This window comes from Giraffa tippelskirchi, chromosome 5, assembly GCF_054371585.1.
Source record: "Giraffa tippelskirchi isolate mGirTip1 chromosome 5, T2T-mGirTip1v1.2.pri, whole genome shotgun sequence".
Classification (NCBI taxonomy): domain Eukaryota; kingdom Metazoa; phylum Chordata; class Mammalia; order Artiodactyla; family Giraffidae; genus Giraffa; species Giraffa tippelskirchi.
Window position 1 is genome coordinate 190,270,278 of NC_137279.1, and position 71,634 is coordinate 190,341,911.

General features: G+C 44.8%; 1 protein-coding gene and 1 long non-coding RNA gene across 3 annotated transcripts; both read left to right on the forward strand.

The window, feature by feature from the left end:
* The first annotated feature begins 11,640 nt into the window (after positions 1 to 11,640).
* Positions 11,641 to 24,963, forward strand: COPS8 (COP9 signalosome subunit 8). The gene is made up of 8 exons (XM_081493897.1): positions 11,641 to 11,797; positions 14,004 to 14,074; positions 15,166 to 15,214; positions 16,372 to 16,504; positions 20,006 to 20,113; positions 22,214 to 22,276; positions 23,224 to 23,271; positions 23,945 to 24,963. The coding sequence occupies exons 1-8, from the start codon at positions 11,720 to 11,722 to the stop codon at positions 24,022 to 24,024; spliced, it is 630 nt and encodes a 209-aa protein (XP_081350023.1). The 5' UTR covers positions 11,641 to 11,719; the 3' UTR covers positions 24,025 to 24,963.
* Positions 24,964 to 38,736: 13,773 nt separating this feature from the next.
* LOC145507415 (uncharacterized) lies at positions 38,737 to 48,245 on the forward strand. 2 transcript variants are annotated; one of them, XR_014054840.1, is made up of 5 exons: positions 38,737 to 38,807; positions 39,378 to 39,591; positions 40,382 to 40,621; positions 41,057 to 43,212; positions 45,510 to 48,245. It is a non-coding gene; the product is annotated as an uncharacterized LOC145507415 (long non-coding RNA). The 2 variants fall into 2 exon arrangements; XR_014054841.1 differs by lacking the exons at positions 38,737 to 38,807; positions 45,510 to 48,245 and having other exon boundaries at positions 41,057 to 45,022.
* The last annotated feature ends 23,389 nt before the right edge of the window (positions 48,246 to 71,634 follow it).

Genomic DNA, 71,634 nt, shown 5'->3' on the forward strand with positions numbered 1-71,634 from the left:
CAGCATCCACATGGCTTCTTGCTCAGTCTCAAGTCAAGCCCAGCTCTTTGTGATCCCATGGACTGCAGCACGCCAGCCTCTCCTGTCCTCCACTACCTCCCAGAGTTTGCCAAGATCCATTTTCATTGAGTCAGTGATGCTATCTACCCATCTCATCCTCCCTCTCCCCCTTCTCCTCCTGCCCTCCACTTTCCCAGCACCAGGGTCTTTTCCAGTGAGCCGGCTCCTCACATCGGTGGCCAAAGTACTGGAGCTTCAGCTTCAGCATCCTTCCAAATGGCTGCTTCCATCTAATTAACAATAGCCACTTTGCATTATCCCAGGCAGGCGATTAGGACTCACCTAATTCAGTGCTCAAAAACGGCCTCGCAGGGTTGCCCAGGTGTTACCTAGTTTTGACAGGAGCAGATGTAGACCTGGAGAGGCGCTGAGGGACTCACCCAAGGTCAGTGCCAGGATCCTAAGGCTCCTTCTGCTCTAAGTTGCGTGGGAAATAAATGACAGTTTCAGCTTCGAGTTCCCCAAATACAAGACGGGTTCTCTTTGGTTTCCAAAATTCCTACATTTCTTTCCCCAACTGAAGACTGACTTTCCATTAATCAACTCCAGATACCGCTGCGTTTCTAGGAAAGTACAAATCACCTCTCCGAGAGAGTGTGTTGATCGCAGGTGATTTGCACGGGAGCTGGGTTGGGCGCTGGGGGAGAGTCAGCAGCAGGAGCCTCACGCTCTGGGCCAGTGGTTAGCACAGTTCCCAGGGCGCAGGGTCACCCGGGTCACTCTGATGACTCCCATGCAAGGCCACACTGAGCCTCTCAGCTGGGAGATCAAGGGGAACCCAGGGTTCATTACCACCTATATGTTGTGGCTGTGAGTCCTGGGTTAGGCTTGGGGGTGTGCTGGGACTTGGGGAACCCTGTGCAAGCTGGTGGAGGAGGAAATGGCAACCCACTCCAGTATCCTTGCCTGGAGAATCCTGTGGACAGAGGAACCTGGCGGGCCACAGTCCATGAGGTTGCAAAGGGTCAGATGTGACTTAAGTGACGGAGCTCACAGGCACGAAGGAACAAGCAGGAGGCAAGAGAGAAGAAGGACCAGAGACAGAAGTGCCCAAGGGAGACACCGTCTTGATTCAGCCTCGGGAAATGTTCAAGACTGAGCCTGATCAAGCCTATGAAGCTTGGCACCTCTTTGCTGGAATGAAGGCCACTGCCCACCTATTCAGCCCAGTTACACAAAGCTGTTCACCAACTCTGACCATTTGGTGGGAACTGGCTGAAGTCTTTGTTGAGGGGGATTCTAAGACCACATCCAGGCTCCACTGGAAAGAAGACTGTGCTTGATTAGCAACGGCTGCAGCAGTGGCAGGACCCAGAGCTGTCTGAGATGGAACGCAGAGTCCAGGCAAGGTGGGAATGGATTGGGTCCCAGGTGGCCCTACTGTTGCGGGGAAGAACCAATCCTGTCTCCATGTTGGAACTGCCTCTTTGACTCGGTTTCCACTGCTTTTGTTATTATGATCACACATGACAGCCTGCCTCAGAGAACCCTGCCCCTCTGCCTGACTGTGAAGCTAAAGTACCTTTTCAGGACCCTGTTCACCTGTAGATGGCAGGCAGGGATAAATTCACACAACCCCTGCCTGAGACTTGCCATTCTAGGAGATGTTTGCAAGATGAATGGCCTTTGTACTTGGCTTCTCACCTCCCTCCATCTCTGATCTATAAAAGAACCTGACATCCAGACCCCGTAAGGTGGTTATTTTGAGACATCAGTCTGCCATCTTCTCCATCAGCTGGCTTTCCAAATTAAGTTGCATTCCCTGCCTCAACACCTCGTCTCTCGGATTTATTGGCCTGCTATGAACAGAGTGAGCTTGAACTCGTGGTAACACTGCAGCCCAGCAAGTGTGAAGAGGACAGAAGTCATCAGCGCAAACAAGGAGGAAGGGTTGCAGGACAGAAGGCAGGTGTCCAGGCAGGAGTGCTGGTCCCTACTTTGGAGGGCACCTGGGAGGTAGTTCCATGGGTGTCCTGTCCTGGGCGTTCTGAAGACAAGGGCAGTTCTGGCTGTGCCCCTGTCCTGATGTCTGGGTGCAACAGGGGGAGATCCCCACGGGTGGGGAGGCAAGAGCAACATCCTTACACTCTTGGTCTTGAGAAAGGTCCTCTTCACCAAATTGCCCCCAGAGCTGAAAGCCCTTGCTGCAAGGAGATGGAGATGTGGAAGGAAATAAAGAGGATTGATGGACAGACAGGAAGGGCGAGCCAGGCAAGGCTCTGGTCTCAGAGAATAAATGAAAGGAAAGTGAGCATACAGTCAGCACTCATTCAACAGAAATCTACAGAGAATCTACTATGTCAGACACGCCCACAATACGAGAGTGTGGCACTGCCCCACGGAGTCGACGGAATTAAAATAAAACCAGAAACAGCAAAGCATAATGAACTGTTTTACGTTCCATCTCATGTTGCAGCCAAGAGACACATCTTCACCCAGGAAATAAACAGTGAATGTGAGCAGGGGCTTTCAGTGATGACATTCTTCTATGAGACCACCCAGTTCCCTGTCTATCATGGCTCTGGCTTACCCTCGTCCCTCTTCTATTCTTCCCTGCTTTATTTATAATGCCTTTGCTTCAACTGCCATCATTTTTTACCATTCTTCTTTATTCCTCCAAACTTTCGCTAACATTCATCTGCCCTTAGCTCCAGGGTCTTTCAGAAGTTTTGCAAAAATGTTCTCTTTTATTATTCACCTGTGAACACAGGTATTAGTCAAAGGGGGAAAAAAGAGACAAAAAAGGGAGACATGTCCTATTTTTTAAAGTTTGGATTGTTAAAGCTAAGACTTGGAGCAAAAAGAAATCATCATTAAAATAATTTTACAATATTTTTTTAAAATCTTAAAAGAGAGTATTTTTTCACTCATCATTTATCCCCCTAACTTTACAAGAGTTTTCAATTCTATGTTCCCTTGCAATGTTTGGACTTTCCTGGTGACTCAGATGGTAAAGCTTCTGCCTACAATGCGGGAGACCTGGGCTCCATCCCTGAGTTGGGAAGATCCTCTCGAGAAGGAAATGCAACCCACTTGAATACTCTTGCCTGGAAAAACCCATAGACGGAGGAGCGTGGTAGCTTACAGTCCATGGGGTTGCAAAGAGTTGAACACGACTGAGCGACTTCACTTTCACTTTGCAATATTTATCCATAAATCTAGTCTGGAATATACTAATAGCCAAGAGGTATATACCATATTATTTTCCATATTTTTCTTAACATTATCTCAAGAAGACTGCTTTTACAAAAACTTGATGCTTATGAGTTTGATAGCTACAAAACACACCCTTGAGTTGACTAACCATGACATGTTAAACCATTCACTTATTAGACATTTTTGGTTGTTGTTGTTGTTCAGTTGCTAAGCCATGTTCCACTCTTTGTGGACCCATGGACTGCAGCACACCAGGCTTCCCTGTCCTTCACCATCTCCCAGAGTTTATTCAAATTTATATCCACTGAGTCGGTGATGTAATCTAACCATCTCATCCTCTGTCGTCCTGTTCTCCTGTTGCCTTCAACCTTTCCCAGCATCAGGGTCTTTTCCAATGAGTCAGTTCTTCTCATCAGGTGGCCAAAGTATTGGAGCTTCAGCTTCAGCATCAGTCCTCCCAATAAATATTCAGGTTTGATTTCCTTTACGATTGACTGGTTTGATCTACCTGTATTGGTTACCATAGCTTTTAGCTAAGTATGGGTCTTACTGTTCTTAATTTTCAATATTGTTTTGATAACTACACTCCTAAGTATCTTATTCTATTGTTGTTGTTCAGTTGCTCAGTCTCGTCCAACTCTTTGCGACCCCATGGACTGCAGCAAGCCAGGCCTCCCTGTCCATCACCAACTCCCGGAGCTTACTCAAACTCATGTCCATCAAGTAGGTGATGCCATCCAACCGTCTCATCCTCTGTCGTCCCCTTCTCCTCCCGTCTTCCATCTTTCTCAGCATCAGGGTCTTTTCCAGTGAGTCAGCTCTTCGCATCAGGTGGCCAAAGTATTGGAACTTCAGCTTCAGCATCACTCCTTCCAATGAATATTCAGGAGTGATTTCCTTTAGGATTGACTGGTTTGATCTCCTTGCAGTCCAAAAGACTCTCAAGAGTCTTCTCCAACACCACAGTTCAAAAGCATCAATTTTTCAGCACTCAGCCTTCTTTATGGTCTAACTCTCACATCCATACATGACTGCTAGAAAAACCATAGCTTTGACTATATGGACATTTGTTGGCAAGTAATACCTCTTCTTTTAATATACTGTCTAGGTTTGTCATAGCTTTTCTTTCAAGGAGCAAGCATCTTTTAATTTCATGGCTGCAGTCACCATCTGCTGTGATTTTGGAGCCCAAGAAAATAAAGTATGTTACTGTTTCCATCGTTTCTTTTGACGCTATTGTAAATGAAGTGTTTTTTTTTTTAGTATTTGTTCATTTTTTATGGCTGTGTCAGGTCTTGGTTGCTGTGCTTGGCTTTTCTCTACCTGTGGGGAGTGGGGGCCGTTCTCTAGTTGCAGTACACAGGCTTCTCACTGTGGTGGCTTCTCACTGCAGAGCACGGGTTTTAGGTGCATGAGCTTCAACAGTTGTGGCACGTGGGCTTAGCTATCCTGCAGCATGTGGGGTCGTCCCGGACCAGGGACCTAACCTATGTCTCCTGCATTGATAGGTAGATTCTTTACCACTGAGCCACTAGGGAAGCCCTGAAGTTGTTTTCTTCATTTCAGTTTGTTCATGGTTACTGTATAGAAATACAACTGATTTTGTATATTGATCTTCTATCCTGCAATCTTGCTGAACCCAGTTATCAATTCTAGCTTTTTCCAGGGGATTCCATGGGAACTAGGTGAAAAGTTGGGGTTCTGAATTAGCCACCCTAACCTTTCCAACCCCCTGTCAATGACGGAGCTTCTCCTCTGAGGAGAGTTGGCAGAGAAAGGGCAGCTTGCACAAGGGGGCTAAGCCAGAGGGAACAGGTGTGAGACCTACATCCTCCACCTTGGGGGCCCACACTTCCCTTCACACGCTGACCCATCCTTCCCGGACACCTTCCCACGTCCCTAGAGGCAGCATCCCCAGGCAGAGAAGCTTCCTTCTGGTGGTCCCTTCCCTACTGCCTTGCTTTTGCAATGTCTCTGTATCTCTTCTGAGTCCTTCCTCCTGCAATTACTGCCTTCTTTACCTCCCTGCCCTTTATCATACCCATTTCATTTCTCCTATCACTCAAAGTTTAGGGGTAAAAAGATGATGATGCAGAACCATCAGGAACAACTTAACACTGAGTACCAGCCAGCACAGCTCTGGAAATTGGTCAGCCCTTCAGTGCCGTTTAGAGTTCTCTGGGTGAGGACCAAGTCTCAGCTTAGGCCCCAGTTATTCCATTCACCCCATACCCACAGCCCTCTCTTCCTCTCCCAAGATTCTCTTCCTCCTCTCTTTAGCTTCCAGCCTCCAGTTCCCAAATCCCTGTACTTGTCTGCTAAGGAACAGTTTGGTCCTCTGAATGACACCCCAGACTACCTTTAACTGGTAATCATATTTCCGAAGCTTCATTGTGATTTTCTGTTCATCAAAAAACCACGTGTTGTCTTCGCCTTTTAGCAACACAAAGTACCTGCCAAAGCTTTAAAATCATAGTTTTCCCTTTAAGTGATTGAATTGCTGGAACTGGCTGAGATTTTAGAGTTCTGAACTAGCTATTTTCCCACTGACTCTTTTTTTTTTTTTAGCCAGAAATAGGTTGGGAGCCATTATCACAGGTTGAAAATTGAAAATCCTGCTCCTCAAACTTTAATGAATGATCTCAGAATCATCTCTTCTCCTTTCTCTTTTTGCATGATTAATGAAATTTGGTTGCTTTAATCCTTCAAGAAACTCTAGTTACACCAGCTATTTGATACCTTCTTCCTATTCAAGGTTGGCAATTCTGTGAGACGCTTTTGTAGTCATCTTTTATCTTTCTATTCTACCCAAAGCCTTACTAAACACAATCATTTCCACATGGAAACAGTGTTGATTCTGCAAAAATAATCAGTGAAGCCATCACTGTCTTGGAATCCTTAGAATTCTATCTTCCAACTTGTGTTTGGTAAATGAGATTCACAGGGACAATGGAAACGTGACTACAGAGATATATTTCCATGTGTTTGTTCTCTGCCACTCCAAAGAGTGCTTAAAATATTCCATGGATATGGAATTTCCAATGGACCCTCAGTGGTGGGAATTCAGCTAGACCCAGTGTAAGCACAAGGCAAGTGTGTTGTGTCTACAGTTGAGTACAGCGGGTGCTGACAGCCCTGAAAGGCCACATTTTCCCTTAGGACCTGAACTGGCTTCACATGTATAATGCAGACTGGGGCATCCTAAGAAACACGGACAACCAAGGACCTGGATCATATTCTTTCTTATTCGTGTTACTTCCTTGTATGACGCTACTGAAAACAGTAACATAACAGTGACCGGAAAGATAGGGCAACCCATAGTTCCTTTTGCTTTCAGTCCTTCCTTACACATCAGTAAGCCTAATTAAGGTAGGGAGGACTAGTAGGGCTTCTGCAAAAAACAAAGTGCAGTAAAAACTGTGAAGTTAGTTTTGTGAAGCATTTCCATTGTTCTGTTAAGGACAAAATACATATACATACACAAGCTATCAAATACAAAACGTGTGACTTCTGTGATTCGACAAATGAGTTTAATGCAGTTTTATTTGCATTTAAAACTGACTTTGCAATGGACGGATTGGGAATTTGGATTAGCAGATGCAAGCTATTATATATACAGTGGATAAACAACAAGATCTTACTGTACAGCACAGGGAGTATTGTCAATATCCTGTAATAAAAAGTAGAGACATCACTTTGCCAACAAAGGTCAATCTAGTCAAAGCTATGGTTTTTCCCTGTTATGGATATGAGAGTTGGACCATAAAGAAGGCTGAGCAATGAAAAATTGATGCTTTTAAATTGTGGTGCTGGAGAAGATTCTTGAGAGTCCCTTGGACTGCAGGAGATCAAACCAGTCCATCCTAAAGGAAATCAACCCTGAATATTCACTGGGAGGGCTGATGCTGAAGCTGAAGCTCTAATACTTTGGCCACCTGATGTGAAGAGCCGACTCATTGTAAAAGACCCTAATGCTGGGAAAGATTGAAGGTGGAAAGAGAAGGGGATGACAGAGGATGAGATGGTAGGGTGGCAGCACCAAGTCAATGCACATAAGTTTGAGCAAAACTCCAGGAGATGGTGAAGGACAGGGAAGCCTGCTGTGCTGTGGTTCACGGGGTCACAAAGAGTTGGACACAGCTTAGGGACTGAACAACAACCATATTCAGTAACGAACCATAATGGAAAAGAATATGGAAAAATGGAAACCGATACTGATGAAGAATACACAGGCATGTATATACAACTGAATCACTTTGCTATACACCAGAAACTAACACAGCATTGTAAATCAGCTATACTTCGTAAACAATTAATAAAATACAGGTGGCTTCACATACTATAAAAATGGGTGGTAAAATTCATTCTAATAATTTAAAATGTTACTTTTTCTTTACTTAGAATATTAAATAGTAGGTTTTAAAATGCTCTGAAAATTTAAGACATGGTGAATAAAGTGAAAAGTTTTGTAAAGATTCCATTGGTTTTAATGGTACTTTCCCCCATTTCTTAAGAAGGGAACAGCATTCTCAGTTTGCTCTAGGACCACCAATAGCATGGTCCAACCCTGCAGCAAAGGACAAATGAAGCCACTTCCCTGGTGGTTTAGCCAAGGGCAGCAAAACAAAGATGTAACTGAATAAGGTACAGTGTAACTTCACTTGCTGTAAGTAGGCCTTCCTTGGTGGCTCAGTAGTAAAGAATCCGCCTGCCAGTGCAGGAGATGCAAGAGATGTGTGTTCACTCCCTGGTCCAGGAAGATCCCCTGGAGGAGGAAATGGCAACCCACTCCAGTATTCTTACCTAGAGAATCTCTTGGACAGTGGAGCCTGGCAGGCTGCAGTCTATGGGGTCACACAGTCATACAGGCCTGAGCATGCACAGTGATAAGTACTGTGCAGAAAACCAAGGAGGACAACGTTGGCCAGAGCAAGTCAGAAGCCCTCTGGGAATTAGATTTTGAAGCCCTGCAAGGTGAGAAATGCAGTATTTCCTGCCATATCAGTCAACAAAGATGTCACAGTCTTCAGGGATTCCAGCCTTCCAAAAGTGAATTTCTGAGCCTTGAGGGCACCCAGGAAGGAGAACAATACCTGCTCTTCTAGCAGCCTTCAGATTGCAGCCACTCCCTACAGCGAGCACTGAGGAACTCAGTGAAACACACAGGAATATGGACCCAGAGAGCTGAGAGGCATATGAAGGAATGACTTCAGTGAGCCCAGACCCTGCATCTTCCCATACACAGAACAGTGCTAAATTCCTTAACTTGACATATCTGGTTTTCTTTAAACAATGATAAGAAAACCTTCCTCAGTGATCAATGCAAAGAAATAGAGGAAAACAACAGAATGGGAAAGTCTAGAGATCTCTTGGAGAAAATTAGAGATACCAAGGGAACATTTCATGCAAAGATGGGCACAAAAATGGACAGAAATGGTATGAACCTAACAGAAGCGGAAGATACTAAGAAAAGGTGGCAAGAATACACAGAAGTGAAGTGAAGTGAAGCTGCTCAGTCATGTCTGACTCTTTTCAACCCCTGGGACTATACAGTCCATGGAATTCTCCAGGCCAAAATACTGGAATGGGTAGCCTTTCCCTTCTCCAGCGAATCTTCCCAGCCCAGGAATCGAACCAAGGTCTCTCAGATTGCAGGCAGATTCTTTACTGGCTGAGCTACAAGGGAGGCCCAGAATACACAGAAAAACTATACAAAAAAGATCTTCATGACCCAGATAACCACGATGGCGTCATCACTCACCTAGAGCTAGACATCCTGGAATGCAAAGTCAAGTGGGCCTTAGGAAGCATCATTACAAACAAATCTAGTAGAGGTGATGCAATGCCAGCTGAGCTATTTCAAGTCCTAAAAGATGATGTTGTTAAAGTGCTGCACTCAATAGGGCAGCAAATTCGGAAAACTCAGCACTAGACACAGGACTGGAAAAGGTCAGTTTTCATTCCAATCCCAAAGAAGGGCAATGTCAAAGAATGTTCAAACTACCACACAATTGCACTCATCTCATGCTAGCAAAATAATGCTCAAAATTCTCCATGTGAGGCTTCAATAGTACATGAACCAAGAGCTTCCAGATGTTCAAGCTGGTTTTAGAAAAGGTAGAGGGACCAGAGATTAAATTGCCAACATCTGTTGGATCATCAAAAAAGCAAGAGAATTTCAGAAAAACATCTACTTCTGCTTTATTGACTATAGCAAAGCTTTTGACTCTGTGGATCACAACAAACTGTGGAAAATTCTTCAAGAGATGGGAATACCAGACCACCTTACCTGTCTCCGGAGAAATCTGTATGAAGGTCAAGAAACAACAGTTGGAACTGGACATGGAACAACAGACTTTTTCCAAATTGGGAAAGGAGTACGTCAAGGCTGCATATTGCTACCTGGCTTATTTAGCTTCTATGCAGAGTACATCACGCGAAACGCTGGGCTGGATGAAGCACAAACTGGAATCAAGACTGCTGGGAGAAATATCAATAACCTCAGATATGCAGATGACACCACCCTTATGGCAGAAAGCAAAGAGGAACTGAAGAGCCTCTTGATGAAAGTGAAAGAGGAGAGTAAAAAATTTGGCTTGAAACCCAGCACTCAGAAAACTAAGATCATGGCATCCAGTCCCATCACTTCATGGAAATAGATGGGGAAACAGTGGAAATAGTGAGAGACTTTATTTTCTTGGGCTCCAAAATCACTGCAGATGATGACTGCAGCCATGAAATTAAAAGCTTGCTCCTTGGAAGAAAAGCTATGACGAACCTAGACAGCACATTAAAAAGCAGAGACATTACTCTGCCAACAAAGATCCAGCTAGCAAAGCTATGGTTTTTCCAGTAGTCATGTATGGATGTGAGTGTTAGATCATAAAGAAAGCTGAGCACCGAAGAATTGATGCTTTTGAACTGTGGTGTTGGAGAAGACTCTTGAGAGTCCATTGGACTGCAAGGAGATCAAACTAGTCAATCCTAAAGGAAATCAACCCGGAATATTCATTGGAAGGACTGATCCTGAAGCTGAAGCTGCAATACTTTTCACCACCTGATGCAAAGAACTGACTCATTTGAAAAGACCCCGATGCTGGGAAAGATTGAAGGCATGAGGAGAAGGGGATGACAGAGGATGAGATGGTTGGATGGCATCACTAACTCAATGGACGTGAGTTTGAGCAACTTCTCGGAGTTGATGATGGACAGAGAAGCCTGGCATGCTGCAGTCCATGGGGTCGCATAGAGTAGGACACGTCTGAACTGAATTGAACTGAATCTTTCGATGTTCAGACCACCTACCCTTGTAGTAAGACTTCTTTATAACCTGACTCCTTCCTGCCCTGATCCTTAGAGCAGTTCTCTTAGGGCTACTTGAAAACACAACTCTCAACTTTTTAAGTTGCGGCTATTTTTTAAGACGACACAAGCAACGTCAAACACTAGAGTTTAGGGATTTGCTGTTATTTTTATCATTTTCAGAAGAATAACAAGATCTGATTGTGTTTCTGAAAACCTCATTTCAGCTGCAGTGGCTGTGTGGGGAGGGCCGGAGAACACTGCACCTCCCTGTTAGGGCCAAGCCAGAGAAGCTTCACCGGGATGCAAAAACGTGGGGCCTGCAGGAGGGGAGCCCCGCGGGGAGGACCACAGCACCTTCACTGCTGTGTGTGGGCTGCTGAAGGAGTAGGTGTAGGCAGAACCAAAAGCTAGTTTTAAACCCTTAAATGTGCAAGGTCTCGAAGTAAAGACTTTGAAACGTCTTCAGTTCAGTTCAGTCGCTCAGTCGTGTCCAACTCTTTGCGACCCCATGGACGGCAGCACGCCAGGCCTCCCTGTCCATCACCAACTCCGTGAGTTTGCTTAAACTCATGTCCATCGAGTCGGTGATGCCATCCAACCATCTCATCCTCTGCCGTCCCCTTCTCCTGCCCTCAATCTTTCCCAGCATCAGGGTCTTTTCCAAAGAGTCAGCTCTTCGCATGAGGTGGCCAAAGTATTGGAGTTTCAGCTTCAACATCAGTCCTTCCAATGAACACCCAGGACTGATCTCCTTTAGGATGGACTGGTTGGATCTCCTTGCAGTCCAAGGGACTCTCAAGAGTCTTCTCCAACACCACAGTTCAAAAGCATCAATTCTTTGGCGCTGAGCTTTCTTTATGGTCCAACTCTCACATCCACACATGACCACTGGAAAAACCATTGAAAAGTCCTCAACTATGCACAGAATTCCTCCCGCCCAGGCTTTGCCCTTGTGCTGGGACAGCGGCTTCCCAGAAGCCCGGTCAGTCCTCCAGGGCACCGAGAGCGCCGGCCAGAGCGGCGGCGACCCCGCCCCCGTCGCAGCGACGTCTGATGACGCAGCGGAACCAACGCGGCGCTTGCGCAGGAGCGCTCGGCGGCGCCCTCGGCTTTTACGTCATCGCGGGCGCGACGCCCCGAGGGATCGAGTGGGGTCCGGGTCCGCTGAGGAGTCGCGGCGGCGGGACCGGCCGGGAAAATGCCAGTGGCGGTGATGGCGGAAAGTTCCTTTAGTTTCAAAAAGTTGCTGGATCAGTGCGAGAACCAGGAGCTCGAGGTAGGCGTCCGCCTGGCGGGGTCGCGAGGCCTCGGGCGGCCTCGGTCTCCAGGGTAACGCGGCCTGGGGCCCGCGGGGCCTGGGGCCGGCGCGGAGAGGGCGCGGGAGCTGGGGTGGGAATCCCGGGGGGCTGGGCTGAGCGTCCGGGCCTGGGCCCCCCAGACTCCCCGGGAGGTTTTCGCTCTGCGTGTTCAGCTAGTGAGCCCGGAACCACTGTGCCTCTTTCCCCTCACATCCTCCATACGCTTCTGTGCTGGACTAAACGCCCTTCCTCGGCGCTGTGGGGAGAGGTGCAGAAATGGGGGTTTCTTAAAGACAGTAGTGCAGGCACAGGCACAGACGGAGGTGTGACCGCTGTAACCTTTGCTTGATTCAGAAAGCCCTTCTTAGTCTCTCGTTAGCACGGAAGCTTGACGTTTGTCGTGTGTATGTGTGTGTTGCTCTGTGACGTCCGACTCTTGCATGTGTGTGTGGTGTGTGTGTGTGTCGCTCAGTCGTGTCCGACTCTTTTGCGACCCCAGGAGTCCACAGGCTCCTCTATCCATGGAATTGTCCGGGGAAGAATACTGGAGTGGGTTGCCATGCCCTCCTCCAGAGGATCTTCCCCACCCAGGGATCCATCCCGGGTCGTTCTCCCGCATTGCAGGCAGATTCTCTACTAGTCTCAGTCACCAGGGAAGCCCCTTGTCTTCCGAAGGACAGGTGAATGTTGTATCATGCAACTACTAAAGTAATAAGGTTTTTTTTTGGTAGCAAGGCACTTAACGGCATTTATAACGTTGATATAAACAGTTAATTGACCAAAGGAGACAGCTGCCAGAAGCAGCAGCTCACTCATAGACACTTAATAGATGTCTTCTGAATGAATTGACATTGAGTGAGGAGAAGAATGTTTTTGTAACTCAACTGTTTTGTAACTCAGCTGATGTTCTTCTCTTTATTATGTGTTTACTTAGATAGTCAATGTATTTGGTATAGTGGGCAGAATTAATCATATTGCTTTAGAAATCTGTTGAAGACACTTCTTATAATAGTACAGCTAAGTAAGAATTTGAGAATTGGGAAAGGGATCACATTTAAATATTCTTGTGTGTATGAATACACAGAGGCCCAGACAGAGAAATCATAGCTGATGACAGACCTAAATTTAATCCTCTGAGTTTGAGTGTATGATACTTCCCTATGCTGTTTCTCCATCTGTAATAACAACTAATGTAAAATATGCTTCAGTTCAGTTCAGTCGCTCAGTCGTGTCTGACTGTTTGCGACCCCATGAACCGTAGCACACCAGGCCTCCCTGTCCATCACCAATTCCCAGAGTTTACCCAAACTCATGTCCATTGAGTTGGTGATGCCATCCAACCATCTCATCCTCTGTCATCCCCTTCTCCTCCTGCCCTCAATCTTTCCCAGCATCAGGGTCTTTTCTAATGAGTCAGCTCTTCGAATCAAGTGGCCAAAGTATTGGAGTTTCAGCTTCAACATCAGTCCTTCCAATGAACACCCAGGACTGATCTCCTTTAGGATGGACTGGCTGGATCTCCTTGCAGTCCAAGGGACTCTCAAGAGACTTCTCCAACACCACAGTTCAAAAGCATCATTTCTTTGGTGCTCAGCTTTCTTTATAGTCCAACTCTCACATCCATACATGACCACTGGAAAAGCCATAGCCATGACTAGATGGACCTTTGTTGACAAAGTAATGTCTCTGCTTTTTAATATGCTGTCGAGGTTGGTCATAACTTTCCTTCCAAGGAGTAAGCGTCTTTTAATTTCATGACTGCAGTCACCATCAGCAGTGATTTTGGAGTCCAGAAAAATAAAGTCTGACACTGTTTCCACTGTTTCCCCATCCATTTCCCATGAAGTGATGGGACCAGATGCCATGATCTTAGTTTTCTGCATGTTGAGCTTTAAGCCAACTTTTTAACTCTCCTCTTTCACTTTCATCAAGAGGCTGTTTAGTTCTTGTTCACTTTCTGCCCTAAAAGTGGTGTCATCTGCATGTCTGAGGTTATTGATATTTCTCCCGGCAATCTTGATTCCAGCTTGTGTTTCTTCCAGCCCAGCGTTTCTCATGATGTACTCTGCATAGAAGTTAAATAAGCATGAAATATGCTTACTGTTTAGATGAGTTAAGAAAATTCTTTTTAAAATATAAAAGAATAAATGAGGTTTATTTCACTTTGATTTTTTGGCCTTCTAGGCTCCAGGAGGAATTGCTACACCCCCAGTGTATGGTCAGCTTCTAGCTTTGTATCTACTCCATAATGACATGTAAGTACCTTCTACCTAAAGGTAAGAGAAGCATCTTCCTCAGGAAATTATTCTTACATTCAAGTAGTATCACTGAAACATAGGTACAGGGAGCTGTGCCGCTTATTTCATGTATTGAATCATGACTTAAATTATGATTAGACTGAGTTGTTTTAAAATACGCTTGTTTTATATATGCCTTCTAAGAAACATTCCAATTTGTTATGAGAAACTGCAGTGTCAATAAATTCCTTTAAATCCATTGATCTTTTTTTTTCCTCTGGTTATAAAACCTGTATCTTTTATGACCTTTGTTTACTTAACTTCACATGTTATCAGTAGACTAAGAGAAACTAAAAGGGGAAGTTGAGAAAGCCAAAAGGAATTTGGTATCAACATAAAACATTTCCTGAAAGGTTTTGTTTTCTGATTATTCCTAATTCATGTTCATTGAAGAAAAGTCAGAAAGTGTAATTTATGCCCAAAGAGCCCCTTGCGGCGCTGCATCCCACTGATGGTCACTGTTAAATTTTGCTTTAAATTCCTCTAAACCTTTCATTTTGTACCTTTTAAACTGAACTGGGGTTTTCATTGCTCGTGTAGCGTATAAACTGTTTCCTGTGTTGCAATGCTGCCGTCGTGTGCTTGCTGTCATTCAAGTGTCCAGACTCGTTAACAAAAGAAGAGACTGCTGTGACGTTCTGGTGCCTGTGTGCTCACTAGTAGGAAGAGGGGTCGTGATAAGGAGAAAAGCATTGTGTACAATGCGTACTAGGACTTTGAAAGTGTATGAATTTGTTTAATTTAAATATGAATGGTTTAGACAGTTCTGTCTAGGTCTTTACACTATTGCCTCAATTTAAGATCTGAATTATTAAAAAATTTACTAAAAATGACGGAATGTTAGTTTGATAAAAAATATTTCATGTCTTATCTGGAAAACCACTCTTACTTTCCCTGGACAAATTCATGTAAAACTAAATTTCATTCTGTATTATATAGAGAATTTTAAAGTATACTTCTGTGTGTTTGCAGTGGGATCTAAAATTTTAAATATTTACTGAGGTAATTTTTTTTAATTGCTTGTTCTTTCTTGGGGGGATGTAAATTAGGAACAATGCAAGATATCTTTGGAAAAGAATACCACCTGCTATAAAATCTGTAAGTATTCTTTAGAATATCTTACTACTTTAATATAGTAATGCCATTCATTTAAAAAGCAAAGTTTCTGTTTTCTTTTTCATGTGATTCATGAAACAGTTATTAAACTGCTTTTAAATTTTAAGAATAGATCTATAGATTCCTCTAATCTTAATTTCCCTTGGATGGAGTAAAAATCTGTGCTCAACTCCTTCCAATCAGGTTTCTTAACATACTTTATAAGTGTCACTTTACCTGACAAACAACCGAGTTAGTTTAGAAAGTTTAGGTTTTGTTTTATTATTTTCTTTTTAACTGATTTGTGCAGTTTTCTAAATGTTATTATTTTGCAACTAATATTGTTCACAAGGACATTCTAACCATAATAATTATTCAGAGCATTAAGTTTTGTTTGGTAACTAGGATTTTAGATTTCTTGTTTTTCATGAGAGGGTAGATGAACTCACTTAATAGTTTCTTCCAAGATGGAAAGAAGTAAATTTTTTATTTCTGATGATCCACTGTGTCTCACATAAATTTGAAGTGAGTTTCTTGTACGTTCACAAAACATTAACAAGAATTTACCTAAATCTCTTTATTTGTTAATTGATATTCAGCAGCAGATCAGATTAGTACTTAAACTCTTTTTCCTCCATATTCTATTAAGTAAGTTTGGAATGTTCCTCCACTGTCATTGGCTTAAAATAAAGATATAAATTATATGCATAGTTTCAGCGTTATTAGTGGGAATGCTATTCTTCTGCTACATTTTATGACATCTTAGATTGAGAGTCTGTATTATTAGCCATTTTGATATTACTTTGTCCTTAGAATAGGTTTATATATTTTATGTTCATGTATATACAGATGTTATGTGTTCTGTATATTATATATATGAAATGTAAATAAAATATCTGTTAAAAAAAGTGTTTCATATAACTCCTAAATTATATGAAATATTTTTGGACTACTTTCTTGTGCCTTGATTTTTTAATAAAAACCCATATAAAGCATGCCAATAAATTCTACAGTACTAATCACAGCGTTTAAAAACATTTTTGAAAGCAATTGGGCCGAAAGAATGGTTCCAGCTCTTAAATGCTGCATTATGTTTTAAGCTTCGGTTGTTGGTATATGTGCAGAGTGAGTGTCCTCAAAGGCAGTAATCTTTCTTGCAGGCAAACTCGGAGCTTGGGGGGATCTGGTCAGTTGGCCAGCGGATCTGGCAGAGGGACTTCCCTGGGATCTACAGCACCATCAGTGCTCATCAGTGGTCTGAGGCCGTCCAGCCAATCATGGAAGCTCTCAGAGGTAGTGGTCCTCTGTGGATAAGAAACTGACTAGACCTAGTCCTCTGAAGTGTTGGAGTAACTCAATATGTTTAAAAAATAGATATTTTCTGCTTGGTGAATTGGGGAAGTTTTCAGAATTCTTTTTTAAATTTGCTAAAATCGTGCTTTGATTTCATGTCACTTGAGTTTGTATCAGCAGTTGAGGGCCTCACTGCTTCCTAATTTTACTCGAGATTGAAGTTGCATATCAGTAAGAGATGATTTTTGCTACTGAAATGAAATTTTGTAATATTTCAGTAAATTCAAGGGAATAAGATTTAAACCCCACATATTTGAAAGTAGAGACTGCTATGGACTCTGTGAACCTTAGGCTTTCATGGGGTTTCTTCAGCTTCTGGATTTATGACTAATCAATTTAGTACATAGAAACTCAAACTTTTTTTGAATCTTTTTTTTTTTAAATTACAAGTCTAATGCAGTATAGCACAACAGAACTCGCCCTTGCCCCTCTCTCTCTCCATTCTCCCACCCCCCAGTGTTTGCTTCCACTCTGCTTGGTTCACTCTTTTATATGTTGTTAAACTGTTACTTCATATTGTTACCTTGTTCTCTGGTTAATTCTTTCCTTCCTTATCCACTTTCCTGTTCCAGAGGGTCAGTGAGCAGGAGTTCTTGAATACTGCTTATCACTCTGGCACGGGCGTCAACTTTTCTGGGAGCAGAAGGCAAAGATTGCCTCTGAAGTGTACCTCATTCTTGGTGTGGTAAAGCAGAACAGTGTGCTTGACAAAACAGGAGAATAGGTTGCCCTGGTAAAGTAGGGGTGACTTTGGATATTCTCACAGGAAATAACCTTGGCATCCTTGTGTACGCCCTGAGAAATTCAGATCCAGAGCAAGACAGGGAGGGGGTTGACGAAGTACATTCCCTGCCCTGCGGACCCACGTTCACCCAGGCCTGGGGGGCCAGCCTCCCTGGGGTTTAAGGGCAGAGGTGGGTTGCAAAGGATCGCTGGCTCACCTTACCCTCTCTCTCTAGCACCGGCATTGGCAGTTCCTGGTAGATCATAGGCACGTTGAAGTATTCATTGAGCAACAGAATAAGGCATCTCTCAGTGTCTCCCCAAGACTTTGTCCCGTGAAGAGCTGCCAGTGATATTAGGTGCCAGCTCAACGTAGTCCCCCTTCCTGCTTGCCGTTCTCAGGCATACCCTCCTGAGGCCGCACATCTCATCACTGGGGTCACCGGTGCCTGGTTAGGCTGCAGAGGCCGGGTTTCTTTGTGCTGAGGGGTTAAAAGCAGCCTGAGGGTCTCGGCCTCTGACCGATGCTGTGGTTCACTAGCCGTATGTCTGCTGCCGTGTCCTGCTCTGCCCTCCCCTGTATGTGTCTCTTCTCTCCACTGTGTGTTTCTCTTCCGTTCACATTCTCTTGTCCTGTTCCCTTTTTCAACTCTGAAAATCTGACCAGAGCACTTGAACTTAAAAGTAAATGTTTCTGAAATATGGGAGGCTTTTGGTGTACACTTGTATTTTCCTCTTTCATTGTTGCTCTGGGTCCTTTTCCATTGAATGTCTGTAGCTTTCGATAGAAAAAGCTCCTTTGTCTCTCAGCTGTGTCAGAAGTCTACTTTAAGGCCATTTGCTGCAAGTTGGTAGCAAGGAAGGAGGGAATTGGAAGAGAAGCAAATAATGGCTCAGTGAAAGCTGGGGAGGCAGTCAGGCTCAGGGAGAAAGGAAGCAACAGGATTGACTGTAGCGACATCTAAGGAAGAGGAGAGCCCAAAGGCGGGGGTTGGGCCCACTTGGGTCCCTGTGAGACCTTCCACAAGCATGGGTTCATCACACCCTTCCTTAGAGGTGCCGGGGCCCTCGGGGGATATAAAGACGTGGAAGCCCTCCTGTAGAGAAGTCGGGGATGTGGTGGTTGAGATGACGGGGAGGAGTGCAGTGCACACTGTGGGTGGTAAAAAATTGCCTGTTAAGTAAGTAACTGATGCTGTGAGATCGGAGAAGGGCGGAGATGGCAGTGAGCTCCAGTGCCCAGCCGGCAGAGTTTATAAACAGACTCAGGAATAGAAGAGAGGAGGGTGGTTCAGACCACACAGTGACGTAAGCACAATGCCCAGGGCTGAGAACGTGCAAGCAGATCCAGCAGGCTACTTTGAAGCAGAGGGTGTCTGGGGGCGTTGGAGTGGCTGTTATCAGTATCCCAGAAGTGGGAGGCGGGTTTTCTTATGTTCAGGGCTATCTTGTATGTGTACATTTGCCTATTAAACGTGGAAGGTAAACTCCAGAATACCTCAGCATGTCGAAGCCACGTGGAGGAGCTTGGGTGTCACTGAAGGACGGGCTGAAGACAGGCCAGCTGGGCCCTTTTTTCTACCATTCCTCTGTCATCTCAGCTTCATTTCTGAATTACTTAATGTGGAAATCTAAGCCTGAGGGAGCCCGTTTGTGGTCTCCAGGGAAGTTTTGTTGCTGGAGTTGTTTGCAGCCCCTTCCTGTGGGGCTCAGGGCTCCACCTTGGGATTTGCACTTGAATGATGTCAAGTCAAGAGTTCAGAGCAGACTTCAAAGTTAGGAAGGGCGCTCTGGTTCTCTATCAGGTTTGTTCAGCAGTTCCCAGGTGTGGTCCTGTGTCAGAAATCCTGCTGAGAAAGGACCACTGATGGTGGGAGAAGGTAATTTCCACTCCATTCAGTCCAGTGTTTGTAAGTGGGATAAAGAGAAATTTTGAAATATACATCCCAAATACAAATGAAATTTTCTTAGAGTTGGAGTCCTATCTATATTAACTTTTTTCCATCTTTGTAATTTTTATTGTCACCTGAGATTTTTTTTTTTAACCTGAGATTGTTTTTCATTCAGAGGAAATGTAAGAAATGCATGTTCCCTGGTGGTTCAGCTTCCCTTATGGCTCAACTGGTAAAGAATCCACCTGCAATGTGAGAAACTTGGGTTCAATCTCTAAGTTGGGAAGATCCCCTGGAGAAGGGAAAGACCACACACTCCAGTGTTCTGGCCTGGAGAATTCCATGGACTATATAGTCCATGGGGTCGCAAAGAGTTGGACACGACTGAGCAACTTTCACTTTCACTTTCTTTCTTTGGTGGTTCAGTGGTGAAGAACCCACCTGCCAGTGCAGGAGCTGCAGGAGACACAGGTTCCATCCCTGGGTCTGGAAGATCCCCTGGAGAAAAAGACATGGCAACCCACTCCGGTATTCTTGCCTGGAGAATCCCATGGACAGAGGAGCCTGGTGGGCTACAGTCTATGGAGTCAAACAGAGTCGGACACGACTGAGTGATTTAGTGTGTACGCATATGTTGATTCAGCAATATTTGAGCCCTTCTTACATGTTAGGTGCCTATAGCTGTGCCTGTAAACGCAGAAATCTTTAGGTTGATCTAGTTTTTCTCATCAAATTTGGACAAGGGCTGCGATGTCATTTAATTGTGTGTTTCAAAAATGGCAGCTGTTTTGGCTCACTCTCTGCCATGCCTTCACTCCCACAATAGATGCCACCCGGAGACGAGCCTTCGCCCTGGTCTCTCAAGCCTACACCTCCATCATCGCCGACGATTTTGCAGCCTTTGTGGGACTTCCTGTGGAAGAGGCTGTGAAAGGTATCTGGGGCCTACTTCTTACGTTCAAGGATAATGGAATGTAAATCATAGGTCCGCAAGCCCTTATCTGAAGCCATTGGGACAGGACACGTTTTGGAATGTAGGTCGTGTGTTCTTTAGGAAGGTGATGGGAGACACACCGCACAGCCCCCAGGCAGCCGGCACGTGGTGACCGAGCCCGCTCGTAGTTCCCGCAGAGCGCATGTCACTGCCGTTGGTGTGAGGGGAGACCGTGCATAGACTTCGGGGTTTGCATCAAGTTTTGCCACCACATGAGTTAAGGAATGATTTTTTGATTCATAGAAGTTTTTGAACTTCTGAGTGTGAATAAGAAATATTGGGTTTGTGTTTACCTGTAAAGTGCTTTTTACCAAAGATAGGCACCAATTAAAGATGTCTTAAAACAGCTTTGTGAAGGAATGCGTTGCCATTTCTATGAGATTAAAAGTTGACTATATCTTTGAGATGAACCCTTGTTGCATGTGTTAACGCTATTAATAGCTCTTTCCTTACTGAACCTCTTCACTGTTTGTGTAGTTACTTCTTATCATGGCACCCATGGTCTGACCCCCGAATATTTTCTACTTTTATCTCTAATACCTTTGGTCAACTTCTAATCTCTACTAAACAGTGCTGAGCCCTCCAAGTTGACATCCAGGAAGGAAAAGTTAGAGCTGCTATTGACTAATAGAGGGAGGGAAAAGGAAGGTGATGAGAAGAGTAGGTCATTGGAGGAAAGAGGCAGCTGACTGAGGTGTAGACTCAAGTGTTCGATGACATTCCCACCTCTGAGCCTCCGACGTCATAGCTTTTACAGGTGGTAGAAAATACGTGTGACATGGAGGAAAATTCAGGGTGTGCATATCATATGCTCTTAAATATGCTGGGTGGGTAACATTATATTCATAATTGTAAGCTTAAACTTTGGCAATATCTTTATAATATAGTTTCCTTTGAAAATCAACATGGAGGTGGGGTTTGTTTTTTTTTTAAGAAAGTAAGTTTTAATGAATTTGGACATGTGGAAACCCTTGTTTCACCCTTCCTTAATGAAGGCAGTCTCCTCGTATGCCTTTTCAGCCCAGTTTTTCTTCACCATTTCTTACCAGTAACCTAGGTGTCTGTAGCCCATTCTCACCCACTGGTTTCCAGATGTGCTTCTGCATTTTCATTTCTCAGGTCCTGACCAGTCTACCTTCCCCTGGCCAGGTTGCTGTAGACTGTTAATACTGCAGGTGTCTTGAAGCACTGTTTCATGGTGTTGGACATCTTGGGTTCTCCAGGTGAAACGTGGTCTCCATTAAGCACCACATGTCATAAACCCCCGAGGCCACAGTTAGAGACGCATAAATGGCAGGCCAATGAATGTCCTTGGGGTGGATCACACCGTTACTCACGCATACAGACATGTGTTCTGACTCTTCTTTTGAAACTAATCCATAATTTATTAATTATGGATTAAAGTATATTAGAATTAATCCATAATAAATAATATATCCCAAAGTCCATACTTAACGACCATCTGTCTGTGATCCTGGTCCACTTCTCCATGCTAGCTGCGCAGTCTAAGACAAGTTACTGGGGCTCTCTGAGCTCCGTAGTCCACATCTGTGCAGTTACGATGAGCTTTACAGAGCTGTCGGGTGATTGCATAACATGATCCCCGTAGGAGCACCCAGCACAGTACCTGCTGGCCAGCCGCTGTGTGGTGTCTCTATGCTGTTTTTATCCTTGCCGTCATCTTTGTTATTCCTGATGTCAGGATTAGAGTACTATAGAAGTCTTCCTTATGTCTCTTTTTAATAGTTTGATCTGGTTAATACCACAATACCTATATTATAGAAAACTGATCATTTTTTAGTGATTATGTCAGCCTGATAGAATAAAATGAAGATTTCATGGACGTTTCAGAAAGGTATTTCCCAAATTAGTTCCCATGAGAATGCTGTCTCTAGGACACCTGTCTAGTGAAAATACACGTTACAGGTTCATCTACACATGTTGGACCTCCCATACAGGTAACATCATTTATATATTGTGGATCTCATAAATAGAGTTTCTGTTTTTAAAATACATTTCTGTGTTAAATATACAATTCAGGTATCCTTGAACAAGGATGGCAAGCCGACTCCACCACAAGGATGGTCATGCCCAAGAAGCCAGGTAGGTGGAGCTCCTCGTCCACCATGCAGCCCTGAACTCTTGAGATCACTGCAGGTTTTCAGGCATTGCCTTTGAATAATTTGTTACAAAATTCTGCCATGCCAACAAAATGAAAGTAACTCATGTTAAATACAGATATAGGGTGATGGACACTTAGGGTAGAAAGGATCTTAAAGATCATCTGGTTTTACTTTAATTTTTTAGAAGGTATTTTGTGCATTAGAATCTTGTATATATGTGTTTCCATAATCCTTATTACAACTTAATTTTTACTAAGTGTTAATCTCTCATCCTTTTATTTATGGGGCCATTTCTCAGTGCTTATTTTTAGTATCTAAACTGCTACCTTTTAAAATGATACTTAAAATATTCAGAAATTCCCCTTTTCTCCTCATGCTGTAAACATGTAGACTCTTCTCTAAGCAAGACTTTGAGTGGCTTTAACTTTCACAAAATTAAGTTATCTGACCTGTTCAGGCCTTAAGAGTTTGGCCTCCTTGTTGTCTCCATCTGAATTCTGGTCCCTGAGCCTTCCTCTCTGAAATGAGCCGCTTTCCCTGCTGCTTACCAGGAATGTCATTTTCTGCCATGGCTTTGGAGCTGGGCTCCATGCCCATCTCCATAAACGCTCGGATTGGCTCCATCCCAGAGTTCCACCTGCTCTGAATTCCTGTTGTTCAGATGTTGTTGACCCCACGGTAAAGAAGTACGCAAACCGCCATGTCTTCAGCCCCTTGAGGGTGCGGAAGAGGGGTCAGACGAGGGCCCAGCCGATCTAGGTGGTGAGGGAGCGCTGCTGTGGTAAAAAGACCAGTGTGATCAGGCAGACCGTGATTGCTGTTTCTCTCTGAGAAGTGAATGACGGGGATGCACTGCATTAGAAATGCCCTGTTCTGTGTGAAGGCTTTGGGCAAGGCTTCTGTAACCGGGCTGTGCGTTTTGTTCAGTTGCAGGGGCCCTGGATGTTTCCTTTAACAGGTTTATTCCCTTATCAGGTATGTACGCTCATATGCTCTCAGTTAAAAAGTATTTCGTTACTTTTCTCTTTTGTTTATGTACTATTTCTTTTTGTTAGCTCTCGTCTTATAGACAAAGAGGTTAAATCCTACCACGGTATTTACAGTACTCCTTGGTCACAGGGATGCACGGCGGGGTCCCCTCTGGCTCCCCTCGAGGCAGTGGGCCCCTCCCTGGTGTCAGGTTGGGCAGGCCTGGAGCCCCTCGCCAGCCCTGACTCAGACGTGGCCCCAGGCCAACGTGTGAGAACTAAGCTTTTTGAAAAAGGGATCCTCTGTGGATTTTCTGTTCACTGACAATGTACTATTCTGTGTGATAAGCACTGGGTGATTATTAAATTACTGTCATGTGGGGAGGGGTCTTTCCAAGAAGAGCTGTGTTCTCTTGGGAGAGATGTTGCCTATTACAAGTGTTTCTGACCTTCCCATGGAAGCTTCAGTAACAGCAGAACCAAACACGCCTTTACTCCCGGTGTGGGAAAATTACTCATACAAGTGGAGGCTTCTGGGCCTGTTTTTTTTTTTAACGTCCACGATCGAGGCAAATCTAAGAAAGCTTCCGTCTCGGTCAGTAAAAGGCACCGGAGGGTGTCGGTGGCAGGACCGTGGCGACCCTGGCGTCTGACGGCGTGTGTTTCTCCCCAACGTGCAGAGCCCGCGCCTGTGCCTCCCATCCCCAGCGAGCAGCAGTTAGCCAGACTCACCGATTATGTGGCTTTCCTCGAAAACTGACCATTCCGAGTTCAAGATCCACCTTCGGAAGCCTCAATACTGACAAGTAGAGAAATGTAAAATTTTTATTTTCAATTTTATTGGATGGATGAAGCACCTCGGCATACTTTACTGAGTATGTGATAAAATAGATATATAATATCAAGTATATTATATATATTTTGTCCTTAAAACATGCGGAATGGTTGTTGAAACAATTCTCATTTTGTAATGTTTGACCCTTTGGGTGGAGTCCGTCAGTGTTACGCAGTCAGGTTATATTTCCTAGTGACTCGTAAAACGCAGCCCCCCCCGCTTCTGCAGAGCAGCGGTGTCCAGTGTTCCTCCTGCCCAGCACACGGCGCGTCCCCTCCCATCTGCACCATAGGTGATAGTTGCCGTGTGCATTGGGGTGTGAGGAGGACACCCCAGAGGCAGGGTCTGCATTGCTGGGGATGCTAATTCACACCCTCTTTGAAGAACATGCTCTTTTTCTCTGCCCCCCTGAGAATCACAAATAAAGAATGCTGACACTGAGCTGAGGAACAAAAGACCACTTCCCTAGTAAGCCAGTTTGCTTCAGATTTTTTTCTGAGAGCGTGAGTATACCCATTGCTGGCGGTGGAGGGCTCGCCATGAAAATGCCACTTATTTAAGACATTTGTGGGAAGTGTGATGTTGTCAGATTTCCTTTCAGAAGAAAGGAGACGTCAGTGTGGAATGCATTGTTGGGGAAAGAAGCTGTTACGTGATACACTTTGTACAGCTGGTCTGCAGCCTATCGGTTGCTTATGTGTATCCCTTGGGTCAAGTTCTGCCCATGGGAGAAATACTGAACAAGTCTTTGATTTTTTGTGTGTGACAGCCCTCTGAATATTTGAAGTTGTGTATTTTATCTTCAGGTTAAATCCACCCCCTAGTTCATTTATTCTGCATTTGTTCAATAAATATTTAATTGACTTCTTCAGCTGTTTTATTGAAGGTAGTTTCTAGAGGTTTCACTATCATGTCTTCCTGTGGATGCGTTCTAGTTTGTCATTGTCTCTATTAAAAAGTACAAATTTCTTAAATAGAAATGACCTGTACAGTGATAGTGACACGACTCATGTTTTCACTCATTTCAAGTATACTTTACTGGCTACTTCAGCTACTGTTAACATTTAAATGTTAATGTCAACATTAAATGTTAATGGTTATTTTAAATACCTTTCAAATTAAGGTTTTGCTGTGCTGGGCTTCAGTAAACATGAAAGACTAGGAGTAGCGAGGTGCCTTTGAGTATAAACTAGAGTAAACCATTAGTAAAACTGCAACTGGAGGATGATAGAAACTGTTCAGATTGAAGCACTTAGAGAAAAGGTAGCCTACCGGCAAGAGGGTTAGGTACATGGCTGCAGAGCGCGGAGAGAGACCAGGTAGTGACTGGAGTCCAAGGAGGAGAGAGGAGGAAGAAGGAAGGTAATACCTGGAGCGCTGGCCAGGAATTTTCCAAAACTGATGAAAGAAATCAAGCCACAGATTCAAAAAGCTCAGAAAACCCCACACAGGATAAAAACAAAAAATCACACCCTGAGACATCATAGTAAAACTACTGAAAACTGAAAACAAAGTGTTAAAAGCACGAGGGTAGGGCGAGGGAGGACTTTCTCTTCAAAGAAGCAACAGTAAAGCCAGAAGACAATGAAATGGCATTTTTTAAGTGTCAAATTGCAACTGCTATTACAAGAGACACTTTTAAAACTTTCACTCTTCTGTGTTGTTAAATTTTAAAACTGGGGACAATACCCCGATGAAATGCTAAAAGAAACCTGGTACAGCTTCAGTAGCATTGGAAAAGGAGACTTGAAGGCGAGAAGCTTGATTAGAGCTAGAGGTGGATTTTTTTGTGGAAAAGGTTGTGTCGGTTTCCTATTGCTGTGGTAGCAAATTACCATACATTTGATGGCTTAAAACCACAGGGTTTACCCTCTTACGGTTCCACAGCTCGGAAACCTGAGCTGGTCTCCTGGGCTAAGGCTGGCTTTTAGCAGGGCCGCATTCCTCGGAGGCCGTCAGGGACATTTTCTTGGCCCGTTGCAGCTTCCAGAGGCCTCCTGCTTCCCCCGGCTCATGGCCCTCTTCCTGCCTCTTCACGGCCAGCAGTGTCAGGCCGAGTCCTTCACGCTGCCCCCTCAGGTCCTCTTTCCTGCCACCCCTTCCACTTGGAAGGATCCCTGTGGTTACATTGGTCCCACCTGGAAATGCAGGATAATCTAGTTTTAAATAGGATGATCCAGTTCAGCTCAGTCATTCAGTCATGTCCGACTCTTTGCGGCCCCATGGACTGCAGTGTGCCAGGCTTCCCTGTCCATCGCCAACTCCCAGAGCTTGCTCAAACTCATGTCACCTTCATTTTATCTGCTGTCTTAATTTCTCTTTCCCACGGTCCCGGGAGTTAGGGTATGGACGTCTTCAGGAGACCACTTTCCTACTACAGCCATGAGTCCAACAGGCAATGGGAATATGTAATTCTAAATGTATAAGTAACTCCAGTCAAGCAAAATGGACAGTTGGGAGTCCTCTGCAGACACGGGTGTGGGGAGCACTATGCTATCAGATATTCCAACAGTGCAGAGCCTCTCTTATTAACACAGCAAGGCACTGGAGCATGAGTAGCAGACAGCCTAGTGGAACTGAACAGAGAGATGAGAAATAGACCCAAATGAATACTGGATAAAGGTGGCATCTCAGATCACTGGGGTAAAAGTAGGCTTTGTGCTAAATGGTTCTGGGAAGATTGGTTAGCCACTAGAAAAGTCAAAAGTCCATTAGAATAAAGTTCCAATAGATCAGGGATCTTGATGTCAAAAAATGAAAGCACACCAGTCCCAGAAGAAAAAGTAGATGAATTCCTCTTTCACCTGGGCGAAGGAAAGGCTCCTGTGGCTCAAAATTCTGATTAAAGAAAAGAACAATCAGTTTGACTAAAAATAAAACATTTGCATGGCCAAAAATAAACCCAATGCCTGACAACTGAGAGAAAATATTTACAACATAAAAGAGCTAGTAGTATTCCTAATACAAAAATTGAGAGAATTTAAAGAAAAAAAAATGACAAAAGATATGAACACACAACTCACAAAAAAATTACAACAGTGGCTCTTAAACATGGATAGATGTTCAACTTTATAATAGAGATGCAAATTCGAACACTGAACTTAACCCATCCAGTTGGCAAAAACTAAGAGTACAGCATTGCATTCTGGTGCAAAACTGGGGAAATTGGTTCTCATGCTTTACTGGTGGGAATTCATGTTGGAAGTTTTTACAGAGGGGAATTTGGCAATAGCTAAGGATTGCATATGCATTTATGTGCTTTTTGTTCCCACAACTAATTTTTAGGAATTCACCCTGAGGATTCAACTCCCACAATATAAATACACTCACCCTGGGTTATTCATTGCAACTCTGTTTCTGATTGTAAAGTGTTTGGAAATACCCTAATTGCATACACATGCATAGATGATGGCATATCCATTTGAGGGAGTACTACCTATCTGTAATAAGGTGTAATCAAAGTCACTGAGGTGGAAAGATTTTTAGGATATGTCGTTAAAGAAAGAAGCAAAGTGCATAAAAATGTCTAGAGTCTGCAGTATTTTGTGTAAGAGACGAAATAAAATCTACATATATTTGTTCATCAGTGGCAAATACACAGAAAGGAAACAAGGAAACTAATGGAATTGTTTGCTTTCAGGGTATGGGAAAGACTGAGGGGGAGAGGACTGAAAAAAATGGGGAATTAGAGTCAGTTCTCTATTATACAGTTCTGACTTCTGGAATTATTTTAACATTTCACATATTCAAAGAAGAAATAAATGATAACGGAGTGTGGGGTGTGTGTGGAGGAGGAGTGACCCACTCTTGTATTTCAAATAAATAACTTTCCTGAAGGTAAGGGATGTAACTCAAGTAAATTTTGAACATACTATTTAGATGATATGTCCAGAGGTTAATGACAAAAAGAACTTTAAACATACGTTGAACTCCAGTTAGTGGGTTTCTTTTTTGCAAAAGTAAAGTCTAGTTGTTCTAAAACTACTTTCTGTGTATTTTAGGACTGGACAAATAAATGTATTGTAGATAATGGGATCCAGGTTTTTCGCTGTTAGAGGAGTTACAATTCTAGAAAAAAAGAAGCATTAGACTGAATCCTGAGGTGCTGGACTAAACTAGAGATATTGCATAATAAGCTCCTAGCTTTTAAGATGGTTGGAGGGGTAGATGGATGGATGGATGGGTAGATGGTTGGATGGATGCGTGCATAGAGAGGGACGTAAGTATATCTCCCAGTTCCATCCACTGAGAGACACTAGGCTCTGTCCACGGTAGAGCAGTGACATCCATCCTCAGGTCATTGCCTCCTGAAGCACCTCCACTGAAAGGAACTGGGGACTTCCACTTTCGTGTGTCTTTCTGATACAAGACAAAGAACATTTGAAAAACTGTCCCAAAGAAACTAAAGGGGCACAACAGCTAAACGCAGCACTGTAGTAAGTGCAAGGAGATCACAAAGCACGTTACTGGACAGTTGGTGAAATCTGAGGAGGCGGCAGACTGCATCAGGAGTTGCAAACTGCAGCCTGCAGCCAAGACCAGGCCACTGACCGTTGTTGTAAATAAAGCTTTGTGGGCACACAGACACGCCCATTCATGTGTGTACAGCCTGTGACTGCTTTCACACAACAGCAAAATGAGTAGTTGTGACCGACACTTGTGTCCTGGGAAGGCTAAAGTATTTATTGTCTGGCCCTTTATATAAAGTCCCAAATCTCAGATAATTTTGTTTCAACATTAATTTTCCTAATTTTGTTGATCCTACTATTGTTACGGAAGAGAGCATCCTTGTTTTCAAAAAATAAACTAACTTAGAAAATGAAATAATTATAAACATGGTGTACGTATACACATATATATATGTACGTGGTGGACGGTGACTGCAGCCATGAAATTAAAAGATGTTTGCTCCTTGGATGAAAAGCTGTGACAAGCCTAGACAGTGTATTAAAAAGCAGAGACCAGTTTACCACCAAAGGTCCATATAGTCAAAACTATGGCTTTTCCAGTAGTCATGTACGGATGTGAAAGTTGGACCACAGAGAAGGCTGAGCTCCAGAATTGATGCTTTTTAATTATGGTGCTAGAGAAGACTCTTGAGAGTCCTTTGGACAGCAAGGAGATCAAACCAGTCAATCTTAAAGGAAATAAACCCTGACTATTCATTGGAAGGACTGATGCTGAAGCTGAAACTCCAATACTTTGACCACCTGATGCAAAGAGCTGACTCACCTGAAAAGACCCTGATGCTGGGAAAGATTGAGGGCAGGAGGAGAAAGGACAACAGAGAATTAGATGGTTGGATGGCATCACCAACTCAGTGGACATGAATTTGAGCAAAATCTGGGAGATAGTGGAAGACAGAGGACCCTGGCGTGCTGCAGTCCACAAGATCGCAAAGAGTCGGACACAACTTAGCAGCTGAACAACAAAACATAGCTTATTTATATACGTGCTTGTCAGTAATAAATCATTAGAGCTACTTTTGTAGTGAACGTTGAATTCTCAGAAGTTCTGTATCACCAAGGCTGACTGAGTATCAGTAGAAAGTGATGTTGAGCCCTCCACAGAGCACCATTCCTGAAAGAAAGCAAATAACCCATTGGTGGCAAGTTGATTATCTTGGTCCTTTCCACCCTGTGTCGTCCTTATTGGAAATGGCATCTAGTCCAGGTGTGGTTTGCCTTTCACACTGATGGCATCATCTTCTTCATCACCTCCCAAGAACAGCTAAACATCATCCCACATGATCCATTGATTTTAAGCTGTTCCATTGATCCTAAATCCTTACCTAAAAGCACCCAGCCTAACGGAATGTTGATGTCCCGTTCAAGGTTCAGCAGATCCCAGCTTCAGGAGAGCTTCCGTCCAAAATGTGGAGCATTTGCTGAACCAAACCATAACCATCAGGAAGCTGTGCCCTCAACAGCAAGAAGACAGGGGTGTGAGAACAGCATCATTGGGTCATTGCATACCCTCCCCATAATGCCAAGAGATCTATTTACAGAGTTTATGCTTTTCACCTAAGGTTGTAAGAACATCCTTCATTCTCTGGTTTCTACAGATTAAGCTCTGACTATCGAGTCACTAACACCCCCTTCTTGGCTTTTTGGCTAAAATCAAGTGTAGTATTGGGGCTTCCCAGAAAGCAGAGTGGTATAGAATCTGCCTGCCAATGCAGGAGATAGAAGAGAAGCAGGTTCTAATCGCTGAGTCAGGAATATTCCCTGGATTCGAAATGGCAGCCCACTCTAGTATTGATGCTTTTGAACTATGGTGTTGGAGAAGACTCTTGAGAGTCCCTTGGACTGCAAGGAGATCCAACCAGTCAATCCTAAAGGAAATCAGTCCTGAATATTCATTGGACAGACTGATGCTGAAGCTGAAACTGAAGCTCCAATACTTTGGCCTCCTGATGGGAAGAACTGACTCCTTAGAAAAGACCCCGATGCTGGGAAAGATTGAAGGCAGGAAGAGAAGGGGGCGACAGAGGATGAGACGGTTGGATGGCATCACCAACTCCATGGACTTGAGTTTGAGCAAGCTCTGGGAGTTGGTGATGGACAGGGAGGCCTGGTCCATCAGTCTATGGGGTCGCAAAGAGTCAGACACAACTGAGCAACTGAACTGAACTAGTATTCTTGCTTGGTAAATCGCATGGACAGAGGATCCTGGTAACTATAGTCCACAGGGTCACAAAGCGTCAGACACGATTGAGCAACTGAGCCCAACAATCCACAACTGATAAGGACCTGGGTGCTTCACAGGTCAGATACATTCCCTGGGAAAGCCCAGTTAGAGTTGCCTCAGCATAGTAAAGAAACTGCCCAGCAAGATAGCAGCAGTCATTTTCCAAATGGATAAATAATCCTTAATACTTGTTGTAGAAGAAATATTTTGGAAGAAGGTCTGTAAGACATGAGAAGAGAAGATGGAGTCAGGTGATGATTGGTCTTCAGATACCAGACTTTCACATGGAAAATTTTTGTGTACTTCCAAAAGCAAAATTGAAGATGGTTAGAGAAGGTTAGTTTTTTTTTTTTTAATAAATTTATTTACTTTAGTTGGGGGCTCATGACTTTACAATATCGTAATAGTTTTTGCCATACATTGACATGAATTAGCCATGGGTTTACATGTGTTCCCCTTCCTGGACCCCCCACCCACCTCCCTCCCCATCCCATCCCTCTGGGTCATCCCATTGCCCCGGCCCTGAGCCCTTGTCTCATGCATCGAACAAGGAATGGTGTTCTGTTTCACATATGATAATACACATGTTTCAATGCTATTCTCCCAGAACGTCCCACCCTCACCTTCTCCCTCAGAGAAGGTTACTTTTGACTCAGGGGCTTCCCTGATGGCTCAGTGGTAAAGAACCTACTCCCAATGAAGGAGACACAGGTTCAATCCTTAGGTCAGGAAGATCCCTAGAGAAGGAAATGGCAACCCTCTCCAATATTCTTGCCTGGAAAATCCTATGGACGGAGAGGTCTGGCGGGCTGCAGTCTGTGGGGTCCCAAGAGTCAGATACGACTGAGCAAAGAAGAACTTTCAAACTGTCTAGACAAGCCCTATGCAATAGAAATAGAAGTTGTATCCATATGTAATATTAAATTTTCTAGTAGCCACTTTAAAAAAGTGACAAAGGAAAACATGAAATTAATTGTAGCATTTTATTCAGCCCAATCCAAAATGTTAGTGGTTCAACCATGTCATCAGTATCAAAAATATTAATGAGATTATTTTACATTCTTTTTTCTATACCAAGTCTCTGAAATCCTGTGTGGATTTTATACTCCCAGCCCAGCTCCCTCTGAACCTTCTGGGTGTTCACCAACACTGTGCCCAGTGCATACTACACAGCAGTGGTCTGCACTGTCTCAGAGACCCTGAGAGTCCCGTCCATCAGCTCTCCTTGGTACCAAGTTAAAGGAGCTGCTTGTTGAGGATGTTTGGAGGGAATATTCACGCACTGGTTATGTCAGGGACAGTTTCCTGGTCTCCCTCTTACCTCATTTCCACTTTTTGTAGCAAAAGGAAGAACAGAATCCCAACCACTAGCATCCAACCGCCCAAATTATGCCAGGCCTGACCCACCTCTGGGAAAGACAGTCAGTTTTCCCAGAGCCTCTTAGCTCTCGGTGAGTTTGGGGGATCTTGTAAACACAACATGCAGTCAACCCTGCGTTGAAAGGCAGAGAAGCAAAGCCATCTATTGACTCTTGGCAGTTCATCAATTGGAGTAAATACAGTCAACCCTTGAACAACACATGTTTGAACTGCGCAAGTCTACTTATGGGCACATTTTTCAATAAACAGATTGGAAAAATTTTTATTGCAGGTGAATCACATAGCCTAGGAATATTGATAAAAATAAGATAATTATGAGTGCATAAATATATATATATATATAGTTTGTCCTTATATAGGAATAAGGTAACTGATGTTTAGTATAAAAGTAATAATAGCTTACTTTTCTTACTATTTTATGACACTGCTTTCAAAGAATGACATCTGTGTACAGTGTGTCTCTCCTATTTAGAGAAACTGAGTGTTAGTCTGTCATCACAGGTAAGTGTTTTTTTTTTTAATGTAATACTTCCAGTGCTGTATTATGAATATGACTGTAATACTCTGCTATAAAAATTTTATAATGATCTGTTCACTTTTGATGTCTAGTGTTAGTAATATGTGTAACATCTACAGTGTTTTGTGTCATATTAGGCAGTATTGATGTAGATACTGGCAGACATGCAGTGCATCTTGTAAACAGATGACATAAACATATGGTATTGGTAAACACAATACCATATTGTAAATACGTTTTGTCTTCCTTATGATTTTCTTAATAACATTTTCTTCTCTTGGAAATACATATGTAATATAAACATACAAAATACGTATTAACTATTTATGTTATGCATAAGGCTTCCAGGACTTCCCTGATGGCACAGTGGATCAGAATCTGCCTGCCAGTACAGGGGACACAGGTTTGATCCCCGGTCCAGAAAGAATCCACAGGCTGCAGGGCAGCTAAGCCCGTGTGCCGCAACTACTGAGCCCACGAGTCCTGGAGCCCAGGCTCTGCAACAGGGAAGCCACTGCAACGAGAAGCTCGCTCATGGCAACTCGAGTAGCCCCTGCTCACCACAACTAGAGAAAGCTCAAGCAGCCACGAAGACCCACTGCAGCCACAAATAAATGAGACTTCCGGGCAACTGTAGGCTAGGAGTAATTAACTCGAGAAAATCAAAAGTTGTCCATGGATTTTCAGCTGCGCGGTGGCTGACACCTCTAACCTCCAAGTTGTTCAAGGATCAACTGTACCTCCTTTTCAGCAAATGCTGTGCCTGTGTGTCCCCTCGTGAGAACCACAATAACACGGCAATATGAGGACATTGGAGGCTTGCTTTGTTCATGAAGTTGATAACCTTGGGTAATTTGATCATTTTTTTTAAGGTTCAGCAAAGTAATAAACACCCTTGATTTTGTTGCTTCTCCAAGGAAAGGAAGTTTGCAGGACACAGTGGAAAAGTCAGTATCATTCTGTTTAAATATGTCAAGACAAGCTAAAACCAGGGTGGACACTGTGTTGATTTAAGTGATCAGTGACGTTCTCCTGGGTCAGTTGAGACGGTGGGAAACCAGTTCTTCAGACGTTTCTTCAAGAAATGAGTGAACCTCACCAATCTCGCGTGTGCACCCACCTGACCACAGCGTGTGCACCCTGGATGTGAGTCACAGGATCGCTCCTGGGTGGAGCTGCAGGCAAAGGTTTCATTCTGAATAAAAGGAACCGAGCCATTTTCTGCTGGTGAGTCACATGATGGGAGGAATTGCCAAAAATCAGTTTTGACTTAATAACGTCTTCCTCATTGTATGCCTGTGCCTACACTCTGGGAGGAGCCAATGCGGGACAGCCAGCCAGATGCCCCACGCATAATACCCCCTAGGGTGACAAAAACCGATTCACAGGCATCCCACGTCAGATAAATAGCAGCTTAAAAACAGGAGTAGGTTGTTTGTGAGGCTGGGTGATGAGTGATGTCACAGAAGAAAAGGCCAAGAAGTTGCACATCCAGCTGGCAGCCTGAAGTCTACTGGACGCCTTCTGGTAAAATCTAAATTTCCAGCAAACTGCTCCATGGGTTTCTGAGCCCACATTCCCATAAAACACAAAGAACATGGGTGGAAATATGGGGCGTGTCCTCGGGGGCTTTTGTCTTGCCCGAAACACTTTAATGAGGACCCATCTCAAAAGGTTAGGAGGCTTTTGTCTCCAGCTGTGTCTTCTGGGGTCCATGCCATCTCTGCTCAGTGCCTATTTTAATACCATCTGATGTCTTTTGTGTGCCCAGAGCTGCTGCTGTCAATGGGATCCTGTGCAGGGGGAGCGTTTCTTCACATCCAGCCATGCCCCTCTCAGGGCAGCTGTGGACTCCAACCAGGGAAACCAAACACGCAGGGTCCACACTGAACCATCTGAAGCCCACAGTTTAGCCAGAGTCGGACATCTGCTTGATTCTTACCCTGCACTGTCCCTCCGTTTTCTGTTTTAAAACTGCTGTTGTAACTCACTTGGCGGGCAGGGTCATTCCTCTGGTTCCAGGCTTTGGATACCCGGTCACTCACTATATGTAAAGACAAGCTAAAACCAGGTAAGAGGTTCTGTTGATTTAAATGATCAATGATGTAACACAGTCTGAAAACACAGTCTCAGTAGAGAAAGAAATCTTTCCTAAAGGAGACAATGCCATTACTAGATATTTTTGACAAACAGGAGTTGCGTTTTCTTAGTTTCTAAGTTTTTTGATCGGCCCTTGAGATGTCAGTCCTTTTGTCATAAGAGTGGAATGGGCGAGTTTACTAAGACTTGGCAAGATGGAAAGTTTGTGGTGAATTTGGAACCAAATTCCTAGTAATTAGGGGAAAAAATTAAAAGACCTAACCAAGGCATAATTCTTGGGGTCGGGGGGAGCGGTTGTCACATACTTGTAATTCATCAGTTCAGAAGACCAAATCCAAATGTAGGCTAAATTTAAAAATTAAACTTAAATAATAATAAAAAAAAATAACAATAATACTTAAATATGTAAGTTTTGATTAAAAATAAAATAACTTTAAAATAAAAATAAATAATTTAATTTTAATAAAATAGACAAAACCTAACCGAATTATCCTGGATGTTTGCTAAGAGAGGTCACCTGCAGGGCAGCACAGGGAGGTCCATGCCCCCCCCACCCCCAGGAGGAAGCGCAGAGGTGGTGGCTGCAGCTCCAGTCCTGGTCAGGTCTCAGCACCACCCGGGCAGGTGGCCTCGGCCCTGCACGTTCAAGGGTGTGCCCTGCCCTTGACTGCAGCACAGGCGTAAGAGCACCCTGCTCTCGTCAGAAAGTTAACTCCAGGTTTCATCAAATTCTCAGTTGTAGAAAATCATATTCATGGCGAGGGCAGGTCCCTAAAGCCCTGGGTCTCAAAACATGTTCCCTGGACCACAAGTCAGGCATCACCTAGGAACCCCAGTTCAGACAGACTAAATGGAAACCTGCCATCAACCAGCCATGGAGGGACTGCCTAGCCCTGCAGGGTGGGTGGCTGGCTCTGTGAAGACAGGGCTTTGGGGCGTGGAGACCTAAGGTGTCTCTGCCGTCCAATACAACCATGTCAACCCTGGTGATTAGCATTCTGCGTCCTGGTTTATATAGTGAGAGAACAGAGAGCTTGATTGCGATTGCGGTCTTCAGAATTGCAGTTTGGGAAACACAGATTTGGGTAATTCCCAAAGAGTGTTCCAGGGAAGAAAAAGAGTCGGGCTTACAAGGACAAAAGCTGCACAGTTGTTAGTTGCCTGGAGAGACCTGTCACTGACAAGCCACAAGCCAGGAAATGCTTGTCCTTCAGGAGTCACGTTTTAGGGTAGAAGTCCGATAAGGAGATAGGCTATCCCAAGGGACTTTAGGGTAAGGGCTTGAAAAGTGTCTTGAATAGGGCAGTGCATAGTCAAGAGGTCGTGCTCAGTCGCTAAGTCAGGTCTGACTCTGCAACCCCATGGACTGTAGCCCACCAGTCTCCTCTGTCCATGGGATTTCCCAGGCAAGATGACTAGAGTGGGTTGTTCTTTTCCTTCTCCAGGGGATCTTCCCAGCCCAGAGATTAAACCTGCATCTCCTGCAGCGTAAGCAGCTTCTTTACCACTGAGCCACCAGGGAAGCCCAAGAGGTGACATTGGTGAAAGTGGAGAGTCACCATGTGGTTAAGGGACAGACAGACACTCCGTCCTCCTGGGGCTGTGTGCCCATCACACCGGGGGCCTTGCTCAGCCTGCGCACCTTTGTATGAGCCAGAAACAACTTTCCCCTCTCATAGCACAGGAGAGAAAGGGGCGCCTGCTTGGAGTGAGAACTCGTTTTCCATCTAAGTCAGAGTGTTATAATGCTGGGTGTTCATGTCTGTTTGGGGGACATTTGCAAAATAGGGGCTTCACAGGTCATGCAGTGGTAAAGAATCCGCCTGCTAATGCAGGAGACATGGGTTTGATCCCTGGATCAGGAAGATCCCCTGGAGGAGGATATGGCAACCCACTCCAGTGTCCTTGCCTGGAGAATCCCCATGGATAGAGGAGCCTAGTGGGCTACAGGCCACGGAGTCGCAAGAGTCGGACGTGACTCAGAGACTGAGAACACACGCAAAATAGAGCTGGCGTGCTGCACGCATTTTTGAGGGAGTCACACACCCCTGTGCCTCTTGTCCACTTTTTTATGGAGCTTGGCTACTACCAACCTTAATTTTGTCCATCCAAGTCACCACAACCTGGCCCCTGGTACAGTGTTCTCTCCCCCTTTCTCTTTGTGACCCACTAATTCTTCGTTTATAAGAGAAACCAGACCCCAACGACAGAACAAAAACCATTCCCAGACATCAGCTCTGGTCATGACCAAGGTCCTCAGCTCTCTCAGCCTCTTTGCTGCCAGGGGAGTAGGAGCTTTCTTGGAGAAATTAATTCACTTAACTTCAAAATACACTTGGAAACTTTGGCATTTATGAACCCATCCTGTAATTAAAAACACAAAGAGTCGAAGGTTTTTCCATTGTTAAAAAGCATCGGTTTAGACTCAGTTATTTTGTGGCCATTTTCTGTGTCTAGTTTGGTCTAGACAAGAATTAGGAGGGTCACTAAGTGCTTAGTCTGTTTTCTAACATCATAATAGGTTTGTGAATTTTAACAGACTAAATATCCTTAATGTCAATCCCTGAAAAGGAATTCACAGCACTTCAAAAAGTGTGAATTTTTTAAAAGGCCCCAGTTCAAAAATGTGTCTCCTCAACATTTTAAGAAAAAGAACCAGCATTTTTGTCTAATTGAATAAATTTCTGTACCAGGAAGAGGATTTTATTCCTTTAAAGTCTGAAGTGTAACCCTTGAACCACTGGCAACGTCCAAATTTAAAATGCGTTTAAACTCAAATATATGACTATATGTGTACATGCTTAGTCCCTCCAGTTGTGTCTGACTCTGTGGCCCTGTGGACTGTAGCCCACCAGGTTCTCTGTCTGTGGGGATTCTCCAGGCAAGGATACTGGACTGGGTTGCCATGCCCTCCTCAAGGACATCCTCCTGACCCAGGGATCAAACCCTTGTCTCTGGTATCTCCTGCATTAGCAGGCGGGTTCTTTACCACTGTGCCACATGGGGAGCCCCAATATTACTATGCATACACACACAATATGCTATGTGTGTATATACACACAAGCTTGAGATCATCCACTAGAAGTTGAAGGATAGCAGACATGATTCACCAAAACTCACTTCATCTGTCTCCTTTCTTTTCTCCCCATGCACCCTTTCCTGTGTGTGCCACCAAAGCAGCCCCCACATGGGTGCCCTCCCTGGACAGGGTGTGGGGCAGCACCAGGGGAGGCCCGGCCCGAAGGTGCCACCCAGACAGCCCACCTGGCTTCCCTCCTGGGTTCAGCGGAGTCCCCCACCTCAGGCTCACTGTAAGGACTGCTCAGGGGGCCCTGTGCTGACTTCGGCTTTGAACCGGGGTCTGCATGTGGGCTTTCTGCAGGTCATGCAGCTGCATGCAGCCATGCAGACAGGGCACGGGACTGCTCTCTGCATCTGAAGCGGACACAGGTGTGGAGCGCCTGGCCCCAGGCCAGCCCCTGGCCAGGAGGATCGACTCTCAGCCTAGCCCCCTGCCAATCCTCTGTACTGGGGGAGACCTGAGGTTGGGCCAGGACCCCTGGGTCCCCGCACCCCACCCATTCTCGAGTCATGCCTGAGTCTGGTCTTCAGGTGCTCCCTGAATGAAATCTAAGCCCAGGGTCCCACGAAGACCCCAACTCCAAGCCACCGGGCCACCCTCCCCAGCACCACCCAAGGGCCACTCTGAGCCGTCCCAGCTCAGTGCCTGGAGCCCCGCCTCTGGGGGGGTCACCGCGCCGCTGGCCTGAGCCCACCCATGTTCTGAGCGATCTGAGTTTTGTTTCCTGTAGTTCCTGAAGGAAAAGCGAGGCTGTGGATCTGGTTCCCACACCCCTCGAGGAGGCCTCTACGTGGGCTCCTTCCCCTGAACCTTGAACCTGGTGGGAACACCCCCCCCACCCCCCCCACCCCCCCACCCCCCGCTCATTATCGCTCAGGAGGAACGCCTGCCAGGCTCACTCAGAAGGCCTCCACATGCGGACAGATGATCTGCTGGGAAGTGAGTCTCAGTTGCATTTGGCCCTCTGTGAGTCACGGGGTCTAAGCTCTTTAGAGAAGTAGTTTAGACGAGTTTCCTAAGTTCATGCATTTCTGGCAGCTAAAATATTCTTTGCCTTTTGCCTTAAAAAAATATTAACCGCTACCCTGAAGAAACAGAGACAGCATTGTTCCTCGGCTCCTCCTGACCCTTATCAACAGCTCTCAGATAAAGGCCCGCCTGAATTTCAGGAGAGCATATTTATTTACTAAAATGTCCTGTTCGCTGGGATTTTTCTCAATGCCACGTAGGCTCAAAGCAAAACGTCTCTAAAGCTGCTCTGACTTTGAGCTCACTCGGCGGAGCCGGTGAGGGGGTGGGTGCGGGCAGATGCCCTTCCACCTCAGATTTCCCCACAGCACCTAAGCTGGCTCCTGCGGGAGGCAGGCTGCTTCCTCCTCGGGTGGGGTGCAGCCGGCCCCCCGCCCCTGGTCTCTGCTCCCGCGGTGGGCGGGGCCCCTGGAGGCCCCCAGGCTGGGCGCCAGCAGGCATCTCCTGCGCTCACAACAACTCTCTCCATCCCTGGTCCAGAGTGACCCTGCTTCTCTCCCACCCTCCTCCCCCGCACGTCCCCCGCTGTCCAAGAGAACACCTGGACGAAGCCCAGCTCCTCCAAGCAGCGACACAAACACGAGCCTTGTGACTCATCACGGGATGAGGCAGCTGGAGGACGGAGCGAGCCCAGTGCCAAGCCCATCATGGGAACCCTGAGTCACAGCGGAAGCGGGAGCTGAGTGTTGATGGGGTGAGGGCTGCATGGGAGTGTGTGAGCGCGTGCGCCATCAGGCCTCTGGGGCTGGCTCTTCTCTAGCTCTCTAGTTGAGCCCCTTCTCACCTAGCCCCTGCTCCACCTGCTCCTGCGTGCAGGAACAAGCCTGCCCCCACCCCAGCTAATTCTAACCCTTAGGCCAGATGGCTCCACCAGCTAGTTCATTAAAGGGGACACTCTGCTCTCTGCCCCCCTGCCGTGATGCTTAACCTGAGGGATGTGACCCAGCTGCCGGTTTCCATGGCAACCGAGGAGCCCACCTGACAGCAATTCCATCTATGCAAGTCAGCCTCCTTCTCCCCGCACCACGAGGGGTGAAGATTGCTGCCAGGTCCTGCCTGTCGAGTGCTGTCCGTGCCGGGGAGTCGCTCCAGGGACTCAGCTCCAGACGTGTAAGGACCCTGGTCCAGCAGAGACTCGAGGTCCTTTATCACCCGTCGGTGGGCTCTTTCTTCAGTCTGGCGACTGGGCAGTGACAGGCCTGCAGGCCTTCGGCGTGCGACCCGACAGCATAAGAGAAAGTCTGTGTGTGGGTCAGTGAGTGTGTGAGAGGGTGTGTGTAGGAGTGTGTGAATGTGTGTTAGCCTTGTGTGAGCATGAGGAAGTGTGTGTGTGTGTGAGCTTGTGTATACACCTATGTGTAAGCGCATAGTGTGTATGAGAAACTTGCGTGTGTGTGAGACTGTGTTCATGTGTGTATCTGTGTGTGTGTTACCTGCACACGTACATTCTAGCTCCCTGACTGCCCTTTGCCTTTTCCAAACAGCTTTCTCAGGAACAGGCCCTGAAACAAGCCTCTTCAGCTGGCTCCTGACTTAGGTCAGCTCTACAAAGGTGGGGCCGAGATGACAGTCAGTCAGCCCCTGCCCATTGGCCAACCTGGGCTGCGTGGATCCTGAGGATTCGCAAAGCCTGCTTTTTCAGCGCACCACACCCAGTCGTGTCCTTGGGGGTCATTCCACGTCGACTCAGGAGAAGTTGATGAAGGTCTAACGCTCTGTTTCAGGTGTGTGGAGCTGTCAGTTCTTCCTGGTTCAAAAGCATGAGCAAGACTTGGTGTGGCAGCTAGACACCCCTGAGATGTTTCTCACCCACGATGATAAAGAGGGAGAAACAGCATATTAAAAGGAGAAAAGCGGTAACTATTAATAGAAGCCCAACCTCAACCAGGAGAGAAGCATCAGGTGAGGCTTCTCTGATGCTTTACAAGTGTGAGGCCATTCACTCTTGCCGAGAAGCTCATGGGGTCAGGTACTGTTCTACAGTCTGAGGAAACTGTCTCCCAACCCCAGAAGCTCAACCCTACACGATGGCAATGACGCAGCCCAGGTTCTACCCACTCTCTGATTCTAGCCCATTCTCTTTCCTCGATACCAAGTGGTCTCAAATATTTTTAAAAGATATTAGAAAGCATAAACCTTGTCTTTTATGTATCTTACAGGAAAAACCACCTTTCGAGCTGGGAAGGGCCTGTAGTTGTCTGAGAAAGTAGCCTTGGACATGAAAGCCATTTTGAGACCTTTGACCTGGAATCCTAACCTTGCCTGTATTAGCTTCTCAGCAGAGGAGCAGATCATAAAACACATCTGATGAAACTGTGTGACTGTCACAACTAATTGTCCAAAACCTGGACGTCCCCACAGCTGTGGATGATAACCTAGATCAGTGATTCTCAACTGGAAGAAATTTTGGCCCCCAAGATTCATTAGGCAATGTCTGGAGATATTTTGGGTTGTCACCTTTGGTGGTGGTGGTCACAGAGGTCAGGAATGCTGACCACAATGCACAGGGCAGCCCCACCACAAAGAACGCTATGGCTCCAAGTGTCAGTTCCTAGAGTAATTCCTTTCTTTGCCTGCTGGCCACTGGCATGGGGAGCCCAAAATGATGGTAGCCTCAATTCCAAGTGGAACCATTACAGCACCCCCTAGTGAACGCGGAATTTGTAATGCAGTGGAGTCCGAAGTTGAGATTTCAATGGGCAGCATGGATTCCCTGCGGTGATGAGACATATTGCTGGAGGAGGGGAACCGCATTTCAGCTAAAGGCTTAGCCCACAGGTGGTAACCTGGGAGTCAGGGTCCTGCTTGTTCATCATCTGTTTATTAAGCTCTCTCACACTCCTCAGCCTGAGTGTGCCATCTGCTTCTTGCTGGTGTTCCTACACCAGGCTTCTTGTGGAAAAGTTCCCAATGCACACACTCCTGGTAAACGGCAAGGAGAGCCAAGATCTGGAATTCCAAATTCTTGATACAAGTGTTTCTGTTTAACTCATGGAGCTTTTCAAAGTGGTTTTACCAATTTACACTCCCATGAGCTGTGTACGAAAGTTATAGTTCTTTTACACCCTCATCAGCACTTGGTATTGTGTGTTTTAAAAAATATTTGATTTATTCTTCACAGTGTTAAGAAACTTCACAGTGTTTTTGATTTGGGCAAATGACCAATGAAGTTGAGCATCTTTTCATATATTTATTGATCACTGGATATCATTTTTTGCCAAATTTTTTGCCCATCTTACTGTTGGATTGGTTTTCTTATTTACTATTGACTCTAAGAGCTTCACATATGTTCCAAGGATGAGCCTTTTTTAGATATATATAATGCATATATAGCTTCGTAGATGGTGTGGGTTGCATTTTCCCTCCATATGTCATTTGTCTTTATGTTAGTATCTGGAGTTTCTTTTCATTGTACTTCTGGTTTATTCCCATTGATTCTTGAATTTTTTTCCCCTTGGATCCCTCTTTGATTTTGCTGGATTTTATTCCAAAACACTTTCTCAACAAAGGTCCATATAGTCAAAGTTGTGGTTTTTCCTGTAGCCATGTACTATGGAATGTACACTGGATATGACAGTTAGACCATCAAAAAGGCTAAGTGCTGAAGAATTGATGCTTTTGAACTGTGGTGCTGGAGAACTCTTTGAGAGGCTCTTGGATAGCAAGGAGGTCAAACTAGTCAATCCTAAAGGAAATAAGCCCTGAATACTCATTGGATGGACTGATGCTGAAGCTGAAACTCTAATACTTTGACCACATGATGTGAAGAGCTGACTCATTGGAAAGGACCCTGATGCTGGGAAAGATTGATGGCAGGAGAAAGGGACAACAGAGGATGAGATGGTTGGATGACATCACCAACTCAGTGGACATGAATTTGAGCAAACTCCAGAAGATAGTGAAGGACAGGGAAGCTTGATGTTCTGCTTGTCCATGGGGTCACAGAGAGTCAGACATGACTTAGCAATTGAACAACAACAACAAATTCCAAAGCACATTTTGGGCATATGGAAGATAATATTCTGATTTCTTGAATGTTACCAAGTCTTCATTTTGCCTTTATTCTTTATTGGTAGTTTAGCTGGGTGTATAATACTTAGAGAATGCTCTTTTTCTCCAGTTGCACCAGTAAATTGATCATGAAGAAAAAAAACTTCCTCATATCTCATTTACAATATATATTTCAAATTTCTTAGCTCTGGTTTCTTTTCTTTTTTTTTTTAATCTTTCTTGTTTCTTAAAATGCCTCTCTTTCATGGAGACTCAGTTTCCCTGAATAGGCCAACTGGTTTCATCTTTTCATCTGCAGAAACAGGTGAGTTTTCAATGCTTTTTTATTTATTTATTTTATCCTGACAGATAGAAACCTATTCCAGATTTTTAAAAAATGGAAAATTTCAGAATTCTTGGTCTCTCTTTTTGGTAGATTTAATGTAATTTAGTGTGAAAGGTAGAAACTGCAGGTAATGGAAGGGGGCACAAACCTGGGAAGTCTTCTGGTGGGGACACTCTCCCTCCCAGCGGGCCATCAGCTGCCTGGGAGCTCTGAGTCTTTAACTCCCACTGCCAGCTGACAAAGGTCAGCAGGACCTGATGCAGCAGAATTTTCTGCTCTGTGAGGGAGCTGCCCCCAGTCCCCCACCTCTCTCTAGGCAGGTATTATAGGCTGAGGGTGCCCCAGGTCAGGCTTCAGCAGGGCTGAAATTCAGTCCCTATGCACGCAGCCACCATAACCCACAGCCCCCTCTGGAAGATGTAAATGGTGGGATGGTTCACCTTTCCCTTACATTATTTTTTTCTGGTTGTTGTTGTTCAGTTGCTAAGTTGTGTCCGAAGTTGTGTCCGACTCTTTGTAACCCCATGGACCGTAGCACAGCATCCTTCTCTGTCCTCCACTATCTCCTGGAGTTCACTCACCATTTCTTATTTCAGAGCATCAGGAATTTAGGAATTTGGATGGTTACCTTTTCCTAGTTCCCAGTAATCATGGAGAATTTTCCCTGTTATTCTGTTAGATCATCTTTGTGGGGATTTGCTAAAGGATATAAAAATTACAGAAGGTTAGAATGTTACCTCAGTGAGAAGATTTAGTGGAAGTTTTGTGATGGAAATCATCTGTAGTTTGAAATGCAGGCAGGATTTAAATTCAGAGACTTAGGGATTAAATGTGATTAAAATTCTGACTTTTAACTATTCTTTCAGTTTCTGATAAAACCCATAGCCAACTGGAGGGTTCCCTTAAATAGCTCATTCTGAAATAATCAACAATTTACATCTTACTCAAGTGATATGCTAGCTCTGGCTTAATTATCCATGAAACTGAAGCTGGCCTTCAATTGGAAGAGCTAATTGACCTGCTGCTTAATCCAGTTGCAGGAAATCCAAGGTATGTCTCTGAAAATGCCTTGACTAAATATATGCTTTGGGGAGATTCTCGATTAGTCTCTGCTAATGTATTCCTATAAATGCTAGTTGGAGTTCTTTTTAATCAAGATAGCATGTCAAGGGGGCTTCCCAGGTGGCACTAGTAGTAAAGAGTCTGCCTGCCAATGCAGGAGAATTAAGAGATCCAGGTTCGATCCCTGAGTCGGGAAGATCCACTCGAGGAGGGCATGGCAACCCACTCCAGTATTCCTGCCAGGAGAACCCCATGGACAGAGGAGCCTGGTAGGCTACAGTCCATAGGGTCGCAAAGAGTTGGACTCGACTGAAGTGACTTAGCACAACACAGCATATCAAGGATTTCTATAATTAGTTCAACTTAACCTCTTAATAGTCAACATGTTGAGTTTTTCTTGATGCCTATTAGCTATTGGCTCTACAGCTCAACACTAAAATACAGTTCCTGAATCTGAAAGAGAGTATATCTATAACTGAATCACTTTGCTGTACACTTGAAATTAACACAATATTGTAAATCAACTATATTTTAATTATAAAAATAAAACAGTTCCTTCCCTAGCTCATTTTATTTCCATAAGCTCTGTGTTGTTAAAGAGATCAAGTTACATGACCTAATGAAGGTTTAAGTATTGTTAAAATTTCAGTAAGTGATTTATAAGTGAAATTCCCAATGAAAAGATTTGAAACCCAATAAAAGTATGCCTTTTTTGCTTTTTTTGAAAGAATTTCAGACTTACAATTGCAAAAATAGTACAGAAATTATTCTAGTATACTCTGTGCTTTCAGCTTCTTCAAATATTCTGACATAAGCTATAGTACAGCTATCAACACCAGGAAATTAACATTGACATAACACTATTAACTGAGCTTCTCAGGTGGCTCAGCAATAAAGAATCTATCTGCCAATGCAGGAGATGTGGGTTTGATCCCTGGGTCAGGAAGATTCCCTGGAGAGGGAAATGGCAGCCCACCCCAGTATTCTTGCCTGGGAAATCCCTTGGACAGAGGAGCCTGGGGGGCTACAGTCCACAGGGTCACAGAGTTAGACACCACTTGGCCGCCAAACAGCAACGCTTCCTCAGTCTGTCTTTTATGAGCTCAGTGTGAGTGAAGAACTTCAGGCATCCATTGGTTTTTAGACTGTTTCTCTATTTGAATTAGCCGGATATTTTCTCTTGATGAGACTGATGTTATGTATTTTTTCTCCAGGATGCCCCATAAGAAATGCTATGCCTTTCTCAGTGCATTATAACAGTGGAACACGAGATCCATATGTCTCATTACTACTAATGGTCATCTTGATTTGGTTAAAGTGGTCTTTGTGGGATTGCTTACTGTTGTTAGCATATTTCTCTTTGAAATAAGTATCTGGTGGGGAGTTACACTGAGTCTATGTAAACACCCATTTCTCATCACACTTTTCACTCACCAAATTTGCTTTCCATTGAATGCTTTTGGACTACAACAACTAATAATATGTGTTACTCAAATAAGGACTTTCTATTTTCATCATTCTTTCTACATGTATTAATTGGAATTTCATTGTAAGAACTGTTCTTTATTTGTTCTGTTCTTTGTAATAGTATGGACTCTTGGGTATTTAATTTATTCTAGGGATTATAATCCATGACTATCATACAATGTTTTTATTGTCCAATTTATCCAAGATTTACTCACTGGAGATCCTTCAAGTTCACTCCTGCTTTGGCAGTGACTCCACCAGTCAATCCTAAAAGAAATCAGTCCGGAATATTCATTGGAAGGACTGATGCTGAAGCAGAAACTACAATACTTTGGCCACCTGATGGGAAGAACTGGCTCATTGGAAAACACCCTGATGCTGGGAAAGATTGAAGGGGATGACAGAGACCGAGATGGTTGGATGGCATCACTGACTCTATGGACATGAGTTTGAGCAAGCTTCAGGGGTTGGTGATGGACAGGGAAACCTGGCGTGCAGCAGTCCATGGGGCTGCAAAGAGTCGGACACAACTGACCGACCGAACTGAACTGAACCATCGTATTTGGGTCACTGTCTTACTTTCTGGCACCACAGAATGTTCCTGACTAATCTTGTACCTTCCCAGAGCCAGCTCAGGTGTCATCTGTTTCTCCAAGAATCCCTGTTCCTTTAACTGGACAATTAGGAACCAAAATCTGGGTCTGGGGTGTGTTCATTGCTGCTGGGTTGTCATTTCTTCTCGGCTTTCTCATTTGTCATTTGGGTTTGTCACTGTATTCCATTTTGGATCCCTTCTCACATCCCATTTGTTGAAAAAAAAAAAGGGGGGGAAATGGTCTCAGGGCTTCCCTGGTGGTCCAGTGGTTAAAACTCCCTGCTCCCAATCCAGGGGGCCCAGATTCAATGCTGGTCAGACAATTAGATCCTGCATGCTGCAACTATTAATAAAAGATCCTGAGTGCTGCAACTAAAGATCCAGGGTGTCACAACTAAGATCCAGCACAGCCAAATACTTTTTTTTTAAGGGAGATGATGTATCACTTAAAAAATTTAAAGTGAAAGAAGAGAGTGAAAAAGGGAAATGATGAAAGTCAAAGAGGAGAGTGGAAAAGGTGGCTTAAAACTCAACATTCAAAAAACTAAGATCATGGCAGCTGGTCCCATTACTTCATGGCCATAGATAGATGGGGAAACAATGGAAATAGTGAGAGACTTCATTTTCTTGGGCTTCAAAATCATTGCAGATGATGACTGCAGCCACGAAATTAAAAGACACTTGCTCCTTGGAAGAAAAGCTATGACAAACCTAGACAGCATATTAAAAAACAGACGTTATTTTGCCGACAAAGGTCCATCTAGTCAAAGCTATGGTTTTTCCAGTAGTCATGTGTGGATGTGAGAACTGGGCCATAAGGAAAGCTGAGTGCCGAAGAATTCATGTTTTTGAACTATGGTGTTGGAGAAGACTCTTGAGAGTCCCTTGGACTGCAAGGAGATCCAACCAGTCAATCCTAAAGGAAATCAGTCCTGAATAGTCACTGGAAGGACTGATGCTGGGGCTGAAGCTCCAATACTTTGGACATCTGATGCAAAGAGCCAACTCCTTGGAAACGACTCTGATGCTAGAAAAGATTGAAGGCCGGAGGAGAAGGGGAAAACAGAGGATGAGATGGTTGAATGGTATCACTGACTCAATGGACATGAGTTTGAGCAAGCTCTGGGAGTTGGTGATGGACAGGGAAGCCTGGCGTGCTGCAGTCCATGGGGTCACAGAGTCAGACACGACTGAGTGACTGAACTGAACTGAGATGGTGTCAATTTCCTTTACTGAAGCTATGTTTTACCTCCTCCTGTTGGAGGCCAGCACTGAATACTTCTCACTACTTCTGTCTCTTTTCCGCCCCGCTTCATGCATCACATGTTAAGAGTGAAGAATGCTTGACAAATTTGACACAGTTCCTAAGGGATCTGGATGGGAGCTTCTGTCCTACAGCGTGGCTGGCAGGCAGGCTGGCTGACATCCTCAGGTGACCTCAGGTTCGGGGGCTGAAAGCCTTGTAGTCCATCTTAACTTGTGCTTGCAGTTCAGTTCTGCCTCTCAACCACACCTTTCAGGGAACAAAATGATGGATGAGTCATGCAGAGAGAAAACTGTTTCATCAGTAAAATTTAGGATCATTTAAATAGCTCAACCTAGATTATTTTGGGTTTTGGCTTTTTCTCAGGTTTGCTTCAGTTCACCTGATTCAAATACTATAAACCTGTGGCTTGGGACGGAGATTTCCTGTTGAAGTATGTGGATGGGCATTTTGATCCACAATGGGCATCTTGTTGTATGTGAAGTTGTTTTTAAAAGAGCAAGTTGCTGTTGGTTTTTTCCTCTGTGCTTCAGATCACCCAGAGCTGGAGAGTGGGTGTGTAAACAGGCACTTTAATGCACTATTGCAGAGAAAATAAATCATTTTGAAAATTTTTGAAATAAATTTTGAAACACACTTTAAGATTGAAAAATATTCATATTCTTTTAGTCAATAATTTCTTCTCTTGAAACCAAACCAATTAAAAAAATAGGCATAGATTCATTTCAGCATTTTCACAATAATAAACTTGAGGGAGGAAAATCCCTGAAATACCCAATCATAAGATAGGTGACAAAATTATTGCAAATGCTCTTGATAGAATACTAAAAAGCTTTTAAGCAGATTTCCCAATACATTAGTCAAATGGAAAGGATTTATGACATAGTAAGTTTAAAGAGAAAGATACTGGATCAGTTATCTGTTTGTACTGAACACACACGTTATTATTTATGTGTGTTTAAAAGACCAAGAGGAAATTTATACCAAAGTATAAATACTGGTGATGGTACTTCTTGTATTTTTTTTCTTTTTGCTTCTTTGTATCTTTTAAATATTCCTGAATGAGCACAACTGGCTTTGATAACAGGGTGGGGAAATAAAAAATAAGGTTTTTCATTTGTAGTAAGAACAAGTGGTTGGGTTTAGCTAGTAGAATTAGTTATAGTGGTGTTGAAGGTTAATTCTAGTGTTAAAAATAAGTTTAAAAGAATCATTCTCAAGCAAAATGGATATGACTAGCAGAATCATCTGGAAAGTCTTTCCAAAATAAATAACCCCAAATCCAGCTCCTATGCCCACCCAGTACACATGCAGGCACACACACTCAAGCACTCACACACACACACTCACACAGGTACACAGACACACAGTCACTGGGACTAAGAACCAAAGCTCTCATTCCCCAGCACAAAGATGCATCCGTCAGCAAAGTGTGCAGAGATCCACTCTGCGATCTCCAGGGACGCACAGATAAACGGGGGCTCGCAGAGGCCTTCGCTGTTTTTTTAATATTATGTATTTGTCTTTGGCTGCGCCGGGTCTTCGGGGCTGCTCGAGGTTTTCTCCAGCTGTGGGTAGCAGGGGCTACTCTGCAGTTGTGGTGTACGGGCTTCTCATTGCGGTGACTTCTCTTGTTGCGGAGCATGGTTTCTAGGGTCCGTGGGCTTCCGTAGCTGCAGCTCCCAGACTCCAGGGCACAGGCCCAGTAGTTGCAATGCATAGGCTTAGCTGTTCCATGGCTTGTGGGATCTACTGGACCAGGGATTGAACCCTACATTGGCAGGCCGATTCCCCATCAATGAGCCACCAGGGAAGCCCCCAGGCCTTTACTATTAACTTTATTAAATTTTAAAAATTTAGTGGGATATTTGGAAACCAAAGAAGAGAAAAAGTGTCATAGAATCCTATGACTCTAGAGAGGCCAGTTTGCATTTTTTTGTGCATTCTGCCCCAGTGTATTTGGGAAACACATCACAGACATTAAAAAAGAAACCCCTCCCTTGTGTAGGTGTGTGTGGTGGTTTGGACATGGGCTCTGTGAACTCATCCTCTCTGAGTGATGGGTGACCTTGGGAATGACCCACCCTTAATCTTTCTGAGGCTATTGTCTCTGTTCATCTGAATAAAATTAGAGGATGATAATAGTTTCTGCCTCATAATACTGTAGTCAGAATGAAAAGAAACATTCGGAGTGATCCCTGGCGTATGATGAACTGTTGCTGTTCAGTCGCTAAATTGTGTCCTACTCTTTATGACCCTATGGGCTGGAGCACACCAGGCTCCTCTGTCTTCCACTGTCTCTTGGAATTTGCTCAAATTCCTGTCCACTGAGTTAGTGATGCTATCTAACCATCTCATCCTCTGCCACCCGATTCTCCTTTTGCCTTCTATCTTTCCCAGCATCAGGGTCTTTTCCAATGAGTTGGCTCTTCACATCAGGTGACCAAAGTATTGGAGCTTCAGCGTCAGTCCTTTCAATGAATATTCAGGACTGATTTCCTTTAGGATTGACTGGTTTGGTCTCCTTGTAGTCCAAGGGACTCTCAAGAGTATTCTCCACCACCATTCAAAAGCATCAATTCTTCCGCGCTCAGCCCCCTTTATGGTCCAACTCTCACATCCCTACGTTGATAGAGAGCATTTAACAGGAGGCTTCCTGTGTGCTGTTTTCAGTCTTGCATAAATCCTTTGTTCCTTATTAGCTCCTGAATGCAGGAGCAAGAGGAGCCACAAGCGGTTGGTTCCCAGGAATAATAGGAATCTATGCATTTCCTTCGTTAGCTTTACCATACAGTGAAAAGTAACCCTTTACAATTCTCTTCCCTTCTGATATGGAAAGTAACTATTTACAACCCCCTCTCTTTGAGATTGATTCTAGCCTCATGTTTCCTGGATGACTTGTAAGATTTTTGATCCTTATCTCTACTGAGAAAAGCTATCTTGTAAGACAGTATATATATGCCCACAGTATGTTGAATAAATGCCTTTTTTCCATCAGAACATTGGTCCCCGTGTCTTTCTTCATTTCTCTCTCTCTCTCTGCCTCTTCCTCTCTCCTTCAGGCTGCTTCTGTGGAGCACGGGGGTCCGCTTTGTCTACTTACTTGCCTGGGCTTTCAAGACCTCTTCGAGAGGGTGCCCTGAGCCTAAGTAGACGGTGCTTACTTTTTGTCTTAGAATTATATTGACACCCTGTATAAACCAGAGACTATCAGCCTCTTTCCTTCTTTCCTTCCTTTACTTTCTTATCGTCGACTCTGTACTACCAGGTTCTGGTCCATTAAAGTACATGACTACTGAAAAAGCCATAGCTTTGACTATACAGACCTTTGTTGGCAAAGTTATGTCTCTGATTTTTAATACGATGTCTAGGCTTGTCATAGCTTTCTTTCCAAGAAGCAACTGTCATTTAATTTTGTGGCTGCAGTCACCATCTTCAGTGATTTTGAAGCCCAAGAAAATAAAATCTGTCATTGTTTCCACTTTTTCCCGTTCTATTTGCCATGAGGTGATGAGGTCAGATGCCAAGATCTTAGTTTCTTGAAAGTTGAGTTTTAAGCCAACTTTTTCACTCTCCTCTTTCACCCTCATCAAGAGGCTCTTTAACTCCTCTTCACTTTCACCTCCAGACACATCCACAGTGAGCATCATTTCTGCTTTGGCCCAGCCGCTTCATTGTTTCTGGAGATGTTAGTAAGTGCCCTCTGCTCTTCCCCAGCAGCATATTAGATACCTTCGGACCCGGGGAGCTCATCCTCCACTGTCATGTCATTTTGCCTTTTCGTGCTGTTCATGGGATTCTCGCGGCAAGAGTACTGAAGTGGTTTGCCATTCCCTCCTCCGGTGGGCCAGACTTTTGTCAGAACTCTTCACTATGACTCATCCATCTTGAGTGGCCCTGCATGGCATGGCTCGTGGCTTCACTGAGTTACACAAGCCCCTTCACCACGGCAAGGCTGTGATCCATGGAGAGGGGCCTTATACAAGGGATGGCTCCCAACAGAAAGTCCTTCCCTGGGTCTGAGGTTCAAGCTCTGAGAGCAGGGCCAGTGAGCATGGACTCAGCCTCAAGCCCTCCAAACCAGCCATTTGTCCAAAATGGTCCTAGCAAGACTTGTGGTGAGCATAACACACATTGTCCAGAAAAGTAGCAAGGCCAGACCCACCATGGCCCTTTGAACTGGCCTGGGTGGTGCCAGGGTCTCCTTGCGTGGTTGAGGAGACCAGGGCTGGAGGAGCGGCAGATATCTAGAGCAGGAGAACCTGACCATCAGGTCAGGCATGCAGCCTCCAGTCCGGGATCTGGGTAGACCGGGTCACCCAGGGCAGGGCTCTGGCCCCCTGTGCACTAGGCCTTCGCAGACCAGGGCCCCCACAACATCAGGCCAGTTCCCAGGAGGCCTCCTTGCTCTTCCATAGATGCTGGATCACCCGTGAGTTTCCTGACACATAGTTTCCAGTGGATTCGGGTGGATGGGAGACTGAGCTGAACGTTCCCAACTGGAACATCAGGTCCACAGCCCTCCCCAAGGCCACGATCACTGACTCAGGTCCCCACAGGCCACCTTCTCCTTGTTTAAGGGAACTGCTGTTGGCCAGAGCCCTCAGCTGGGAGTGGGAAAAGCTCATCTTCAGGACAGTGAGTACTTAGTCTTCATCACTGTACACCCTTTCTAATGAGAGCAGAAAGGCAAAAGTCACTGGGATACCTAGCGTTTCTAACCTCAGGCACACGCTGGGCTTTTTGCATCTAGGTCCTCGTGTCCTTCTAAGAGAACCACCAAGGGGCAAGAGGTGTGAGGTCCAAAGGGCCTGGGCAGCCCCCTCCAGCCTCTCTCCTCCTCCAGCTCAGGGCTGCCCACATCCTGCTCTGAATCTTGGGTTAAGTCACTCTGCAGAGGTGTCCTTACCACTGAAAATCTTCAATATCTGGTTCAAGATGGCAGGCCCCTCAGTCAGATTTCTCTCTCCAAAATTCCCATGGAAAATAATGGAACAGACATAAAAGGAGTGAAGAGAGATGAATCAACACTGGGAAACCAGGAAGGTTGATATTCACAGGTGAGAAACTTCAGGACGCATCTTTAAGGAATGAAGTTGAGGACTGGATGGGAAAATGGACGGATTGGTGTAACTGCACACACATTGGAAAACCTCCCTGGGAAGAAAGTGAGGGCCTCCCTGCAGAGGCCGCCGAGAGCCTCAAGCTCGGTGGCCCCGGGCCTGGAGCGTGCAAGGAGGCAGGAAACAGAGAACCGAGCCAGGAGCAGCTTCCACTGCCGGAAGCAGATGACACCAAAGAGAAGCACTGTTTCTCTGCACCACAGCCTCCAGCAGAGCCTGGCCTCTTCCTCCCACCGTCCACTGGGTCTGTATTTAGACACAAAGGCCCTGAAGTCAGAGCAACCATCTCGACAGGAGGACCAGCAGTGGGGCAGTGAGTGAACCAGGAGCTGGAAGTATTAGCTGGGAGCCACTTGGCCTGAAACACCAGCTGTTCTCCCCCTTAGTTGTTGGCACTGCCATCCTTTACCTGTGAGCAGAGATGGGCCCGGTGGAACTAAGGAGGCTGAGGCAAAGGGAAGGCACGTCTTTGGAGACTGTAATGATCATCCCAGAGGCAAAGGTTCTTGTCCCGGGCCTCCTGGTTGCCAGCTTTGTGACTTTGGGGCCTCAGTTTCCTCATCTGTAAAATAGATCTAATCTCAGCTCTTGACACATGGGGATTTGGTGAGGACTCTGGTGGTGGGCTTCTCAGATGGTGCTAGTGGTAAAGAACCTGCCTGCTAATCCAGGAGACTTAAGAGACACAGGTTCTATCCCTAGGTTGGGAAGATTCCCTGGAGGAGGGCATGGCAACCCACTCCAGTATTCTTGCCTAGGGAATCCCATGGACAGAGGGATCTGATGGGCTACAGTCCATAGGCTCAAAGAGTTGGAGATGACTGAAGTGACTTAGCACATATGCATGCTGTGTGGTTGTATTTATAAAGCAAATACCCTAAACTATTCCCCCTGGACTCTGTGCTGGGCACCAAGAACTCTGACAGAGGTAGATGGTCAAGCAAGACTTGTTGACTTTATTCGAGTTGTTTGCTATCATCATCTGATACTGCAAAACAAAGCACCCAACACCCAGCGTCTGAAAACAATAGTAAACTGTGTTCTCACGTGATCTCATGTGGATCAGGGGTCCAGGAGCAGCTTTGCACTCCTGTGAGGTCACAAAGGCAGGTGTCAGCTGGGATTCCAGTCACTGAAGGCCACACTGGGGCTGGAGGACTCACTTCCAAGTGGCTCCTTTGTGCAGTTAGCAAATTGGTGCTGCCTGTTGAGAGAGGCCTCATCTTTCTCTGTGCTGGTCTCTCTGTGTGGCTTGGGCTTCCTCATATAATGGTGTCTGGAACTCAAAGACGAATATCCTGACATTGAGAGAGAGAGAGAAAAGGAGGGGAAGAAAGAGCGGGGTGGGAAGGAGGAGGAGGAGGTTGGGGAGACAGGACGAAGCTGTATCTGTCTCTTTTCTTATGAGTTACTGTGCATGCTCAGTCACTCAGCCATGTCCCCTTCTTTGTGACCCCCTGGACTGTAGCCCACCAGGCTCCTCCGTCCATGGGATTTCCCAGGCAAGAGTACCAGAATGGGTTGCCACTTCCTGCTGCAGGGGATCTTCCCCACCCAGGGTTGAATCCCCGTCTCTTGTGTCTCCTGCATTGGAAGGCAGATTCTTTACCACTGAGCCCCTTGGGAAGCCTATGACTTCATATTCCCTATGACTTAGCACAGGAAATCATTTATCATCAGAATCCATCAGACTCCACCAGTTAGGATGGTCACAAGCCGCTCCCAGACTTGAGCAGAGAAACCAGACCCGACCTCTCAGTGGGAGGAGGCCCCAGTCACACTGTGAAAGAGTATGTAGAATGAAACAAATATATATGAATATTAATGTGTCTTTGGAACATACAGACTGACACATTACTGCTCTTCTTCAAAATCGAGAGCTCAGCTCACACCCCTCTTTTGTCAAAAACTGCTGGCAGTCAGAAACCAATCTTGTCTGCCCCATGTGTGAACAGAGGTGGACCTTCCTTGCCAAACTCCTAGCCTGATAAAGACAGCCTGGAAATGTTCACAAGAACAAAACCTTGGCTGGGCTCGTGAGGCAGCATGACAAGCAGATACAGCCAAGAACGATTAGAGAATTTATCAAATTTATATCACATTGCAAATTCCTTGCACTTAATAAAAACCTGGCCATGGGGATTAATGGCATGTTCGCCTGTGATATATGGCTTTGAAGGAGGTGGAAACCCAGGCTCCAGGAATGTGTGGACGGAATCTCCCTCTCTCAGATTTATGGTCTTTACTCTTCTCAAGTCTCTGACCCCTGACAATCCCTAACTCTCGACACATCACCTTGCCTCCTTCTTCCTGGAGAAAGTAGGAGTGAACATGTGGAGTGCTGTCACTTGCATCATCATTTCCACTTGTCTTCTTTTATCCCATCCCCCTCCTTTCCTGGTACGATGGGGGAGTGGCCCCTGTTCTGACTGTAGCCAGCCTCTCTGGAACCCATCTGACCTCTCCATGCTCAGCATCATTTTGTACTGATTTTCATCTTCTGCTGTATCATTAGCATGTTGTTTTCATTGTCTTCTTTTAATCATTTCATGCCACTCTCACCTTTAAAAGCGCACCCAAGATCACCATCACCACCAAAGAAAACCACCTCAAGTACAAACAATCCTTTTTGCACACTTGTTTTATTCTGGGTTCTCTCAGAAACAAAAGCAGTAGGATATATTGATTTATAGATATATCATTGGAGAAGGAAATGGCAACCCACTCCAGTGTTCTTGCCTGGAGAATCCCAGGGACGGGGGAGCCTGGTGGGCTGCCGTCTATGGGGTCGCACAGAGTCGGACACGACTGAAGCAACTTAGCAGCAGCCGCAGCAGCAGCAGTTATGAGAAAATGGGGATGGTGAGTGAGGACGATTTGGGCAAGTGTACCTGTAAACAGAGCAGAAAGACAAGATAGTAACTGCAGCGGAGTAAAGGTGGGGGATACAATGTGATGGTTAATTTCATGTGCCAGTTTGAGCAACAGGTTGCCCAGATGTCTAGTTAAATATTATTTCTGGGTATGTCTTTGGGAGTTTTTCTGGATGAGATTAATGTACATAAGGAATTGGCACATGGGGTTGTGGTTATGGAGGCTGTTGCTGCTGTTGTTTTTCAGTTACCCAGTTGTGTCTGACTCTCTGCAACCCCATGGACTGCAGCATGCCAGGCCTCCCTGTCCATCACCATCTCCCGGAGTCTGCCCAAGTTCCTGTTCATTGTGTCAGTGATGCCATCCAGCCATCTCATCCTCTGATGCCCTCTTCTCCTTCTGCCCTCAATCTTTCCCAGCATCAAGGACTTTTTCAATGAGTTGCCTGTTCACATCAGATGGCTAAAATACTTCAGCTTCAGCATCAGTCCTTCCAGTAAATATTCAGGGTTGATCTCCCTTAAGATTGACGGGTTTGATATCCTTGCTGTCCAAGGGACTTTCAGGAGTCTTCTCCAGCACCACAGTTTGAAGGCATCAATTCTTTGGCATTCTTCCTCCTTTATGATCCAGCTCTTACAACCATACATGACCACTGGGAAGACCACAGCCTTGACTATAACAAAGCAATGACAAACCTAGACAGTGTGTTGAAAAGCAGAGACATTACTCTGCCAACAAAGGTCTATACGGTCCATATAGAGGCCGAGAAGGCCCCAAATCTCTTAGCAAGTTGGAGACACAGGAGAGCTGATGGTGTGAGTCCCAGTCTGAGCTTGAGTCCAAGGGCAGGAGAAGACCAGCAAGCCAGCCAGAGCCGAGTACGTTCTCTCTTAAGCTGCCCTTTTGTTCAGACTTTCAAGGAATTAGATGCGGCCCACACACACTGGGGAGGGCAATCTGCTCTCCTCTGTCCAGTGATTCAAATGTTTTTCTCCTTCCCTGGAATTGAGAGCCAGGATTTTAGGGTGAGAAAAGCCCTTACCTTTTCTCAAACTTGGACTTCAGGAGCTGCCCAAATATTAAACTTTCCTAGCAGCCGATGATCACAGCAGATAAAGCTTGTGGACTTGGGGGCCCCCATGTGCTATGGAGCTCCACCAAGATCCTGTTCACGTGTAGGGGTCTAGGTGGAATGTTTACTCCAAGGTGCTTTTGTTCATATTGGTGTCTAAACATCGCCAGAGTATGAAACCACTAAATAAAAATTCCAGTCTTTGTTGGAAAGAGAAAGAACACCTTGTCTTCTCGAAAGCCCTAGGGACTGGAAGTTTGGTTGGAGAAGGTACCAATTAGTCAAGAAAGCCCCTCTGCTTCTCCTCCTATCTGTCTTACCTGTCTGTCTGTCTGTCTCTGTCTTATGTGTCCATTTGTCTTATATATCTGTCTTAAATGTTCAGTTCAGTTCAGTCGCTCAGTCGTGTCCGACTCTTTGCGACCCTATGAATCGCAGCACGCCAGGCCTCTCTGTCCATCACCAACTCCCAGAGTCTACCCAAACCCATGTCCATCGAGTCAGTGATGCCATCCAACCATCTCATCCTCTGTCGTACCCTTCTCCTCCTGTCCCCAATCCTACCCAGCATTAGGGTCTTTTCCAATGAGTTAACTCTTCGCATGAGGTGGCCAAAGTATTGGAGTTTCAGCTTCAACATCAGTCCTTCCAATGAACACCCAAGATTGATCTCCTTTAGGATGGATTGATTGGATCTCCTTGCAGTCCAAGGGACTCTCAAGAGTCTTCTCCAACACCACAGTTCAAAAGCATCAATTCTGCGGCGCTCAGCTTTCTTCACTGTCCAACTCTCACATCCATACATGACCACTGGAAAAACCATAGCCTTGACTAGACTGACTTTTGTTGGCAAAGTAATGTCTCTGCTTTTAAATATGCTATCGAGGTTGGCCATAACCTTCCTTCCAAGGAGTAAGCGTCTTTTAATTTCATGGTTGCAATCACCATCAGCAGTGATTTTGTCTTAAATGTCTGTGTGTCTATTATACAGCACTTTCATTGATGATTTGGCATGATAGAGTTCTTAGGTTGACCCATGACCTTGACCTCCACTTCTAGCTCTAAACCCAGAACCAAAGATGCAAATCAGAAAAAGGCTGAGATCTGCCTTCATGGGTCTGTTGCTTTATTTTGTATAATCTTGTCTGACCAATCCCCCTGGTTTATTGAGTGTAACTGATAAATCATTTTCTCACCAACTTTTGAAGTTGATTTGAGTTTTATTTTTTATATTCACAAACATTGAAAGGTAATAGATGGGAAGAAAATCACAATTTAAAAGGATTTCACTCTAGTCTGCATGTACACAACAGACCCCTAACTCCTAGTCTGTTTTCTCTGGAATATTTCAGTACCATGCATGAAGTTAGGGAAAGCTGAACACCAGTTTGGTTTATTGTAGCCTCTAACTGGACAGCTGCTGGCTTTCTGGTCTTTAGGTCCGTAAAGAACACCCCAATCTTCCTTTAATCCCCCAGCCTGGTCTTTTCTCCTGGGAAAAACGTCTGTACTCTACTCACATTTTCCCTCTCGTGGGAACACCCTGAAGACAGAGACATGTGCTTCTAATTTCCATGTCGAATACACTTATTGTTTCCACACTCAGTTTCCTTTTGCACACCAGATTCCTGCAATGTGGGAAGAGACGGCTGGTGTTGCCTGGTGTAGGATCTGTTGAGTCATAGGGTTTCTAGGGAAGACAACACTTAAAACACAATTGTCTTAATTGTCTTCCTTCACAAACTCTAAGAGCCTCTTGAAAACTCAATAACTTATAAGACCATTTTGTAAGACCTAAAGAGAAACACAGTTGAAAATAGAATATCAGAAAATATATATTCTTTCTAAGTAAATACAGGCTTCAAAATGAAGCCAAGAAGCCTGGCAATCACTGTTCATGTTTTGCCAAACTCTAACCAGTTGAATGTTATTGGTTTTAGATGTTCTAGAAACCCAGGAAGTGACAAGCTTGCTCATCTCTCACTTTTACAAGGAACTTTTATAAGGGAGATCTTGTTGAATCCAGGAATCTTATGATAAACTTGAAATTTGTCAGAGATCCCCAAGGACCCTGGAAAACTGTGGTCAGAGGCTTATGGGTGTGGGAACAACCCACATGGGAGTCATATCCGAGGGGTACAAAGGTAGATATGAGCCACTCTGGGCGGTAGCGGTGCCCAGTCCTCGTGTGCTGGCTTCTCTGGATGCTGAAGGACCCACCCAGGAACCCACAGAAAGGGTGAGAGGGAGAGAGTCAGGGACACTCCAGAGCCCTGGGCTCCTGGACTGGAGCGTGAGGACCTCATCGGGGTGGCATCTCCCTCTACCACCTGGTCACTGTGACCTCCGTGTTGTCAGTTTTTAACATAGCTCTTCTGCTGAGTTTGCAGTGGTGTCTCATAGGATTTTTCACACTTGTTTCCTTGATGGCTGATGGTGCTACTGATGTTGAACACCTTGTCATCTGCCTATTGGCCATGCTGATTGTATCTTCTTTTGTAAAATGTCTGCTCAAAGTGTTCAGCTCATATCCTATTGGATTGTTGATCTTCTGATTATTAATTGTAAGATTTCTTTATTTGTTCTGGACATAAGTCGTCTGCCAAGTACGTTTTGAGACTCTTCTCTCCCAGTCTCTGACTTGCCTTTTTATTTTCCTAAAAGTCTTCCAGTAGTTTTGATGAGTTCAACTAACCAAACTTTTCCTCTTATGATTAATGCTTTTTTTGAGTGAGTCCTGTATAAAAAATTTTTGCCTACTCCATTGAAGATTTTCTTCTATTTTTCCTTCTAGAAGCTTTGCAGTTTTAGCTTTCATGCATGTATCTTTAACCTTTCATATCAGGTTTTGGATATGCTCTGAGGTAAGAGTCAAGGTTAATTTTTCTCCGTATGGATATCAAACCATTCCAGGACCATTTGTTGAAAAGATCATGCTTTTTTCATTGACTTATCTAGCTACTTTGTCAAAAACCAGTTGACCCTGGATGTCCGGGCCTATTTCTGTACTCCTTTTGATCTATTCATTGTTATGGACACACTTACCTGACTATCACTCTGTCTTTATCACCGTAGCTGTGTGGTAAGTCTTTAAATTGTGTAGTGTAAGTCTTCGACTTGCCATTTTTCAAAACTGTTTTGGTATTTCTGGTATGTCTGCATTTCCATAATAATTTGAAAATAAACTTGTCAATTCCCACCAAAAATCCTGGTGAGTTTTTGATTGAGGTTCCATTAAATCTATAAACTTGACAAATCTGAGGGGACCGAAGCCTCTGATTTAGGAGCATGCTTTGACTTGGGTCTTTTGAAAATTTTCTCAGCAATGTCTTATGGTTTTCAGTGTACAAATCTTATATTTTCTTAAGACAATTCCCAGATATTTCAAGATTTTGCCTGATAGTGTTCATGGGATTTTTATTTTCCTCTTCTGTTGCTGTTATTATTAGTATATAGAAACATTTACTTATATCCTGCGCCCTTGCTAAATTCACTAATTAGTTTTAGTGGCTTTTTTTGTAGAATTCTTAGGAGTTTCCGTGTATATAATCATGTCTTCTATGGGGGAAAAATACTATTTAACTTCTTCCTTTTCTGTGTGCATATATGCTAAGTCACTTCAGTCGTGTCTGACTCTTTGTGACCCTAGGGACTGTAGACTTCCAGGCTCCTCTGTCCACTGGATTCTCCAGGCAAGAAAACTGGAGTGGGTTGCCATGCCTCCCTCCAGGGGATCTTCCCAACCCAGGGATCGAACCTGCATCTCTCGCACTGCAGGCAGATTCTTTTCCACTGAGCCACCGGGAAACCCGCTTCCTTTCCTACTTACATGTATTGGGTTGGCCAAAAAGTTCGTTTAGGTCTTTTTGTACCATCTTATGGAAAAACCCAAAGGAACATTTTGGCCAACATGATATTTTTTTTTTCCCTCTCTCTTCTTAAAGCACTGGACAGAGACTATAGAAGTATTGAACAGAAATGGTTAGCGTGGAAATCCTTACCTTGTTTCTGCTCATACAGGGAAAGTATTCAGTTCCTCACTATTAGATATAGTGCTAGCTGTAAATATTTTCACAGATGCTCTTTATTGGATTGATAAAATCATCTTCTATTTTTAGTTTACTGAGAATTTTTATCAATAATGGACTGAATTGTGTCAAGCTTTTTTGTCTATATGTATTGTGTTGATCATATGTGTTTTGGAGAAGGAAATGGCAACTCGCTCCAGTATTCTTGCCTAGAGAATCCTGTGGATGGAGGAGCCTGGTGGGCTGCTGTCCATAGGGTCGCACAGAGTTGGACATGACTGAAGCATGTATTGGAGGAGGAAATGGCAACCCACTCCAGTACTCTTGCCTGGAGAATCCCAGGGACAGAGGAGCCTGATGGGCTGCCGTCTATGGGGTTGCACAGAGTCAGACACGACTGAAGCGACTTGGCAGCAGCAGCATCATATGAGTTTATTCCTACTTCATTCTATTAAAGCAATGAATTACACTGATTCATATTGGAATATTAAACCAAACAATCCTGATCTCTTGGTCATAATATATTATCTTTTTATATGTATTGCTATGTTTGGTTTAATGACATTTTATTAATATTAAGAATTTTTGCTTCTATGTTTATGAGGGATATTCTGTAGTTTCCTTGTAATGTCTTTGTATAGTATTCATGTTGGGATTATGCTGGTTCATAAAAGGTTTCATGTTCCTTCCTCTTATAAATTTATGTAGAATTATTATAATTTCTTCCTTAAGTGTTTTACTTATAAATATACAGCTTAGCATTCAATCTAAGATCATGGCATCTGGTCTCATCACTTCATGGCAAACAGAAGAGGAAAAAGTGGAAACAGTGACAGACTTTATTTTCTTGGGCTCCAAAATTACTACAGACAGTGACTGTAGCCATGAAATTAAAAGGCACTTGCTCCTTGGAAGGAAAGCTATGACAAACCTAGACAGCATATTAAGAAGCAGAGGCATCACTTTGCTGACAAAGGTCCGTCTAGTCAAGGCTATAGTTTTTCCAGCAGTCATGTACAGATGTGAGAGTTAGACCCAAGGCTGAGCACCAAAGAATTGATGATTTTGAATTGTGGTGCTGGAAAAGACCCTTGAGAGTCCCTTGGACAGCAAGGAGATCAAACCATTCGATCCTAAAGGAAATCAAGGCTGAATATTCATTGGAAGGACTGATACCGAAGCTAAAGCTCCGATAATCTGGTCACCTGATGTGAAGAGCTGACTTATTGGGAAAGACACTGAAGCTAGAAAAGACTGAAGCTGAAAGGAGAAGGGGGTGGCAGAATATAAGATGGTTAGATAGCATCACCAACTCAATGGACTTGAATCTGACCACACTCTAGGAGATAGTGAAGGACAGGGAAGCCTGGCATTCTGCAGTCCATTGGGTCGCAAAGAGTCAGACACAACTTAGTGACTGAACAGCAGCAAGTATTCAATTTAAGACTCAAGCGAGCTGCTATAAATACACATAGCTGATGCTCCTTCTGTACACAGCTCCCTCCCCCCCAGCACCCTGAGCAGTAAACTCTGGCCACTTCATCCTGTTCTGATTCTGACCTCTTACCTCTCAACCCAGCATGACCACCACGGTTAAGTCTCCCTCTCGGCACCGTGGTCTGAGACGTGCTCATAAACAGGCAGAAAACTAGGGTGACTATAGAGCTTACTTTATCTTCCGTCAGAGATTCGAACCCTACCCTGCCCGTCATTTGCTACTTAAAAGCAATTGTTTCATGTATTTTGACCAAGTGTTAGTAGCTCAGTCATGTCTGACTTTCTGCGACCCCATGGACTGTAGCCCGCCAGGCTCCTCTGTCCATGAAATTCCCCAGGCAAGGATACTGGAGCAGGTAGCCATTCCTGTCTCCAGGGGATCTTCCCCACCCAGAGATCGAACATGGGTCTCTTGCATTGCAGGCAGATTCTTTACCCTCTGACCCACCAGGGAAGCCCTAGCTGTTTACAGTGGGAAGGTAAGTTTGATACCAGTTACTTTAATGACTGGGTTAGCTCTGCACCAGCGGAGCTGAGTTGTTCTGACAAAGACTGTCTGGGCCCTTGAGCCTAGAATATTTACTATCTGGCCCTTTACAAACTTTGCAGACCTCTGGAATAGATGATGCAGGAGCTTTTCCAGAGTGTTACTGCAAATTCATGTTACAACAACTGTTTTCTTTTGGCATTAACTTCAGTCTTTTCTGAGAACTGGAAGGTTTCTGTTGGTCGTCGTCTCTGTGGCAAGATGAGCCATTTCAGCTCACGGACCTTATGTAAACGTTATAAGCCCCGCAGTCTTCACACAGACGCCCACGAGACAGAGGTCGCACACCACGGTCACTCAGTAAGGGAAGCAGGAGGTTTCACAGTCCCCTTGTTCTCCTTCCTCAGCAATGACGTGGTTTAACCTCAGCTACCGACAGTGAGAAGCATGGGCTGAGTCCCGGGGACAACCTGTGGGTTTTCCATCATGTTTAGAGACAGCATGGTGCTCTTCCTGGCCCTGTTCAGGGTGTTCATGTAGTTGAGTCACTGTGTTACAGAAGCAGGAGTAATCTTTCCCACACCGTGTAAGACCAGTGTGTGTGTGTAATAACATGTTAGTCATGACCAGTGGGCTCCATAAGAAAATTCCACTTAAATTATCAAAAGTTACATATCCTTACTGTTACATTCTTACTCTGATATTCTGTGTAAGTTAGTGTGATTTGAAATTTGAGTTGTTCTTTTTCAACTAGCAATTCCATTTTTATTCACAGTATAGTTGTAGTGTGATAATAATCACACTACAACTACATAAAAGAAATATTTCTGAAAGCTATGGGTTACCTACCAATCTCTAATTCTTTTAAAAAATTGTTATCTTATATTCACTTTATGTTGGGGTATAGTTGATTTACAATGTTGTGTTAGTTTCGGTTAATGGAATTCTCCAGGCCAGAATACTGGAGTGGGTAGGCTTTCCCTTCTCCAGGGGATCTTCCCAACTCAGGAATCAAACCCAGGTCTCCCTCATTGCAGGCGGATTCTTTACCACTGAGCCACCTGGTGTCAAGCAAAGTGATTCAGTTATACACACACACACACACACACACACACACACACACACATATATCCGTACATGGCCATTATTTTTCAGATTCTTTTCTTATACAGGTTATTACAGAGAATTGAGCAGAGCTCCTTGTGCTCTATAGCAGGCCCTAGTTTACCTCTCCCCCGCCCCATGCACATTCCCCCTTTGGTAACCGTTAAGTTTGTTTTCTATGTCTGTGAGTCTCCTTTTGTGCTGTAAACAAGTTCATTTGCACCATTTTTTAAGATTCCGCATACAAGTGATATTTGAGTTGTTCTATGACTATATTTGCTGGTGTTCCTTATTGATAATCTTTACCAAGTGCTAAAGCACTCTAATCAATGTGTGAGAAAATACATATTTTCTCAGTGTAAGAGTTTAGTAGAAATTCTCAAGCCCTGGGCTCAAGCCCAGGCTGTGTGCTAAGCACCCACGCAGACTGCCTTGTGCAATCTTGACAACCACACTGGGATGCAGCATGCGTGTCCCCAGTTTACAGATGAGAAGATCGAGGCTCAGAGAGGCTGCAGAGGAAACACCAGTGCCTGTGTCCTTAACCCTCTCGATGGATCCCAGCACGTGTTTTCTGTTTTTTCATGGTTCTTTTGCGGACAGCCAGCATCACAGGAAGATTCCAGAATAAGCAAAGGTGAAGTAAGGAAGTGAGCTCACGGACTCACGGGGCATCTTGCATGCTGACCACCCACCAGAACTCCGGAGGCAGAATAACCCTCTAGAACCACATGGAGACTGAAGCAGAAGCCTGTAAGCCTATTAGTTATTCCTTAGAACTGCGAGCTCTAGCTTCATATTGGGCAAAAGAAAGCGAAAAGAATGTTCTTCAGTAGCTACACTGACTTCCGGATAATACTTAGACAGACAGGGGTTAGGAGCAAGAAGGCAGCGAGGTCCCCGAACAAAAATATTTATGTTTAGCTCCTCTGACTTTTCTTTGCCACTGGAGGAACAAGTCGAGTCACAGGGGCATTGGAAAGTAAACAGATCGGCTACTGGGTGTTTGCTGAAGTGAACGTGGAAATTCCTGAGAGGAGAGGGTGTGTGTGGCAAGGGCGGGACTCCAGGGTGTCTGGGGACCAGGGTGCAGGATATCTGAGTCATAGCCTGAGCCACTGCATAAACTGTGGGGCTGGCAACCATTGGAGCGTGTATGTGTGTGCATGTGTGTGTTCGTGTATGTGTGCATGTTACGCAAGATGCTTATGTGTGCATCGATGTGTTTGTGTATGTTATATATGTTGAGCAAGGGTGTGTTTGTGTATGTGTGTGTGTATGTGTGTGTGTAGGTGTGCGTGTTATGTCTGGTGAGTGTTTGTGCATGTATATGTTTGCGAAGAGCTGACTCATTTGAAAAGACCCTGATGTTGGGAAAGATTGAGAGCAGGAGGAGAAGGGGACGACAGAGGATGAGATGGTTGGATGGCATCACCAACTCAGTGGACATGAGTTTGAGCAAGCTCCGGGAGTTGGTGATGGACAGGGAGGCCTGGTGTGCTGCACTCCATGGGGTCACAAAGAGTCGAACACGACTGAGCTACTGAACAGAAGAGATGTTTGTGTATGCGTGCATGTGTGGTGTGTGTGTGTGTTTGTGTATGCATGTATATGTGTGCATGTTATGTATGCTGAATGTGCGTGTTTGTACGTTATGTATGATAAGTGTGTGCATGAGTGGGTGCATATGTATGTTTGTACCTGTGTGCATATTAGGTATGGTGACTGTGCGTGCATTTGTGTTTGTGTATGTTGTGCATGTTGTGTGTGATGTGTGTTTGTGTGTTTTGTGTATGTTATGTGTAGTGAGTGTGTGTGCATGTTTCTATATGTGTGTTTGTGTATGTGTACATGTTTGTGTGGTGTGTGTGTGTGTGCTCACAACAGGGGGGCTCTCCCCTCAGGGCTGGAGGAAGGGGGTCCTGAGAGAATATTCCCTCAGAGAATGAAGAAGAAACCTCTTCAGGCCGCCCTCGCCCCCCGAGGGCGCAGCTGTGACCGCACACCGGGTCCTGCCATGTGGGTTAGACGCAGGCCTACCCAGGAAGCTGTCTCTGTTTTGCTTTATTTGTTTCCAGAGCAGTTCATAGTCTCAGAGCACGCGTTTTCTCCGCCAACACAGTGCAGACTGTATTTCTCAGACTAGCTCCCTGCTAAGGGGCCCTGAGCTTCTGTAGATGGAATTAGAAACACGTACGAGGATGGAAAATACCAGGAGAGGTGCAGAAAGCCTTTCCTCATGGGAAATAAAGCCTTCCTCTGTCTTGGGAGCCTGTGATCTGCAGGGAGAAAGAGAAAGGCCACCTTCTGGGCCCATTTATACAATCCCCACTGACCCCACAGGGCCCTGGGCCAGGGAACCTACCGATACTGTGAGACCTACTGCTGGGACCTGAGATCTATGCCAGCTCATCCCAGAGGCTGAGACAGGCTGGACACGGGGCCCGGGCAGCCCCTCCAGGCACAGGCCATGACCTGCACCCTGTCTCGCCCAGACAGGCAGGACCTGGCCCAGTTAGTGCTGCTTTAGGGGTGCAAACTGGGAAACTTGAGGACTGGGACTGGCCAGCATGGGAGCCCCAAGAAAGGGCTGCGGAGTACATGCCTTACAGGAAGTAGGTCCTCAAACAACGAGTTAGGGGCCACTGGAGCCATTTGACAGGAAGAGGAGGATGGAGGGGAGACCTGGGGGAGAGAGGACGTGATCATGTGGTCCCAAGAACCAGCAGGACAGATGGATGGCTGACTCCAGACCTATCTCCAGGCACCAGCCATCTTGGGTTCCGTCCACAGATGTCAGGAGATGCACCAGCTTCCTGAGTTGGCTTGAGTGATTCCTGCAGAGAAAAGAACCCTCTTTGATTAGCACAGCACTTTATTTGAATTTCACAATCAAACCAGTCAATTCTAATGGAAGCCAACCCTGACTATTCATTGGAAGGACTGATGCTGAAGCTGAAGCTCCAATACTCTGGCCACCTGATGCGAAGAGCTGACTCATTGGAAAAGACCTTGATGCTGGGAAAGATTGAGGGCAGGAGGAGAAGGGGACGACAGAGGATGAGATGGTTGGATGGCATCACCGACATGGTATCAATGCACATGAGTGTGAGCAAACTCTGGGAGTTGGTGAAGGACAGGGAGGCCTGGCCTGCTGCAGTCCACAGGGTCACAGAGAGTTGGACGTAACTGAGCAACTCAACGACAACCACTGCCATCTGGCAGGCAGAGCTTATTATCCCACGTTATAGGTGAGGAAGCTCTGAGGCTCAGAGAGGATAAGGAACTTGCAGGAGGCCACGGAGCCAGCCCACAGCGATGCCGGGAGCGGACCCCATGTCTGTCCTACCACAATATCCCCTCTCACCTTGCCACCTTCCATGGTCACCTCTCTTCTTTAAACATTTTCATTTTTCTTTTCTTGAAAAGACAGATTTTATTTTTTTTTAATTTCATTTTCTGGCCGTGCTAAGTAGCCTGTGGGATCTTGGCTCTCCAACCCCGGATCGAACTCGAATCCCTGCACTGAGAGCATGGAGTCTTACCCACTGGACTTCCAAGGAAGTCCCCCCACCTCTTTTCTTGGGAGCACAGCTTGACCCTCTTGGGATCTACAGGATTTTCTTTGCTCTTGTGTCCGTAGCTCCAACTTTGGACATGTAGCCGGGGGATCTCCGCGGGCCTTAATTGAAATCACAGGGAGAAGGATGTCCACAGCACTTGGCTCCCAGAAGCTCCCAGCACATGCTTTTCATCCGAGTGAAGAAATAAACAAGTGTCAAACAGCACAGCCCTGCAGTGACTGGGGCAACAGGCTCACGGGGCATTGGAATCACAGGGAAGCAGCGGCCAAGAGCCTGGCTGCCTGTATGAGCACTTGGAGGTCAGCCTCAGTGTAGAGGATATGTGGGCTCCAGGTGGGGGCTCAGCGCCAAGCACCCCAGCATCTCTGCAGGCCACCTTCCTCGCTAGAAGCCCAGAGATCTGGCTGGACTCCAAAGAATTCTCCAGAAGTGAGAGGCCCCTCAGAGGGCTCTCCAGGCCTGGGATAACTCCATATTTCAGTTTTGTTTTTTGCTTTACCCTCCCCTCTGAATCTGACTCCTTTCAGGATCCCCCTCGGGTTGTTTACCGAGCACAGATGATGTTCATCCTCTCCGCCAGCGGCCTCTAGCTCTAGGGTTCCAAGATGATCCTCCCTCCCAAGAATCTTGTCCCCTAGGGTCATGCTTCCTGAAAATCCTCGTCGGTCAGTGTTCACAGCCTGTCCACACCCAGTTTCTACAATTCTCTCTCCTGAAAAATATTCCCTTTGCGTGTTCTGTCTTGCTGCTTCTGCCTTCAAGACCTGTTTCATTTTGTCTAACTTTTCCTTATCCATCGCTTTTTTCAGTGAGATGTGATATCGTTGTTGTTGTTCAGTCCCTAAGTCTTTACCAGACCATGGACTGCAGCACACCAGGCTTCCCTGTCCTTTATTATCTCCTGGAGTTTGCTTGAACTCACGTCCATTGAGTTGGTGATGCCATCCAACCATCTCAGCTTCTGTTGCCCCCTTCTCCTCTTGCCCTCAACCTTTCCCAGCAACAGAGTCTTTTCCAAGGAGCCAGTGCTTCCCAACACGTGGCCAAAGTGTTAGAGCTTCAGCTTCAGTTCTTCCAATGAATTTATTGTTGTTCTGTCAGTCATGTCCGGCTCTTTGTGATCCCATGGACTGCAGCACACCAGGCTTCCCTGTCTTTCACTATCTCCCAGAGCTTGCTCAAACTCATGTCCATTGAGTTGATGAGGCCATCCAACCATCTCATCCTCTGTCACCCTGTTCTCCTGACCTCAATCTTTCCCAGCATCAAGGTCTTTTCCAATGAGTTGGCTCTTTGCATCAGGTGGCCAAAGTATTGGAGCTTCAGCTTCAGCATCAGTCCTTCCAATAAATATTCAGGACTGATTTCCTTTAGGATTGACTAGTTTGCTCTCCTTGCAGTCCAAGGGACTCTCAAGAATCTTCTCCAACACCACAGGTCGAAAACATCAATTCTTCAGCGCTCAGCCTACTTTATGGTCCAAATCTCACATCTATACATGACTACTGGAAAAACCATATCTTTGACTGTAAAGAATTTTGTGGACAAAGCAATGCGATGTCTCTGCTTTTTAAAATACTATCTAGGTTTGTCATAGCTTTTATTCCAAGGAGCAAGCATCTTTTAATTTCATGGCTACAGTCACCATCCATAGTGATTTTGGAGACCAAGAAAATAAAATCTGTCACTGTTTCCACTTTTCCCCCCTCTATTTACCATGATGTTATGGGACCAGATGCCATGATCTTAATTTTTTTAATGCTGAGTTCTAAGCCAGCTTTTTCACTCTCCTCTTTCACCCTCATCAAGAGGCTCTTTAGTTCTTCTTTGATTTCTGCCATTAGGGTGGTATTATCTGCATATCTGAAGTTGTTGATATTTCTCCCGGCCATCTTGATTCCATCTTTTGAGTCATCCAGCCTGGCATTTCACATAATGTACTTTGCATAGAAGTTATATAAGCAGGGTGACAATATACAACCTTGACATACTCTTTTCCCAATTTTGAACCAGTCCGTTGTTCCATTTCCAGTTCTAACTGTTTCTTGACCTGCATACAATTTTCTCAGGAGGCAAGTAAGTTGGTCTGGTATTCCCATCTCTTTAAGAATTTTTCACAGTTGGTTGTGATCCACAGTCAAAGGCTTTAGTGTAGTCAATGAAGTAGATGTTTTTCTGGAATTCCCTTGCTTTTTCTATGATCCAACAGATGTTGAAAATTTGATCTCTGGTTCCTCTGCCCTTTCTAAATCCAGCTTGTGCAACTGGAAGTTCTCAGTTCGTGTACTATTAAAGCCTAGCTTGAAGGATTTTGAGCATTTCCTTGCTAGCATGTGAGATGAGCACTATTGTAGGGCAGTCTGAATAGTCCTTGGCATTACCATTCTTCAGGATTGGAAATGAAAAGTGACCTTTTCCACTCCTGTGGCCACTGCTGAATTTTCCAAATTTGTTGACATATTGAGTGCAGCACTTTAACAGCATCATCTTTAAGGATTTTAAATAGCTCAGCTGGAGTTCTATCACCTCCGCTAGCTTTGTTTGTAGTATTGCTTCCTCATGCCCACTTGACTTCACACTTCAATATGTCTGGCTCTAGGTGAGTGACCACACCATCGTGGTTATCCAGGTCATTAAGATCTTTTTTGTACAGTTCTTCTGTGCATTTTGTCACCTCTTCTTAGTATCTTCTGCTTCTGTTAGGTCTTTGCCATTTCTGTCCTTTATTGTGTCCATCTTTGCACGAAATGTTCCCTTGATATCTCCAATTTTCTTGAAGGGATATCTAGTCTTTCCCATTCTATTGTTTTCCTCCATTTCTTTGCATTGTTCAGTTTAGAAGATCTTCTTATCTCTCTTTGCTATTCTCTGGAACTGTGGATTCAGTTGAGTATATCTTTCCCTTTCTCCTTTGCCCTTGAATCCATTCCTCACCTCCATTGTATAATCATAAGGAATTTGATTTTGGTCATACCTGAATGATCTAGTGGTTTTCCATAGTTTTCTTCAATTTAAGCCTGAATTTTGCAATAAGGAGTTCATGATTTGAGCTCCATCAAAAATAAAAAGAAAAAACAAAGAAGAAGAAGCAGTCCTTTTCATCAAAGGGGACTGGAATGCACAAGTAGGAAGTCAAGAGATAGCTGGAGTAACAGGCCAGTTTGGCCTTGGAGTACAAACTGAAGCAGAGCAAAGGCTAACAGAGTTTTGCAGAGAGAACACGCTGGTCATAGCAAACGCGCTCCTGCAGCCTCGCAAGAGAAATGATATAGCTTTGTGAAAAAAGCTCTGACGCTGGGGACTGAGACGTTCCACCTCCCGCCGCCCCCTCCCCGCCTTCCAGAGCCTGTGACCTTGGCCAAGCTGCCTGACCTCGCCGTGTCTCTGTTTGTAAGACCACATGGCAGGACCAACCTCTCCATCCCTAATGTAAAGTATGTTAGTTTTCCATAAATACTAGTGTTGTATTCACTTATTTCCTGTCCTGAAGGACTTCCTGAACGTTTAGGGAAGGAGACCTTCCTTTCCATCTTAGAACAATTCCCGGGGAAGTGCCTGGCATGCAGTGGGCATCCTGGTGACCATCTTCCCTCTGCGCTGAGCAGTGGCATGAAGAACCATGAGAAGACAGGTCTCCAGCCCACCAAGAACCCAGTTTGTTCAGGGCGGTGCCCACACGGGGATCCCAACCAGCTGTTTCATGCCTCACTCTTTAGTGAACGGGAAGAACCAAGAAAAAAAATAAAGGAAAATCATCTACATGAAAACTGGGTACCAAAATCAAATTTAAAAAAGGATTTGAGAGAATAGCACTGAAACATGTATATTATCATATGTGAAACATATCGCCAGTCCAGGTTTGATGCATGAGACAGAGTTTTCAGGGCCGGTGCACTGGGATGACCCTGAGGGATGGGATGGGGAGGGAGGTGGGAGCGGGGTTCAGGATGGGGAACACATGTACATCCATGGCTGATTCATGTCAATGTAAGGCAAAAACAGCTACAATATTGTAAAGTAACTAGCCTCCAATTAAAATAAATAAATTAATTTTTTAAAAAAGGAACCCAGAGAAAAACAAAGTTTGGCAGAATATCAAGTCTTATGATTTCATCACACTGAGAAAATGAGAAAAGAGTGGAATTGGAGTGGGGTTAATGGTTGGTTCTATCCATTCTAGAGCCTCAGTAGCAAGATACTGTCTAGTGTTGGGTACCCATGATAAACCAGGGCAAGAATAT

Excerpts from the sequence above, each read along its gene's own strand:
- COPS8 (XM_081493897.1), top strand. The coding sequence starts at position 11,720 with ATGCCAGTGGCGGTGATGGCGGAAAGTTCCTTTAGTTTCAAAAAGTTG. Across the intron at positions 11,798-14,003 it reads GCGAGAACCAGGAGCTCGAG|GCTCCAGGAGGAATTGCTAC; the intron begins GTAGGCGTCCGC and ends TTGGCCTTCTAG. Across the intron at positions 14,075-15,165 it reads TATCTACTCCATAATGACAT|GAACAATGCAAGATATCTTT; the intron begins GTAAGTACCTTC and ends GATGTAAATTAG.